Here is a 60,948-nt window from a genome sequence, read left to right as displayed (position 1 = left end):
TAGAAAAAATTTCAAATTCATATACACCAATCAATTTATCAATTTCCTTGGTTAAATGATAAGTTTGGATTAGTTTTAATGTGTTGTTGGGCCAAGGAAAAAACATAATTCTTAGCCATTCTAATTCGCTTAATATTTTTTGTTTTCTTGTTTGGATGTCATTATCATTTTTTGAAGCTTATTATGAAAATGTATAATGCATCACATGATTTGTTGAACTTCTATAGGAAGAAATACCTTGACATTATGATGTGTAATCATTTAGATTTTTATAGCAAGATCATGGGTTATATTTTAAATTTTAGTAGGCTATAGAAATTATACAATTTTGTTTACTTGAATAGTATCTAGACGCATAATTTTTGTTGTATTTCAATCAAACATCACGAAATCTCAACCCTATATTATTGGATATTTTTAGTTAGGATTATTGTTGTTTTATATATTGCAATTGATTCCTTAGCCCTACAACTCCCAAGGATCACTTGCAATCAAACATTTTTCACATAAAGAGAAATAAAACAAAGCTATGGAGACAAAGGTTTATTGATCTAGAAAAGAAAGAATCATTATGAAAGTGCGGACCTCACTCTATTACAATGAATGATAGAAAAGGAATGCTTATAAAAATATAACTTGGTAAAAGAAAAAAGAAATCGTCAAGATGAATCCCTATGTAAAGATAAAAATAGATCACGACATATGTCCTAATCATATGACTTAGGACAAAAAAGTTTATGACCTAAGTAAGCTTAAGTAGATGGTGTGAAAGGGGACTAATTAGATAAATGTCCTTTTACTCTAATAACCCCCTTAAGTGCAACTTAGGGAGAAGTTAAAACCTCTAAATGATGAGTGTATACAAATTAAATGATGGGTTCCAACGACTAAGTTTGATGAGGTACCAATGTACAAATAAAAAGATCTCTCATAATCTGGAAAAAATAAGAAAACTTCATAGGAAAAAATCATCTCCAAAAGAGAGAAATACATGTGAAGGACTAATAAGCCTCTAAAATGATGTTCCAAAAGAGTTAGAACTTGAACCACACTACTAAAGCATGAAGAAGATACAAATAACTATTAAAAAGTGACTTTTATATTGTTATAACTGAAGAACCTCTTCTAAAATTAGGATGATGATCAAGATAGAGAATAAAAAAATATACATACGTGACCCAAATGACACTACTCAAAAAATTATTAAATGGTAAACAAAGGCAATAATCTAATAGACAATGATATAGATGGCACGTCAATCTATACGAGTGACCCCAACTGCTCTGCTCAACCAATGCAAATAATATTGCAAGTTGAAAATACAGGTTTCATTATTCTAAAAAAATGATCAACTGAGGATAGAAGGTCACCTCCACTAAATAAGATTGCAAGAGTGTTTATGTGGGTAATTTAAGTACAAAGTTATCACACTTTCAGCCAACTTATTAGCAGAATTGAATTTAAGAATTTCTAATTAAAAACTGGTTTTGGTCAAACATATGATCTAGCTAGATTCATTCTAGATAATTTAGATATGTCCACAACTCTTCCAACTAAAATTGTTTAGTAAATGCATGTGTAGCACCACTTTGAGGCCAATTTGCCAAAAAATTATAATTGTTCAAAACTTTTTATGTTTCAACAACTCCTACTCATGTAAATTATATTTTTCTAAAATATAATATTTCTATTTTATTTTTTATTTTTATGAAAAGTAGATTACCAACACGAAAACATAAGGTTAATTATCATGCCAAGAAAAAATTCTAAAATTTATTTAAATTTTTTTTTTTTAAATTATATGTTGCATAAAATATTTAAGATAAATAGTCTAGACAAAAGATAACGTCCCATGGAAACAATTGTGTTTTTAATACACACATTTTAAAATTTATTTAAAATATATTTTATCAAAATTGGGAAAAAAAGTCCATGCACAATAAATTTTCAAGTTATAAATACACATAAAAATTGGAAGGAAAAGAATAATTATATAAATAGTGACATCTCATGTAACTTTTTTTTCAGCATTTTATTAGCAACTAAATTATAGTACAATTTTATAAAAAAACTATATTCAAATTTTAAAAAATTATTTACAAAAAATACAATAAAAGATACACAGTTTATTAGTTTATATTATTTCAAAATTTGAAACAAATATGTCACTTTTTAGTGATTTAAGTTAGAAAATTGGATTGATATTCGTTGTTTCCTTTATAAATGTGTGACAACAACTTCATACTTTTACCTATATGGTATGTGTCCCATCTTACCAAAATGCATGGGTAACTAATCACAATAAGCAAACAGAATAAGTCATGTTGTGAAGGAACAACTAAAAAACTCTCAATTGGTACAACCTTGGAATTTGATGAAGTAGCAATTGATAGATAGAAGATTTAGAACTTAAATGAAGTGTTATTATCAAAGTGGTACCTTGCTAAGTGAAAGGATGTACAAATAATGCTTCAAGGTACCCATTGGGTAAGATTTGAAATAAAATGTACATAGGGCTGAAACTAAAAAAGGTGCATGGGTGGCTAGATAGAGATCCCCAATAAGTTTCCAATGTTGCAATAATCACAAAAATTAGAGATCGTGGCAAACATTTATGAGCTCGAAGCTAAAAATGAAGATCTAAATTTAATAGGCAAAAAAATGGTACCAAACAAAAAAGCTTACAAAAAATACCTCCTCCACTCAAAAGTACATTCAACTACCCTTCCTCCAATAACTTGTTTTTGAAAAATCAACTATGTATGTGAAAGTTATGGTCATTTTCCTGATTAGGGCCAAATTGCAAAAAAAAGGAAAAAAAAAATTAACACTTAGGGGCTAGCCCACTGGTCGCCCATGTGATTGTTGCTAGTGGTGGCAAAAAAAATCTTAGCCACCAATGGCAACAACATCGTTGGGGTAGGGCAGTGCTAGGGTGGTAGGTTAGAGGCCACGCCACTTAGGGCTATAAGCCCTCGTTCTCCCATAAGACCCTAGTGGGTATGCGCATAATGCTTAGTGCTTATCAAAACATAGGCGACCAAATCATTGACCACATGAACCATGTGAAATATAAATGAGTTTAATATTAAAATTAAGTGATTAAAAATCCTTATATCGCTTGATATTTATTGCACTAATTACGCATAGTACCATATGCTTGCCAATCGTGACATTAACTGTGCATATAGCTAACGTATCAACTATACAATGATGTATCTAGTACCATACGCATGTCAACCATGACATTAACTACACAAATAGCTTGTTGCAAGGTGTGCACCCTTGGTCTCCTTGTGTTGTGCAGCGCGACACTCGAGTTTGTGACATGGCTTAACCGCCTCCTATGGATTCTATAAGTCTAGTGGTTGTATTGGGCATTAACAGGTCGATCTTTTGGTGCAACGATAACCGCATTTGTAACAAGTGGTATTAGAGCTTTCTCATAGGTTCAAACCGCTCACTTGCGCTTGGGAGGGGTTGTTGCAACGTGTGCGCCCTTGGTCTCCTTGTGTTGTGCAGCACAGCGCTTGGGTTTGTGGCATGGCTTAACTGCCTCCTGTGGATTCTATAAGTCTAGTGGTTGTATCGAGCATTAATAGGTCGATCTTTTGGTGCAACGGCAACCGCACTTGTAATATAGCTATCGTACCGACTATACAAGGATGCTAGAAACAGGTATGATGACACAAAAAGTATATGCAAATGATGCAATGATAGGGAATTGTCAGATTCCATAAAGAATATTCATTGGACAAGGGTGTAGTGATTTTTTGCTATAGATTGTATGTCCATATAACACAACCATGTGTAAATCCATAAGGTTTTACAAATAATGATCATGAACGAAAAAAAACCTCTGATGCCCCTAGGTCAAATTCTTAGAATTCGACGATTTGATAATTGATCCTCAGGTTTTTGGGCCTTCTGGAGATAATGGCAGGGTCAGATTAGGCCCAAAGTGCCCCAAAATTTCAACTAGCTCTTGAATATGGCAATTAAAACCCTTATAGATTAGACAAAACATAATAAAATTTGATGAAACGAAAGGAAAAACTTGATTTTCTTTGACATCCTAAAATTTAACCATGAGGTCCTTGAAACCCCAAAGTGCAGCCAGCAAATTCTTCAACTCATTGGATAACCCTCAAATTTGGAAATAAGTCTGCAACGCTGGAGCCCTAATACCATGTAGATACAGATTGGTAACTCCTTAACACCCCTAAAATCCTTACAAGACCAAAACACTTTCACATGACAGAATGACAAGAATAGCTTGCATAATAAGGATGCATGAAATGATTAATTGAATATGAAATATAAAATGAGATTCATTTCTTATGAAGGCAATGTGTGATGTAGTATGATTAACTAACATGACACAAACATTACATGTCTAATGCATATATATATATATATATATATATATATATATATATATATATATATATATATATATATATATATATATATATATATATATATATATATATATATATATATATCTGTGTGTGTGTGTGTGTGTGTGTGTGTGTGTGTAATTGGCCGAAGCCTGAATAGCTTTTGACTGGAGCTATGAACCAATGAGGCCACAGTAGGGGGGGCCATCCCCATTACATATCTTTGAATTATTATTATTATTATTATTATTATTATTATTATTATTATTATTATTATGTTTGATTAGATTGACCCCAAGGCCTTCCCCATCCTATGGAGGGCCAAGAGTCACAGCTTAGAATTCCACTTTAGATGTCCCTATTGGGAATTGAACTTGGGTCTCCACAATGAGAACCCAGTGTTTTAACCAGTTAAGCTCAACCCCTTGGACATGCCTAATGCAAATATTAAATTCCTAGGTAACTAAAATTAAATGAGGTAAACCAATATAACTAACTTCTAGAAATAGTAGGCCTATTAATGGGCTCTCTCAAGTTGATCTGGAAAGGAACAAGGGGTGTGATGAAAAAATGGGAAAATTGGAGTGGCAAAGACCTAAGGAGGGTTGGATTAAAGTGAATTTTGACCGATCTTCCAGGGGTAATTTGGGTCTATCTGGTGAAAGTTTTGTTGTATTGGCTATCCAAGCAAGGAGAGTGTTGGATGGCACAAACAACGAAGCAGAGGGATAAGCGGCTTTGTGGGGTGTGGAGATGGCACAATAGTTGTTGGTACCATGTTTGCATTTGGAAGGTGACTCTCAAGTTATAGTTAATGCAATTATTAAACGGGGCTTTATCCGAAAAAATTAATAAGATTATTAAAATAAAAAAATTAGAATTAATCTTTTCAAATTTCACATGTTTTGAGGGATGGAAATGATATAGTTGATGTACTTTCCAAGGTGGCTTTATCATTATAGGAGGCACCAATATGTATTCCATTCATCTTGTTTTCTCTTTAGCTACATCTCAAGAATGGTCAAATATTCATAGGGACCTAAAGAGTGTTTTCTTTTGTGGTGATCTTCATGAGGATAGCTACATGAAGCAACCTCCTAGTTTTGTGCAAGATTGTTCCCATGTTTGCAAGTTTTGTTGTTCAATAGGCCCCTCAATCCTGGTATGAGAAGATGGATAGTGTCTGGCTTACTTCTAGTTTCGCACATCATTACAATCCTACAGTATACATTCAAAGACATAGAAGTACCATTTGATTCTTATATAAAATGTGGATGATTACATCCTCACAAAGAGTTCCACTTCCATGATCCAAAATATTCAATGAGCATTGGTATTGCATTCTATATGACTAATCTTAGTCTTCTACATTTCTTCCTTGGGCTTCAAGTTCACTAGACTTCTAAGGGAATCTTCATTTTTTTAACATATGCTTTAGATTTGCTTAAAGGATTTGGCAGGGCTGATTGTAAGCTTGCCCCCACACCTATTCCGTCAAATGTAGCATTGTCTGTTAGTTGAACTACTCCTACAATTGATGCTACTCTATATCAACAATTGGTTCGCAATCTTTTGCATTTGACACTACCATCTTGATATTTCCTTTGCAATTAGACTTGTCTCTTAATTCTCTCAAAAGGCTCATGAGAGTTCTTGGAAAGAAAAAGCATCTTGAGGTATATTCAAGGCACATCACACTTTGGCATTCATTGCACATTAGGAGCTTATCATATCATATTGTAGGCTTCACTAACTCAAATTGGGCTAGCAATGTTAATAGTTAGAAGTCTAATTGTAGCTTTATGGTTTGCCTTGGTTATGGTCCAATTGCAAGGTATACAAGAAGCAAACAACTATTGCATTATTATCAAGGTACAACTTTGACTAGTCATGAGGTTCTTTGGCTTTGTCAATTGATGAATAGGTTTCAATTTTCACTAGATCACCCCACTACTCTTGAATATGATGATCAAAGTGCCATTGACATCTCACACAACCCAATATAGCATTCAATGTACTAGGCATATTGAGATCTACATGCACTACATTAGCAACGCATCCAAGACTCAACATTGAGTACATACCTACTAAGTAGCACATTGCTTGGAGAAAAAATGTCCCTGGTGGTCTTTTTGAGTCCTTCCTTCCACTTTTTTGGTTTTTTCTTTTCTTTTAGAGAAGAATTTTTTCCCAACAAAGTTTTCTCCTTTTCTTCGTGTGTAAGGAGTTATTTGTAAATAGGTAATGTAGACGTATAAAAATGACCACATTCCTAAATGAATATTTTATGTTCACTTTTCTATTTGATTAAATCCAATTTAATTAAATTATCCACATTCTTCTATTTTATTAAATAAATTACTCAATTTATTTAAATAAAATTCACTATATCCATTTAATGAATAAATCATTTTATTCAATTAACTCCCCCCTATCCACTTTTAATTAAATCCAAATTTAATTAAATAGTTATCCCAAATTGAATGAAAATCATTTAATTCAATTAAATCCTATTATCCCTCCATCCACTTGCAAAATCCCAAACCCCTTTCTAATCTCTTCTAGAATCTTCTAATTGCTTCTAATTAACCTAACCCTCCTCTAAACTTTGTCACATCCCTAAGCAAAGGGAAGTCACTTCTCAAAAACCTTAAAGTCTTTGATAACCATTGAAGGTTTTCAACCTTCAACCACTAAAACCCTTAAAGTCTTTGAAAACCATTGAAGGCTTCCAACCTTCAACCACTTAATCTCTAAAGTCTCCAATAACCATTAATGGTTAATTCAAACACTCCCACATGGTTAAAACATTTGTTTTGACTCAACCTCTATCCAACCCAAGGGTCTCATCAGGCCATTAATGCTTTGACCATGATTATCTCTTAATCATTTGCACAAAGGTTTATCCTTGGATTAACTCTTAATCCAGTGGGTAAGCCTAACTTAGACTTGACCCTTAGCCTTTAGATAACCATGAGGTCTTCTCAGGCCTTTAATGCCTCCAACCTCTTCTCTCAACCCAATCCTATTTTGACACTTGTCACCATTTCATTGGTACAAATTGTGCACATGGATCCCCAACTTTCAAACCTGGCCCTTGATTAAACCTTTCAATCATAACCATCCATTGCCCTATTTGTGCTATAAATAGAGCTCTCATTCCTCCATTCTAAAAACAATCATCTTTCAAATTTGAAGCATCACACTTATGCTCAAATTCTTTCAAGCTTTCATTTCATATATGCTCATCATTTAGCCTCTTTTAGATCATAAATTAGACTAATATGCATGCTTAGATTACTTTCTTAATCATTTTAGTTCAATCATAGACTAAATATAGTATGCTAGGATAATATTCATACTAATCTTGTCATCTTATCATTTAGTTTATTGCATTTTAGCATCATACATAGCTTACAACACATCTCATACTAAAATTTAGCAAAAGCATCTCTCATTCTCATATTTGTCATCCCTAAACCATTTTGCTCAGTGATCTGAGAGCAAAAACGTTGGTTTGAGGGACATTGTGAGATAGAGAACCATGGGACCCTCCTTGGGAAGCTGAGTAACACTACGTTACTCCATAGCTTGCATCAAGAAGTCCTGTGTGTGTGTGTGGACAAGTTATTTACAATATTTTCACATATTGAATTTTATTCGCCCACTTTTCCCGCATACTTTTCCCGCATAAATTTTTTCTGATGCGCTAAAACAGAACTTTAATGCGCTACATCACCCCACGCGCTAGGCTGTCTTTCCTACGCGCTAATCTACCTGTTCTATGCGCTAGACTCTGTCTACGCGCTACTCTTTTCCTTCATTGCGCTACCTAACCCTCCTATGCGCTAGACTCTGTCCACAAGCTAATCTATCCCTCTTAAGCGCTACCCGTTTAGCCCTATGCGCTAGGTTAGTCCTACGCGCTAAACCCCCTTCCCTATGCGAACCCCGGCGGCTCCTATGCGCTAGGTCACACCTAGACGCTACCCTGTTGACGCGAAGCGCTACCTAATACCTCACATGCACTATTTTCCTTGCACGTGCTAACCTAAAAGTTTCATGCGCTAACCTACGATTTTCGGACGCAACTCCTAAATTTAAACTTGATGCGCTACTTCACACTTCGCATGCGCTACTGTGGACCTTAGACGCGCTAAAACGAAATACCCGAACTTTGAAATTCAAAAAATGACCAAAAACGACAAAACAAAACATCAAAAAGGGGTCAAAAATGTTGACTTACTGGTGGTCCACGCGCTACAGGCCTCCGGTACCTCCGACGCACTCGAAACGGTGTCTGTGATAGGGAATCGGCATTTTCTCTGCAGAGCAAATTCTCTTTCTTCACAATCAACAAAGCACAAATGAACCTAAATCAACCCCTAAATCCCTTTTATAGGAGGCAAATGAAATTAGGGTTAGCCGACTGGCCCTGTAATATGGTCGCGGTCTCCCCTATACCAAAACAGATATAACTTATCGGGAGATGAATCAATCTGCACACTTTTTACATGCACGAAATCCTACACATCATACGAACTTCATCAAATTAAATCAAAAATTTTCAAAATTGATTCATCTCCCGGGGGGGCATCACACATCGAATCTAGGGCACGACTTGCAAATCAAAAGAGCGACACAACAAAAACTGCATTTGATCATAAAATCACAAAAACACATCATTTTCTTTGAAATAACATGTGCACACACGTCACTTCAAAGAAGGGCAAAATGTAGACGTATAAAAATGACCACATTCCTAAATGAATATTTTATGTTCATTTTTCTATTTGATTAAATCCAATTTAATTAAATTATCCACATTCTTCTATTTTATTAAATAAATTACTCAATTTATTTAAATAAAATTCACTATATCCATTTAATGAATAAATCATTTTATTCAATTAACTCCCCCCTATCCACTTTTAATTAAATCCAAATTTAATTAAATAGTTATCCCAAATTGAATAAATCAAATTTATTTAATTACAACCAAATTGAATGAAAATCATTTAATTCAATTAAATCCTATTATCCCTCCATCCACTTGCAAAATCTCAAACCCCTTTCTAATCCCTTCTAGAATCTTCTAATTGCTTCTAATTAACCTAACCCTCCTCTAAACTTTGTCACATCCCTAAGCAAAGGGAAGTCACTTCTCAAAAACCTTAAAGTCTTTGATAACCATTGAAGGTTTTCAACCTTCAACCACTAAAACCCTTAAAGTCTTTGAAAACCATTGAAAGCTTCCAACCTTCAACCACTTAATCCCTAAAGTCTCCAATAACCATTAATGGTTAATTCAAACACTCCCACATAGTTAAAACATTTGTTTTGACTCAACCTCTATCCAACCCAAAGGTCTCATCAGGCCATTAATGCTTTGACCATGATTATCTCTTAATTATTTGCACAAAAGTTTATCCTTGGATTAACTCTTAATCCAATGGGTAAGTCTAACTTAGACTTGACCCTTAGCCTTTAAATAACCATGAGATCTTCTCAGGCCTTTAATGCCTCCAACCTCTTCTCTCAACCCAATCTTATGTTGACATTTGTCACCATTTCATTGGTACAAATTGTGCACATGGATCCCCAACTTTCAAACCTGGCCCTTGATTAAACCTTTCAATCCTGACCATCCATTGCCCTATTTGTGCTATAAATAGAGCTCTCATTCCTCCATTCTAAAAAACAATCTTCTTTCAAATTTGAAACATCACACTTATGCTCAAATTCTTTCAAGCTTTCATTTCATATATGCTCATCATTTAGCCTCTTTTAGATCATAAATTAGACTAATATGCATGCTTAGATTACTTTCTTTATCATTTTAGTTCAATCATAGACTAAATATAGTATGCTAGGATAGTATTCATACTAATCTTGTCATCTTATCATTTAGTTTATTGCATTTTAGCATCATACATAGCTTACAACACATCTCATACTAAAATTTAGCAAAAGCATCTCTCGTTCTCATATTTGTCATCCCTAAATCATTTTGCTCAATGATCTGAGAGCAAAAACGTTGGTTTGAGGGAAATTGTGAGATAGAGAACCATGGGACCCTCCTTGGGAAGCTGAGTAACACTACGTTACTCCATAGCTTGCATCAAGAAGTCCTGTGTGTGTGTGTGGACAAGTTATTTTACAATATTTTCACATATTGAATTTTATTCGCCCACTTTTCCCACATACAGGTACCTAACCAAGCCTAATTGTCAAGCCAAATTTTTGCATTTGTTTGTTCCCCTCCAAGTTACACTTAAGAGAGGGTGTTGATGTGAAAAAGGTTATTTTTGAACTAATTTACTTCAACCTATTCACACCTAATTCTAAGTTTACTTAAGTAGCTAAAAACATTTGTAATAATCCTATGTTTCCCTAAGTAAAATTTATCTTGTACATTATGCATCCTAAACATCTTGTGAATAATACTGTATTCGTGCTTGTAACTTGGCTCTCGGATCCTTGTTTGGTAGAATAACATCTCTACTTGTTTCTCTCGTGTATGTTAAGATATTTGGTGTTGCAAATTTGATGATCTTATTAGCTAACTTCAACATTTCATTGAATTTATTTGTGTATTTATTTCGACTTCTTTTTAAAAATAGAAAGAAAAAAAATTCCACAAACATATTTAAACACTATCATATACTATAATATATCACATCTCTTCCCTTCAAATATTTTCATAACTTTCAAAACAAAAATTTAGAAGCTATATGAGAATAAACAAAAATCTTTGTTAAAACGCATCCATAAATAATCTCTAATCATGGCATCCCTCTCCATACATTAAGTCATGAGTACTTAACATCACTTCGTAAAAGTTTACAAGGGAAACTCCCTTATCATGAACTTTTAACAAACGGGATCTTCAACGTAATGGAATTTCATATAGGAAATTTCACTTGTAATAGATTTTTATGTTCAAACATTTTCTATGCACAAAATTGATAATTAAAAATTAGGATTCCAAACTCCAATCGTTTATAAAATATTTTATTTTCACAAGTGCTTTTTTATTCACTAAGAAACGTTACTTGATGGTAAGTACTACGAACTTCTTAGATCCTATCACGCAAGCTGCATTAACATGTGCTCTCAATGACAGTCTCCCACCAATTGTCAACCTCGACACAAAATAGAATATAAATACCAAAATGCTATCGTAGTGGGTTATCAAAACGATAACCCAACCTTAGCCCATAGATGAATGATAATATTTGAATTGTACGAAGTCAATTAAGTTGTCATTTAATAATAAATGTGTTGAACGCGTTTAACACTAGAGACCTTCGTTTAATCCTTGAGCGTGCAGGTCAGAATTCCTAATGATGTGCCCTTTTCAACACGTTACCTAAGTCTCTTTATAATCTTACAGAAGTATCAATTTTTGTATTTTTTTGGTATGCTGCCGAATTATCTTGAAATCTTATAAGAGGCATCAGATATTTGTTGTATGCTATGTTATTGAAGACTGGAACTCGCATTCTTATGCTTGTAATTAGTTTAGGTCTTGAAACTGACCAATCTTCAGTAAAACTGACCAATCTTTAGTACTAAGTTTCTCTTTAGTAGTTGCATAAAACACCCTGCAAGAAAACTGGGAAAGTGACACCCAAAATATCCTATCTCAACGCCATAAGGCAACTCCACTAAGCAGAAGAGCTCAAGTACTTTTTCAATTCTGCTATACCTTATTTATGTTGGCAGTTGATGCAACTGCACATAAATCTCTATAAAAGAGACATAAAATACCTCTGCTTGAAAGAAAAGAGATACCATAAACTGTGGGCCCTTAATGTATATAGCCTGACTGCAGGTGCGAAAATAAAGATAGCATCCAAGTGCCATTTAAGAATCTGCACGGGGATAATATTGAAACACACTCGGGGGCCAAATCAATGGGCGTGATCAAGAGAGAAATCCTAATATCCATAAATACAACACGTATCTTTTATAATGTGCCCAAGAAAAGAGAATCCAAAAGGACATACGATCAGGTAGACAGCATCTAAAATTTTCTTAAAAATAAATCAAATAACATTATGAAATACAGCTAAGGTTCACACCTCCATACGAAGTACCAGCGAAACATTTATCTGAAATGTACACACTGAAAGCTTTAAAAAATGATGGAAGCAATGAGTAAAATACTAAAAACCTGAAGAAATGTAAAGCAACCCTACATTTCATAAAGCAATTTTTCAATGATGATTGGATAAACAGAACAGCCTTGAAGCTTCTAGGACAAAATTCCCTTATTGCTTTGCAAAGCTATTTCTTAGCTTTCTGGAAACTATGATGCTGATCTCATTATTGGTTACAGTGGCCAATCTTCATATATGCCCAGCTACACAAAATGCTGATAATTTTGCCCTTAAACAAGGATAATAAGGCACATCAATTGCACATTCCTGACTAAATAAATACACGCTCTTGAAACACCTCAAATCTTGAAAAGTGTGAGAATACTCGTAAGCAGCAGAAAAATAGTAATGTCCAGTAGAACTCCAGAAGCTTATAAATATGATGCTCACCCAGTCTAGTAATTCAGAAGCAGCCAATGCTTGAACCTCATTGCATTTCTATCTTAATAGACCTTAATTGTTCCTCATACAACTAAGTTTTACTCTAATAGATAGATATCTATCAAAATGCCATTACACCTAAGGAAAGCATCCTTCGATGAACCTGAATTTAGATCGATGAGCATATAAATTCAGCAAGCATGTATTACAGCACAGTTTCAAATAGTCACTTCAATGCATGATAGAACGAGGCATGCGAGGTCTAACTGGTGTCTTTGATGGACTCACCCTACATCCGAAGGAAAATATTATTTCATAAAAACAAATAATATTGAAGTTTAGATAATATCATCACTTGAACTATAAACATTAATTTTCTGCACTCAAACAGAAATTGTACCTTATTGGCAGAGATCCCAAAATTGCGCCACTACAGTTCAATGCAAGTATGGCACTCTCAGCCTGCAACAGCAGAAAGTATGATTTAATAGATTTAAGTGAGGACTTCCCTGCATATATGAAAAGCAATCAACTTAATTGATGACACATATGCCACCTAATATAAAAATGCATTCTATAGGAAAACAAAACATCCATGACTTTAGCTAAAAGTTGAATCAAATCACACATTCAATAAGACGATACAAAATAATAAACCGTAGAGCTAGTTTCCTAAAGCAATATCTTGTCATTTGTATTCAAGCTATTTCTTGGACATGACAAACATCCTCCAATCCATAGTTCACATACTCGGAAGCCCAAAACTTTCGACTCGGCAACTTAGAAAGTACTAAAAATTAAAATTTCTTAAAAAACATCTTTTTTTTTGCAAAATTCAATTACAAAATGTATTTAAAAATTGACATCTCAAAAGAGAAAATGCACAGTTTTATAGCCAAAAAAAGTGTGAAAAACACGTTTTAACCAAAAAAAAAATCTGCATAGGCATTTTTACCCACGTTTTTCTTGTCTATAAAAACTCGCAAATTAAACTTGTAAAAACTTGCAGACCAAAAAAAATAGAGTGCTCGGCAACTCAGAGAGTACTCGCAGAGTTTGCAAACTATGCTCCAATCTATTTCTTAACAGTATCCCTGATTTTGAGCAGGGACATGATAAAAATCCTTCTAATAGATGCGCCTGTTTCAGAACAAAAAATTTACCTCAAACAACAAGCATGTCTCATTTAATCAGTAATAGCAGCAAATTAAAGGCTTTTAAAATTAAGAACCTTTCCCTATAATGTTTCATTTGAAACAGTTGAAATATTCTTCAAATACAGAAAGCTAATTCGGCACAAAAAGTCGGTTATGTGGCTTCTCATTGTGGCTAGTCCACTGTCCATTAGTAAAAAATACTTCACTCTAAATACGAAAAGCTTGAAATCAAAGAGAAAAATTAGCAGAGACTGACATTAATGAATATTGTCTTTTAATGTGTACAACTATATTAGAACCATAGTAATTAGGCTCTCCGAGTTCTAAGCAAACCGTAAAGACCAAGTGGCGAGTGAAAAAAATGAGTTGGAGTAGATTGCCTCTCCAAGTTCTGTTGATGTACCTCTGACTTTGGCAAAACTCTCCAATTTTTGGTTACTCTAAGTCCAAGCAAGAGAGCCAACCATCGAAAAAATCACACATGAAAAATGGCCTGAATAGAACTCATTTTAAGAAGCTGCGTCTTTTTCCAGTTTTGGCCTACCCTTTTTAACCATGTCCAAATCTTCTTAGCAAATCAGTCCATGCCAAGCCCATGACCATTACTAGGATATTTTATCACACCAATAAAAAATAACAGTGATTAAAAGAATGTCAATTCTAAAAAGAACCTTGACTTGACCTTTTCACTAAGTTGGCAATCGAAGCACTAGTTGAAAGAAAACACAAAGCAGCCTTTACCAATCTCTTTCTCAAATGAAGCTTGAGGATGTCAATCACACAACAGTAATTCTACAGATATTTTGACATGAAAGCTTGAAATATGGTTCAACCACCTGAAAGGAGAACGAAAAATAAGTCTTGATTGACAATAAACTTATTGAGCACACAAATTGGTCAGGAAATCAAACAAAATAACTACAAGAAGTGTCAGAAAAAAATCACAGTGGTCCTGTGGTGCCTATTAGGGCTCCTACATACTTCAGTTTTAGCTTTAAATCCCAAAACTAAAGTAGCAAATATCCATTAGGGCAAAGCCAAAACATGGGAACTTGTTTTTAAGAATGAGCTCAAATGCATTTCAGGCCTGTAAGCTATGTTAAACTATATCTCTAACCATCACAGAGACGAGCATTCAGTACAAAGAGATAATTCTATTGATTGAATTCTGTTCTATTGTAATTTCATACTTTTGGATCTAAGGTTTGAATCAGCATATTTTCCCATTTTGTATTGATCTATGCCAAACAAAGGTGTTCACATAGGGAACAACTTACAGATTAACTAATTGACAGATCTACCTAATTAACCTGCAAATATATAGAGCATGCATTAGAAAATGTGAGACAAATGCAGAGGCACCATTAAACATTCAAAGAGGTCAGCAGATAGCAAACACAGCTCTTCAACTCATCACAAACAAGACAGTATACATGTGTAGAATGCAGGACATGGACCCCAAAACTGTGTATTCTCATGGGCTAAATCCAGAGAAAAATTGTATGGCATTGAGAATGAGTTACAGAAGATGGATTCTGTACAAAGACAAATCCAATGGAAATCGCATGATTTAGAATTATAGAATCTACAATGGAGTTACAAGAGGGTTCAGTTCAGGAATTGTTGCTGTGCCAATTGGTTCAGTTGCCCGAAATATTTTGACCTAGGAAATGAAGCGTCATTTGGCTGGTTACTCAAAAAGTGTGCTCAGTCACTGTCTCGTCCTTGTCTTCTTGCACACATGGGTTTGATAAGATATCATACACTTGATGTGTTACTGGCAAGTATTGAATTTTGCAAGTTGCAACATTGTAAACTAACAAGTTTGTTAGGAGTTCAAAAGCTGCAAATCCAGGTGTGCATAATTAATTTGCATTTTGTTAAGACACACAGTCTACATTGCATGGCTGGCAAAATTACGATAACTGACCTTGCAGTTGCTGAAAATTATTCGTTGACTACTTCAGCACTAAGCAAGTATGCATGGCCAAATATGGTTTGGTATGCATGAATAACCAAGTATGAGAGTCAGTCTAGCAGTACGAGGTATGGACGATGGTGTAATGACCATACCATAGTGCCTTGATTTTGCAATGAGAACCTTATAATCAATCTTTCTGAAAATGCAAACAAAATCTTCACCAATCCCAAAAGTGTGTGGTGTCCAATGCATATCATAACACTCATACTTTTACTACTGGCAAGTCAAAATCTATTGAACCTGATGAAGCATTAATTAAATATGTTGATTGCATCTGCTTTGTTCAATTCCCTAGAAGAATTTCTCTTCTTTTTCTAATTCCCTGGATTGCACATTAGCTTCTAAAATGTAGAGATGCAAAAAGCAATGTAAAGAGGCACTACAGATTGGAACCAATAATGCCTAGAATAGGCCATGCCTACTGAACCCATCAAAAGCCATGTCATAGTAAAGATTACGTACATCATGGTAAAGGCGCATATAGACCAAGTTATTGCCCCAACTGGAGCTTGAGCACCATTGTACATTGACAGTAAATGAACTTGGTACAGTCAACCACTTCAGTTTGCCCATCAACTTGAAAATGAAAAGTTTTTAATTTATCAAACTCAACATCTACCATATACCACAAATCTTGTCAAACAAAACTAGTATCAATCAGATGCCATGGAAATAGGAACCTCAAAATGTTCGGCTGTCTCTGGTGTGTTGACAGTCTCTTTGAATGCACTTGTGATTGGTAAACTTGAGAATCTATAAAACACAACAAACAGGGAGTTGTGTGGATGTTGAGTCATCAGTTGACCAGCTAAGAAATTAATGTTGTCAGATACAATGCACTGGAGGATATTGGAAGTGGTGTTTACAAACCTTGTTTGTGATTGCCTAGTTTAAGCCATAACTTAAACTAGGGCTTTTACCAATTTGTGTTTAAGCCATAACTTTTGCATATGGACTTGAAATGAGGTGCCCTTTTGTTTTGAAATTGTATATTTTTTGAAAGGAATCCAAATATTCAATAATATTTGAAATTTGATGCCGCCACTAATAACATGTTTTTACCCTCCAACATAAGTCCTCACTTCAACTTGTAGAGAAACAGAATCATTCTTTGCTAGAGTTTTCTTCTCACATTAAGTTTCTCTACTGTAAATCACTAATGTTGATCCTCTTTTCATGTGTTGATATTTCTCACTTATTTATGCTATTTCCTTGCACATTTTTAACAATAAATAACACAAGTATATAATAATCAGTTGTCTATAAGAGTGATCAGCTAAATGAGCAATTGACAAACATAGTACTTGTTCTCTACAATATACAATTATTGTACTATGGTTTTGTGGATTGATTAAGCATTAACATGTTTGTAGTAGCATATTTTTGGGTAAGAATTAAAGGATGCAATGCATTTAGTCATGATATGCAAAAGTTACCTCTTGCATAAGGATTATAATCAGTCATTACTGTTGTCGTTGCATCTTAATTTCAAGACTTGAAATCTATTCAAATAGGCATAGAATTTATGGGTGAGAAGGTATTGGATATAAATCTATGTTAATGAATCTTTCAATAAAATATCCATAAGTTTATTAGTCAGCATTGTTATGCATCCTAAGCAGACCATGAGCGGTACATATTGTATGCATCTATGTATATGAAACAAGTGTTCCCCATTGCTCTACAAATACCAATATGATGTTGACCTCCAAAGGTCACTCATGATCATTGGACATAATAGAGACAATTGTTGAACTTGATGAAACAATGCTGCAATTATGCCAGAGAAGTAACTACAGTGGCAGCAAGGAACAGACTGTAATGGCATAAGCATGTTAACAAAACTATTAAAGAGATGACACGTTTTTAAAAAAAAACTGAAACTATAAAATAACTCTCAAGTATATAAAATAAAATAAGTTAAATATCTGTGTGTAAATAAAAATATGATACTTTTTAAATAGTTCTAAAGTAAAACAAAATAACTCTGAAGTATATAAAATAAAATAAATAGCTCTTCAATAAATATAATCTTTAAATAAAGAATTATTAAAAAATGTAAAATTGTAAATAAACAAGACAATTTTTAAATAGTTCTAAAGTAAAATAATTTTTAAATAAATATAATAACTTAAGATGGATAGCTCTCCATGTTTTTTAGATAGATGTATTTCAGATATCTATACTTGTTTACTTTTACATGTAGCTTCTCAACAAACATAGATATTTTACTAATATCTATCTAAATTATTCCAAGAGCTCAATATCAAGACTCCAATCTAACCTATATGATAAATTTAAAATGGGTGCCTTAGGACTGATATCTCTCGGTATCTTTTAGTAGATGCATTTAAGATGTCTATAACAGCTATCATTATACAAAATTATAATAATAATTAATATTAGTAGCATATGCTCTAAGACTCTAATGAACTCTTAGGTCTACGGTCTGGCCAGACCGCTTTCCCATGGAGGGGGGGCAGCCAGCAGGATGATCTTTTTTGCGTAACTAAGTCCAAGATCCACAATATAGAGATTAGGGTCTTAGGTCAAGTCCAGAAGCAATGGTTAAAAGACTCAACTTTGGCTTCTATAATAAAACAGAGTAAAATTACTAAATATAATAGAATGTGAGTTCTAATAATTTTTAACGGATATGTGAGTAAATAAGATAGATAATGCTTAGTGTATGATTATATGATAGAATATAAGATATGCCTGACTGTCTGAAATCCATCTTGTAGGAAGGGCCTAGGGTGTAAGCAAAAGGGGTTTATGAGGGCTATGTAAGCAGTCCTAGAGTTGACCATAATAGCTCCTAGGACCAAAGGGCACTTACATAGAGGATCCAAGGAACCCACTTATGACCTAGAGTTGACCATAATAGCTCCTAGGACCAAAGGGCACTTAAATAGAGGATCCAAGGAACCCACTTATGACATCCGCCCAACTCCGCAAGATGGCATTTTTCTTTAGGGAGATGAGACATTGATGGGGAAAGCAGGTACAAGCAACCCACTAAGTAGGCCACCTCCGTGGATGTCCATATTGACTACCCACCAAGGCCAAGAGGGCTTTGACATTCACTCTGCTCTTGGGCTTAGTGTAGAAATGGCTTCGGGCAGACCTATCATGTCTCTTCCTCCAAAACCTAATATGCATGAATAATAATATTATGGTTAGTAGTTGAATGTAATGTGATCTAGTCTAACCGTAGTTATTAAATATGCATATACTGTATATGTTTCTTATGTTATGATTGCAAGGATTCAAATTCAGAATCACATTATTTAAAGAGATATTTTGCTAGGTAAGATGTAACCCTAATGCTAAATTGTTGCAATTGCAATTCTAGAGCAAATTAGGAAGGCGACATTACAACATTTAATTGTTTCTTAAGTTTCTGCAATATTATGCCCTAAACTAGTTAAAACCCTGAACACAACAGTTCTACTTGTCCTCGTCGAGATTGCTTGTGGTTCATGAGAGAGGTATCAATTAGCATCCATCCATAATCAAAGCAACCCTGTCACTTTCTCCCTTCACTCCTTGGTTCAAGGAAGGCATGTGTCCGTAGAAGACAATTGACCACCACCTGATAGGCTAACTGGACCAAAGACAAGAAGGGAGCTATTTACTACCTTGAAAATGGATTTTTAATTGGACTAAAATTAAAACAATTATATTAGAATTTTTTTATAAATTTAATTATTTTTAATTAAAATAATAATTTTTAATTGTAAATCTAATTTTTAATTAAGGTAAATCCTTAGGGTTATTATTAATATTACATAAATATAATAAAATAATATAATTTAAACAAATAATAATTATTTAATCAATTTCTTACATATCTAGACATTTTATATAGATTTTTAAAAGATATATATGCTAGTTTATATTGCATTTGTCCCAAATTTGAAAAGCGCAATTTCAACAAACACATAGTAAACTAATGTGTTGTGTGATTGTCAAGTACATATTTACAACTAAACATTAACTAAAATGTTATCAAATAGATCAAAACTTAAAAGAAATCCACACATTGATTGAACTTATAATCCAAATACCTATAAATTTCCAGAAGTTAACATTAAAATTGGAAGCAGATAACAACCACACATTCTATTTTTTCCTAGTGCAGAGTATACAGAAATTCAAAATACTTGGTGAGTTACTTACCATTACAAACTCAACAAATGCAATACGGGTAGAATGAACAGAATCCCCAAGCAGTCTTAAACGAGAAACCTGAATGCAGGCTTAAAAAAATTCATCAGCCCAGTTGAAAGATTTCTCAGAAGTGTGGAATAAACAAATGAAAAATGTTGTCCTGGCACCCACCTCACCACAAAGTGATTCAAAAAACATCCGTACGTCTGCTTGAGAAACCTGCAAAGCAATTGAGACGTATCATAAACCATAGGCCCACACAGCTATTATACCAGTACCCAAATGATACAATTCCATGCAACTTTGGCTTAGATTTTTATGCAATATATGTCACTGAATCATTAAACCTCACCTTTTTGTCAATGTTTGTACAGTATATTGTGCGAGCACACATCTCCCGCTCATCTTCAGACTGCAGTTAGAAATTAAAACAACTGAAATCCACTAAAGTGCAGCTACAATGCATCCTCACAGCCAATTAGATTCATTTGCATCATAAAAACATTACAGGTGTATGAACCAACCATAAAATTAAAAACGATTTCCATCCTGACTCCTGCCACATAATCCCATGCTTTCTATAAATAAAATAAAAAGGATCGATCACATTGCTCACTTTTGGAAGATACGTTGGGTTAACTGGAAGAATTGCAGTCTTTGAAGGAAGGATCCTGACAGGATAATATCCCAGCATGGTTCCTGCAAGGCTCAAAGCTCTTCTTGCACCCTCTACAAGCACAAAGAAGCAGAGCAATAATGTATTCAAATTACAGTCCCAATGAATGTAAATTTTTCCATGCACACAACTAATTAAATTGAACTGCACTAAAAATCAAATGTGAGACTCACCTTCATTATGAAACTCTACGAAAGCAAACCGAAGAACTGAATTGGGGTCACCACATATGCGACAATCAATAACCTTTACATCAAAAAGAAAGTACCCTTTTAGAAAAACATGTTTCATCCAATATCCATGTTGCAAGAGTACTATCCAGTGCGTAAATATATACCAGAACACAAATCCTACATTTGACGACTTGGCCCTAACCTTGTAGCATTTGCTCTCTAAAATACTCTATTTTCATCGAGCACTTACCTACATAATTCAACTACATATGAGTTATAACAGATGGTTTTGTTATAATGTGTATCTATCAATACCACAAGACTGATATTTTGACATATTTATAATTCAAAATGAAATAAGTTGTCCACAGTGATGTTTTTTGTGGCTAAAATTCGCCAATTGGCTAATAGTTGAAATTGTGAATTCAAAATTTGACTAATAGTACAAGCTACAAGGCAACCTGAATCGCCACATTTTTACAAAATTTTATTTTAGTCCCTAGTTCAATTGCCAGAACATTTATTTTATTAAACTCTTAAACTAAGAAATTTGCCACAATATTTGATACCTAATTAGATCTGATTTGCCTAAATTTTATAAGTTATAGTACAAAATGAAATTAATTCACCAATAATATCATATAATTATTGGTTACTTTAGGACCATATCACTGTTTTTTTAATCACCACCATTGATTTAATTTAATCTAATGGCTAGGGTTGTATTTCATGGGTTAAAACATGCCCATGGAGCTCTAATAACCATTGAACCCAAAATTGTATTTGAGTCATTGAAGATTTATAATCTAATGGTTGGGGTTAAATTTTGTGGGCCAAATGTACTTGTAGAGTTCCAATTCTGATGGGGCCAGCAATAGAACCCAAACATTAGATTATAAATAAAATAAATGGTGAAGAAAAAAGAATTTAAGGCCAATTTAGAATATTCAATGTTTGATTTTAAATATTAAAAAACTAAAAAATTATAGACACAAGGACTACACCTTAAGATTTAAACTCACTCCCTTAGGCCCTAGTTTTCTATAGGAATTTTATTTTTTTGATGGAAGGATACATCATGGTAATTATTGTATTTTACTATTTTTTGTAAATATTCTTTAAGATTTTCTACAAGTTTCTAGTAATTTAAACAAATTGCCAATAAAATTAATATTTTTTTAAAAGGAAAGATTCACAAATAGAAATTTAAAAAAGTGAAAGATTCACAAGGATTTTATATCTTTTTTTAAGTGGGGGTTTCTTAAAGTTATCAATGGTTGTCCCATGTAAAGTGAATGCTATATGAGTATGACACATATGCCCTGCTGTCCGAGAGTATAGACATTGAAATTACAGTTGTTATTCCCTGACAAGGACTCTCTAAAAGTAATGATCATAGATTGTCATTCTTAAGAACCAGGAGGAAATTACAATTTGAATACTAATTTCAAACCCTTAATCATAGATTGTCATTCGGAAGAACCTGGAGAAAATCATAATTTTAATACCAATTTCAAACCCTTACTGTAGTGAGCAGTAATGTTGTCCATAGACAAACTATCAGCCAAAGACATCAATCTTTATATTTTCCTTTGAGATTCTAACATTAGAAGTGTGTGCTTTTCTCTGTGACACATTGAAGACCATGATCATATGCCTAATTTTCTCTCCAAAGCAGCTGAACCTCATAAATAAGGTCCTCACCTCTCTGGATCTCAAGGTTAGAGCTATGGCTTTTGTATTTTCTCTTATAGTATATATGTTTTTTATTGAACTTTTCATTTAGTTATTTATGTTTGTCCTAACACACCAAAACTAGACTGCAATATTCTTTTCAGCATCCTACCTAAAACATATTCTTTATATCTTGCATCTGAAGTTGTGATTTAAGGTTTGTGTACTATTTGTTTAATTTGACCTTATTTATCAACACGGTGAAGTGATACAGAAATAGATCACAAAAATAAACAATATAGCATTTAAAACATGGCAATGATGATAGTTATGACCAAAGACCACTAGTAAATACCAAAAGGTGAGTTTGAAAAGGAATAGAATGAGATCAAAAATATATATATATAATATTTATAATGTTACGCACAAAAAAAAGGGTTGAACTAAATATACATCAACCTTTCACTGGCTTGTGGCACATTTAAGTTAAATTAACCTTTTTTGTTTCTGCACATCAGCAAAAAGTCTCTTAAGCTGTAAATTGTGATGAGAAATACCTTTTCATGAACAGATCATACATGAAACGCCAAGACACTTGCACAGAAAAAAGCTGATCCAACAAGGAACACCAGAAACAACACAAAATGGGCAGCAAATATTTTGGGGAAGCCAAGAAATGCTGACAAGATTAAGAAACTACTAAAAGGATTATTAAAATATATGCAATATATATAAACATTGAACACAGTTCTGTTTTATGCAGCCTGAACAACCCCATTTCTCATAAAATAGGATGTGTGCTAAATGTAAATGACTTGTGACCAAAATATTTCTTACAGTGTAAGTAAATGGCAGCTGAGCTGGCTAGCTTAGCCCTGAGTTGGCAGCCAAGCTGAATACACAAACATTGCATTCCAGTTTTTCTTGTATACACCTGACTTGCAATGACATTGGTGTAAGACTAAAAATAAGTGTTTGAGCTCTGCTAGGGTTTAATCATAATGCTTTAGGACTTTTCTGCTTGTGTCTTGTCACACTGTGGATCATCACTACTATTTGAAAAGGCCATAGAAAAGAGTAGGGCCCCCTTAGAATAGTAGGGAATCAGTCAATTAATCAGCCCCAGACCCATAGAATTTGAGGGGGGACCATAGAACCATAGCTTGCATTCCTTGCAATAAGAGCACTTTATTCTACTGAAAGTGGCTGTTGTTAGGACTTGGGAACTAGGAGTTGCAAAGCTTGGAAGTCCTACATCTAGTTGAATTTCATATTTGCAATGTTGTAAAATAATGTGCCCATATGGAAAGGGCACTCACTTGGATGGAATCTTGAGATTCCATTGTTGACACTCTCTGCCATGTGCTATTGGTCTTATTACTGTAATGATTGTAATATGTTGTGGAATAGGGGATTACCAGGTTGACTATGACTAGCAAGTTTGACCAGCTATTGGTAACCCATGAGTAAGAGGTGTGCAAGACATATTATTGCATCCATTTGGTCATAGAGGTCAACTAATCAACATAGAAGTTGCTTTCTATGTTCAGAGGAATTACACTCAGAAGGGGCCACATGGTGGACCACCTTGATGTGGTTTTGACTCAGGGTTTTGGGCCCATGGTTTTGGAAAATTGTTCACGGTTTCTAAGGCCTCATTGACTACATATTGAGGGCTTGGGATGGGCATTGCATGTTCAGTTTTAGCAAGGTCTACCAGAATTCCTTTAGGTTAGCAAGTTGAACTTATTGAAGCACAAAGACTCCGCTATTGTATTGTAACACTTGTTGCTGACTAATACAATAGGTGTGTGATTTGGAGGCTAGCTTTTTTCCTTTGCATGGTTTTCTTACAGCATCCATATATTATATGTATTGTGTATCATGTTCCTCTTCTTCCTCTCTTCTTACTTTCTTGTTCTGTAGCTAGTGTCATTGCTCCACTGAAATTTTATTAGATCTGGTATGCTTGCATTGCTCTCCTAATTGGATTAACTAGAAATTGTTCTACTTTTCCTTTCAATAATCCCATCCTTAGAATGACCATTTCCACATCATATGCATTTATTTATGTATTTGTGAATGTTGGAGTTGGTTCTAATCATGGCCCCCAAGAAGGCTTATAAGCTCATCCCTGTGGCTTTTCCCTAGGTAACAATCTTCAACATCATAAATCCTTGTCAGATGTTTTGTGATTACTTGAGTTTCATAATGCATGTAATTGGATTGAGAATTACACATTTATTGTTTATTTCATTGGTAGAAATACAAAAAACATGTTAAAGTATTTGATTCAATTTGCATGTCAACCTCATGCTGTAAGACTTAAGCCAATGTAGAATATGAACACAATTTTCTTCCTCTTTAGATTTTCAATCCCAAATCGTTGCTGCTATTGTGAAATATGGGGTATAGTTTATTACGAACACCTTCGTTTTCATCTTAGACCAAGGATTCTGTGGTCTCTAGTAAGGCTAAACTCAAAATACCTGTATGAATTGACCTTTCCAATTTGTTGCTACCATTTTGGGCTCTTACTGAACCACTCATTAAGCCTTTAGGTCATTTTATTTGTCATGAACATTGTAATATCCCGTTTAATTTAAAAAAAAATATAACCCACCAATTTTTAAAAAAATATAACCCACCCTAACTCACAATTATACTAATTTGCACAATTAAATATAAATAAGAAATCCATTTTTTTATCTTGATGTGATTGATCCAAAATTTACAGATATTAGTTTGTTAGGTAACACAGATTTAAAGCTCGAATATAGTTCAGAATGACTAAATTAATTCCTTTAGAGCGATTGTCAATCTATCCCAATTCTGTAGTAATTTATTTCTAAGTGAAACTCTTTTTTCTGCCTTTAAAACTGCCTGATAATTGTCCTTAGAAAGTCCCAATCTGCTGCCAGTTGTAAAGATATTCTAATTCAAAGTCTGATTTGCAAAATGGTGATCTCTGTGTGAAATGACTCTTGGGAATTGTGGGTTTTCATCCTCCAATATCAAACCTAGAGGGGTCCCATCCCTAGGTTAATTTAGCTGTAGTTCCATGCTCCGTGAGGAATTAGAATCAGATAATAAAAATGTAAACTTATCAATGCTCCTACTCCTTGTTTGGTCTCTCTTAAATACCATTTTCTTCTAATTAACACAACTCTTCACATGCCCCTTGATATTATAAACTTTAATTATAGTTTTCATTTTATAATATTAATTAACCCCCTTTTGGAAGGGGCTGCCTTTAATCTATTGTGATTTCTTTCAGCTACGATCCCCCTTCTTTTTATTTGAATCTTTATCTTACTGCAATAGCTATTTGAATTACAGCAGCGGTCAAGATGGAATACAATTAAACCACCCAACCAAATTTGACCTGCTATCAGATATGGTCTCCTAAGGTGCTGTGGTTGTCTTAAGATTGCCAAAGCTCATCTTTGAACATATATTAAGTGACCTCCTTGATTAATATTTTATTCTAAACCAGCAGCAAATAGCAAAGCGAGTGGTAGATTTTATCAAGTTAGTATCTTTCTAAAAATGCTTGGTTAATTAGAATATTCATGCAATTTTTTTCATATCTGCACCTATTTCTACTTTGTCTTTCTTACGACTTTTAATCGTTGATTTCAACATCCATTTTCCCCTATAAATATTCAAATATTTTTGAGTGTTTAATCTTCAAACTGGACGGAATTACCAAATTACTTTGGAGGTCTTTAATCTGGGATTAATTTTTAAAGGGGACATTGAAAGAAGACATTACAAACATGATAGATTATGTAGGTGTCCACAAAAAAATATTTGTGCTGAAGTGGACCTTTCCCAAAGCCTTGAGGAAATCATTGATATGCAAGCAAGGGATAAGTGTTTCAGGCAACATGTTTTATAAATCAATGTCCAACAGTTGCTTTGTTGCCAGTTTGTTAAGCATAAAATTTGTGATTGGTTCTCTTCCCCAACACTGCTTGTACCTACATCCACGCCTGTGACAAAAGCTAGCAAAAGAAGCAAAACAAACACTGTCGTTTGACCATAATTGCCAATAAGAAGGTCAACTAACAAAACATGGGGGCCAAAGGCCACTTATGTGATATTCCAGCCCACAAGAATGACCATCACAATTAAAGCATTGTGTAACACTTCTAGTTCACAATTTCAGCTCAACCCTTGCCATCTAGCATTACTCAAGTAATATGTTAACCATAGGTTTTGTTCTACCCACCCACAAAAACATATATGTGTTGAAGTGGATCTTTCCCAAGTCCTTAAGGAAACCATTGATATACAACTAAGGGATAAGTGTTTCAAGCAACATGTTTTATATACCAATGCCCAACAGTTGCTTTGTTGTTAAATTCTTAAGAATAAAAATTGTGGCTGGTTATCTTCCCAACACTATTGGACCATATTTGCCAATAATAAGGTCAACTAGCAAAACATGGAGGCCATAAGGCCACCTATTTGGTATTCAAGCCCACAAGAATGACCATCACAATGAAAAGGTTGTCTAACCCTTCTAATTCAAAAGTTTTAACACAACCCTTGTCGTCTAGCATTCCTCAAGTAATATAATCACCAGCTCTTAGGAGATGGTAATGACCTAACAAATTTTGTTTGAGGCAACTAGGGTAGGGTCCTATGACCCTTCCTCATTGTTCCCAATGCCTTTTGCCACCACCAAAGGAAGGAGAAACTTATTCAAGGAAGTCATCACCTATTACGCTTCCCTCAACGGGTTATAGAAAGTGAGCATGCACTTTGATATGATCCCATCATTTAGTGCTCATGGAATGTTCATGTCCTAACAAACCCTACCCAAAAATATCTAGTTATGACCAATTATCAAACTTTACAAAATAGATATTCTATCTAGAAACGTTAAGATCAATTATAAACTTCAAATGGCAATTAGTACCATCTAGCAAAAAATTTTAGGCCAAATGTCCAACCATGAACCAAATAAGGGGGAACGGTCACCATGTTTTCTTCAAAATTATCCTCCCATGTTGTTAGTTGGGGTGCTAACTCAACTAACTAAATCATTCAAGCACTTTGATATTAATAGTGGTTCTAAATTCAATTAGAATCATCAATATTTATGTTTCTAACAACATTGTTAGGCAAGCAGCATTTAGGGAGTGGCATTGTAAACTCTCTCCATCATGCACATTGGGCTCTCTATAGGGATTTCAACATTGTTGAATTCATGGGAGGGAGAAAAGGAAGGTTTGCTTCCTATGTGTTGGTGTGTTAACTAATGAGAGGCTTGGTTCTATATGCATGATAAGCTTGGACCATCAATCACAATCACTACCATCAACTATCCTTGCCCATTGCCTAGTTGCTCCAATATCTCTCAAGATAATGAGCAAGTTCTTAAGCAGCTCGATCAAGCCATTTTGACAAACCATTTATCTTTCATCTTTGGTTGCTTTGTTTGGCCAGACAATGTAGTGTCTACAGTTATTCTCTTAAAACACTTACCATTTCATTTTTCCACTTATTAGACCACACTAAAGATGATAGTCAAGAAAAGCCAATTTTAGCTCAACATTGCTCATCTTTGCCATGAAAGAACTATTGCTTACATTAAGAGCTTTTGGAACTTAGTTCCTTGAATAGAAAGAGATAGGTTATATTGATTGGTGGTCTACTACAAATCTTGAGGCTACTACCTTCCTTCAAGTTTATGGCAAGCAAGCCATAATCTTTCAAAAATACAGTCAAGCAACCAACAGTCAAGATTTTTTAAGTGTTTTGTAGTGGCTTGAACAAATCTCATTTGATGAGAATATGCAACTCCAAGTCCTTAAAGTGGCAAAGACCTACACAATAAGGGCAGCTAAACTCAAAATCCCTATGCATTATTGAAAATTGGAGGCAGAATTTCGAAAGAGTTATTTAACCATATTTGATCCAAACATGTCACTTATGAAATTAAGGCTATTAGGGAAGTAAATTTATTTCCTCACATACCCTCCTACCATTCTATATGCCTTTAGATTCTATTTATAAAGTTTACTTCGCAGTATAATTTCCAAGCCTCGCAGTATAATTTCCAAGCCTATCCAAGCAAGAAGCTCTAGTCTAATGTCTTGTAGTTGTTTAAAGCAAGCTTACAATAGGTCAAGAAATAGATCCCCTAACCCCTAAATTTTCACTAAAGCAAGGATAAGGAAATTGTTAAAACTTACAATTTTTTTACCTGCCTAGATATACAATTTGAAATGATAATTTTCAAGAATCGTCACAAATTCATAATAGTTATCTACTAGCTATTGTGTCCACATGATGATGTGATTTTGTACTTTATTTGTATTCAATCTAATAGAAAACACTTCCCTGTGGTTTTCTAGACTCATTTGGTTTTTTTGTAACTATATTTTGCAAAACAAATGGTATTTTAAAGAAATTTAAAAACTTTTTAAGTTACTGCTTAGTTTCGAAATTTTTGGCCTGCCCAGTCCAAGTCTGTGAACTATAGTTTGGATATTTAAGATCTAACTTCTAAATCTAATATTTGGTGGAGAAAAACTCAATGTTGCAGACAACCTATAACTCCCATGCCTCAATGGTTTGCCTTATATAAGCAAAAACGGCAAAAAAATGGGGTGACTCATAGGTATTCACAAACTGGCAATTTTGCTGATTTTTTGTAAGTGAAAATCATGATCTAAACAATTGCTCAGCCCGCACAGTTTTGTTGATGATTTTTACCCAAAAGATCACTACAAACCCAGGATAAACTAATCTAAATTGTAAACAATTGTTAACCTATTTTTGACAAGTTGGGGCCACTATTTTGGACATATAAACATTTTCTTTTCTGCACAGGTTTTTTTCAGGAATCAGCACATTTCCTGGCTGGATTTGGAGATTTTCAGGACACAAAAAAAAGTTTTTTTTAACATTTACACAGGATATTTGGAGACCAGAAAATTTTCAGGCTGGATTTGAAGATTTTTGGGATTGTAGGATGCAAACTGTAGTGTTTCAACTTGATTTTGAATCACTATTTAATGATTTTCAGAGATTTTTTCAATATTTCATCTTCTTTCAGGTTCAGAATTTTTTTTAATATTTTTCCTTTTTATTTATTAATTTTTTTTTAAACATAGCCTTTTCTTTTGCATGAAAGGCCCTAACCCCCAACCCTAAATGCTGCTTTCTTTCCAGCATTTAGGGTTAGGGTTATGGCTTGCCCTTTTTACCAAAAAAGCCTAAACCATAAACTTAAACAGTCAATATTTTTCGGTGGTTTCGGTTACAGTTAGGGCTTTTTATTTTAATTGAAACTATTAGTATGTAGTAGTCATTTATGCACCATGCAGAATGCATTGTACAACACTAAGTATTAGGAAATACGAACATAAATGAAAAAGATTTGGGATGTAAACTCTTATTTTATTAGATCTGTATATCTCTATGCAATTAAAATGCCTTAAAATTAAAAGCCAGCTGTTTTTTCTGCATTTCTTGATAATCTGAATTTTTCTTGATTAAATCCCAATTTTTTGAAAAAACTGTCTTTTAGTTTGTCAATTTATACCTGAGAATAATTTTTGCTGCCATGGTTAGCCTATTATAGTTGAAATTGGATTTGCCAAGGTCAAAAATTCAAGTTCTTGAGCATCTCCTATGAATTTCCGGTCACCACTTTTGAGCTTTGGAACAGAGAACTGATAAGAAAAGTGCTTGCTAGGTTATCAAGCCTCTTTTCTTGATAGTTGATAGGGAAGTTCTAGCTGTGCTCTAAAATTGTTCTTATTGGACTTGCTCAAAAGCTACCTATTTCAAGCAAAAAAAATGTTGGACTTTCTTTGTGCTAATTCAGAAGACACCGAGCATTTCACAAAGTTCATGGGATTGATTGTATTGTTTAGAAAGTGCATCGATTGGTAGCAAGAGAAATATTTTAAACATAAGTGATGTTGGCACCTTCAAATTTTGCAAAATTTGAAGTGCCTATACATTTGCAATTTGGTCACAGCATTCTGGAGCACCCCTGCCAAATCTACTCAAATGGCTCACTTTAGTGATTGAATTTTGCAGCCCATTGATTGTAATTAGTAACCATTTGGTAATCACACTTTCATGACATATGTGAGTGCACTTGCTCAATTACAAAATCCCGGGACCAAATTTGGTATATCTGCAATGCCCAATGTTGTTAAGGTTGGAAAAAATATAATGCCTGCTCTTTGCTGAATCTACCACGGAGGCCATCTTTGACCATTAAAATTGTCACTCAGATGAAATTGTGCAAATCCGTTTGGTAATCAGATTTTCATGACGTAGGTCAATGTGCCTGTTCAATTTCGCAGTTCCAGGATGAGGTTTGACATGTTTTCTAATTGCATTCCCACTGCAACCTGTCCCAAAATGCCCCAGGAAAATTTTCAAATTTGCACATCCTGAGAGAAACCCACTTCGTGTTTTGGCTTCAAATGCATGTAGTTCCAGTTTGGTGGCATTCCGAGTTCAAATTGTTTGAAAATGGAAAAAAAAAGCTGGGCCCACAAGGGGACCCGGCATACATCATGGCATCCAAGGTTAATTTCAATTTGTTTTTAAAAACATTTTATTATTTAAAATTTAAATCATATCAATTAATGATTTAAATAATAATAAGTGCATAATAACCTATGGGCAGGCTTTTTGTTCTCCGATTACCAAGAAAGCAATATTTGACAAATTTGAAAAAAGGTTTAAAGTCATTTAAATCATTTTAAAAATTGCTTTAAATGTGTTATTGTAATTGTCAATAATATTATTTCAAATGGCATTTAAAAAGCAAAGGTGGGCCCTTTTAATTTCATGTGGCAAGATCTATGGATCGATGGAGAACTAAATGAGTTCCAGTGATGGCTAATGTTCCATCAATATGCAGGTGAAACATGCAAAGTCCCATCAATGGATCACTGGGAGTATGAAAACGTTCCAGCGATAGTCACTTTTTCAAGCGATATGAAGGAAGTTTTAAAATGTGCAAAGGTATTGACGAGCACTTAAAGTATAAAGTTCTGCAGTTCATATCTTTGGATCAATGGAGGCCCAAAGGGGCTCCATTGAAAAATGATAAGCTCCAACAATATTAAAGTTGAAGCCCTAATTTTGTCATGTGAAAGAACATTTTAGAGTTCGCATTGTTGTTTGCTCTTAGCTTCTTCTTTGCAGACAAAGCAGTAAAGCCATACAAGGAAAACGAAAGGGAAAATTGATAACAAGAGGAAGCCGAAACATTAAGACTGTACAGGGGTCTGGTTGGGCATGAAGGTAGTCACATTTGCAGAGAGAGAAATCGTACAGTGGGCAGACCTGTGACTTGTTTGAAAGATCATCAAATTGTAACAAGCCGTGTTCTCCAGAACATCTTGGCAGCCAGCACAAATGAAACTCCCCACAACATAAATGCAAGATGCCATGCTCTCTTGAAAGCTGTAACAATCCATATGCTGTGTCAGTTGAGATTGACCATGAGCAGCATCAGTGTCATGAAACATATTGCCCCAGCCTATGTGTTATAAATGGATGTAGTATGACATGTAGAATGAATTATCATTTTCATGGTATAAAAAATCATAATGTAGAGCATTTATATGCAACTGAACATGACTGTGAAGAGAAATGTGAAGAACCTGGAATCTGTGAAATCGTTACAGAGCTTACCAGACAAACCCAGTTTTTTGAGGGACAAAGGGGATGCTTTCAGTATGAACATGTCTCAGAACAAAATGGTTTGCACAAAAGTTGTTACATTCCCATACTTCCTTTTAAGAATAAGCATCAAGGACCACACGTTCACACCAAAAAAATGAACTCTTTGCTCACTACCGTGACACTGGATGCCAGGCTTGCGGTTACCTCTATCGACGTCCAGTGGGTCGCCTTGGCTTGCATGAAACAATTTAACAACTCATGGTAATATGAGGAATGTAAGGTTCATTTCAGAGGAGGGAGATATTGAAATTAAGGATTGAAAGTAAACATGGGGAGAGAAAGGAGAGGCTGAAATGTGCAATATATATTGCAGGAAACAGGGTCAGGGTCATATCAATTTGGTTCCCTGTAAGGGATCTGAGATGTGCGCTAAGAAATCTCTATGATGGTACCAGGCACGAGACTGTGAAATATGGATGTCACAAAAGGTGAAGTGATTTATGAAACTTACTGGCAATATGTCAGATTTGCTGATCCTTGCACAAAAGAAGAAGGCAATATCTTGAGAATATTGCTAAGAAGGTGAAGACGAAATAAATGAAAATGAAACTGAATGGAGAAGAGACAGGAAAGTGAAGATTTTGAGATTAAAAAAAATACGTATATTAGATAAAATCGTGATTCTACAAATCTGTGCACAGTGTAAACATTTTCAGGCAAAATATGAGTTGGGTAGCACGTACATGCCAAATGTTTGGTAATATGCCAATAAAATGGCAGGGCACTAATCAATGCATTTTAAGGGTAAAATGTAAGTGAAGAAAAAGAAATACAGTCAAATGGAAAGGACTTTAAAGGTATCTAGCAAGTCTATGGGTTGTAATAATTTGTATTCAACTATTATAAAGTTGTGACTTTTGAGAGACAAAACAATATTCCAGTAATGCAAATTTGTAAAGGCAATGTGCTGCAGTCAGGCTATTCTTCATCAAAATGGTGATTATTTTCACTTAAAAGGAGGCATAGTGCATCATAAAAATTAATTTTTCACTAAGTGAAAAATATTTCACGGGAAAAACAAACAATGGAGAAAAAGATAAATTATAGTTGCAAACGAAATAAGATGAAGGGAAATTTTGGAAATTTTATTTGCTAAGTTTGATAGTTTTCACACATGGTGATGGGGATATTACTTTTACCATCAATGAGGAATTATTTTATCATTAAGGATAAAGCACAGCTGAGCAAATATATTTTCATCAAGTGGGAAATGTTTCACAGGAGGAATTGAGTAAACCACACATCCCTTGGCATTTTTCATTGAGAACCATCTGCTATAGTGCAATGTCTGAATATGAAATGCAATAGATCTCAAGGCATTGTCTAGGGAGACTCACCTTGGTTTTGCAAAGCCAGAAGTGCAAAGGATTTCAATCTTTGATTGAATCTTGTTTGTTGGGCACTGACCTTAGAACCTGTTGACTGAACGTGGCTACTTCATATGAGTTCTAGGACAATCAGTTAGAATAACCAACAGGCGAGAAAGATAGATTGCATAGGGTTGGAGATGTTATGCTTAAACATGAATGCTCAAAGAGATCATGCTAGCATATCCTTCAATGTAATCACTGACATTGTTTAGAATAACATAATTCAAGCGCAGAGGTTGGGTCCTTTAAGATTGAAAGTATTTGTCTAAGAAATAGTATTCCTCTGAACGAGTAAACAAAAATTCACCTAGAGAGAGCTTCTTAAACATTGCATCTCCCAAAACACTCCCAATGATAAAAGAGCCTAGTATGATCTTGGGTTTCATTCCCTCTTTAATGCTCTAGTGCCTATTACGATTATAGAAACTTTTGTTGCTAAAAGCATTTGGAATCACTTGAGTTAACTTGGAACGGGGATAGATTTCAGTCTAAACTATAGATTTACAATCAATTTTCATTTTCTCTAGTGGTCTCCCATTCAAAACTTTCATTTGATTCCCCTTGCCAAGTTGCATTGGACTAAAAGTTTAAGACTTTTCAGAAGACGTAAAAGAGTTATCTCCAACATCTTTGACAAAAAGACAAGGAACAGGCTCTCATGGCCAAAATTGAAAACTAAATCCCACTTCAACCACACACATTTTGTGTCCATTAATGAGATTCAAATGACTATTCCTGATGAGTCCAACCACAAAATCAGTGTTCAAGTGCCCTCAGCTGGAAAGCTTGAAATGGCATGCAAACATGTCTCTTTGCTGGTACAAACCTTGGCTTGGTTACCATCTTCTTTCTCCAAAGAAAGTCACACTTAAGGCTCTCAAAAACTGCTAAAATATGAGTTCTCCAGCCTACGTTTGGAGCTAATATTTCTAGACAATTTGAAGTCTTTATAACTAGGTTTACTAGTTGGCAATTGGCTTCTTTAGATGGGAATTACCCATCCTCTGTCCCCGACATGCCACTAGTCTATGAGTATTAAGAACCTTTTTTTATTTTGAGCTTGAGCATAGAGCACCTGTAAATGGATTCATTGATCTTTTCAACCAGATTTTTTTCACATGGAAAATTATTTTAATAGGGGATTCAACCATGTTACCTACACAATACAAATAAATTTGGCATAATTTTCACGTAGAAATTATTTTTCAGCTATGGAAAGAGAATAATACCATATTCAATAGTAATGCAATTGATTATCATCTTTCTGTAGCTGCCCAAATAATAGTTGCTTCCAAAGCTATGCTACATATACAAGTACAGGCCAAAAAGGTGTGCCTGGAGGTTGAGCACCTCTAGCCTCTTATTGGGCACCAAGAGACTGCCACATGCAGTCCTCGTGATCCTCCACATTTCTCTCATTGGCACTTCCATCCACATGTGGAGCCATGACAACTGGGAGAAGAGAAGTTAGTAGTAATTGGTGGGAGAGAAGGCATTCTTGCACCCATTCTGATTTTTTACCAAATTCCAAATGGCCTTAAACCCAGTATGGTGTCAACGGTTCAAATAGCAGTAGGCCTAATAATTGAGTTGCTCGACCACAAGACAAGTTTCCTTGGCTGGCCCTGGCCATTTCACCAACCAGCCAAAGGAGGAAGAAACACAAGAATATGAAATTCAAATGGGTTGGGAGCCATTAACAGAAACAACCAATCACACGTGGTTGGTGATAAACCACAAGATCATCCTCCATCATCTTGTGGACTTGTGGTGCTTATTGCTATCTTTGCTTTGCTTTACTCGCTCTCTAGGCTTTTAAGACTGATTATCTAGTGGCTATTGATTGTTGAGACTTTTCTTTAATTGCTATCATGCATGATAATGAATTTTAAAGCTCATTTAATCGCTTTCTATATAAAGGTCGATCTTTCTCAGACAGCAGACCCAATGTGATTTGAAGTTGTGGGGCTACGATTCTGTCCACTTGTTTTTTGTGTATGATTATTGTTGTCCTCTATTTGTATTTTAATATACAGGAGCACTTCCCAATTGCAAAAAATTAATAAGTAATTTGGTACCCATCCTTTGCATCACCTTTATAATGTCAGATCATTAAAATTATTTAAACTTAAGTTGAAGAAAAAAATTAGGGTACAATACAGTAGTACAGCAAAAATTGGGCCATGTACATTCTGGGATGTCTCTGCACAAAACATACAATCAAAAAATATATATATATATAAATATCGACATCCTAAAAACAGGAATTAAGATCAGAATACAAAATATCATGTATATGCTAAACAACACTACCATAAATTTTACAAATACAGTATACTAATTCAATATTAATTTGTCAAACTTGAATGTCGTGATAGATGTCCATTGTTCAATATTAAAATAATACAAGCACTAATCAGGGTGAAATGAATCTTCATCAAGACCAACATCATCATCATCACTGACATTAGATGTTTGTGTAAGCTATGAAAATTGATTTAGGGTTTAGGGCAACCTTTTGAAGGCCAAAAGTCAAAGAAAATTGGTGAATTCACATTGACAGCAATATCCACCACCCGGAAACACCCCAGAATTGCCTGAGCACGATTCCAAAAGATTATAACTTATGGCTTAGAAATATCATGCCTTGACCAAATCTGTAGACAAATCAGTTCCAGTTCCAGTTCCAATTCCAGTACATTTTGTAACTGAAATTGTCAAGGTTTCAGGCTAATTCAGTAAATTAGATTTAATTTTTAAATAAATTACATAATCATATGGGCCAGATGTCAGCTATAATCTGTATTATGCATCCTGACATAAATAAATGTATGATTGAAATTCCACTTTTGTCGAGTAGAAATTACAACTTTACTATTTCAACTTTCAAGTTTCAACCCATGCTTGCTATTAAGTTCAAATATTGTAGGCACCAACAAACTAGGAAGCCATTTTAACCATCATCTAACCTCAAAATGTGCAAAATATATAAAATTCAGAAACAACAAACTATGTCACGTGCTCATTGACCAGATGTTAGCTACAAGCTGTATTATGCATCCTGATATTCATAACTGTATGATTGAAATTCCACTTTTCTCACCTATGATTACCACACTATTTCAACCCATGCTTGCTATGAAGTTTAAAATATTGTCAATACCAACAAACTTGGAATCCATTATAACCTTCATCCAACCTTAAAATGTGCAAAATCCATTAAACTCGGAAACAAGAAGCAATGTCACATGCTCATTGGCCTACATTTACGATTAACATGGATCATACAACTCTTGAGCACAATTGATCATTTGACCAAAAAATGTTCATGCCTTTGCTTAGAGAAGTAAAAACCAGTCACAAATCTATATCCTAAAATATACCACAATGATGTTATGAAAAATAAAAAGTACACTATGCATAGCTAGATAGCCAATAAACTTTCCATTTATAGCACATTATATCTCTGCGAATAAAATGATTATCCCTCCTATTTACTACTTGCCATTGTCACTAATCTTTACTGCTTGTCATTGTACTCCTCTTTACAACTTGCTATTGTCTGTCACTTGTCTTTACAACTTAATGACAACAAACACAGAGAGTAAAGATGAAACAAAATTACCTGCCCGCAATTTAAGAAAAGACCTGCAAGTTGCTCTTCTGTCACCTGTTTTGGCATGGTAATAGAATATTGTTAACTTCAACCTCCAATCAAGTTAAGACAAAAGATAGAAAACTTCCTAAATTTGCAATGGTGAACATAAACTGTAGCTTTCCAAAAGCTCGCAATTATCAAACAAAGCAATATATGCATGCATCTACATCTTATTTCTGAGCTAAATAAATCCTCTAAGGTCATTGGGCCTTAGTCTCCCAATTCTCTATCAGTAACATTTACTTCAGGGTAACTGCCACACTTTTGTAAAAATCAATCTTACCAAAACAAGCATTGTACTAAGCATCTTGATGATAACCATGCTAGCACTGAAATTTCTCTTCAAGCTAAGATTGGGAATTGCTTCTTTGCCAATTTCTAATAATTTTTCTTTAAAAAGTGGCATGCACCTGTTGATCTATGTCAGATACGTAAACAGTTCTCTTGACACTGTCTTCACGCTGAGCTCTTAGCGTCCTCCCGTTAACTCTTCGTTTACCCTGGTTATATTTATTTTTCTTCTGACATGTCATGTGGTTCCAAAAAATGTCAATGTGTCAATAATACAGTAGATATGTGCACATACTTACTGTAAGTCATAAATATTATAGTCTATTTTAAATTAGAAGAAATAACAAAAAAAACAAAAAAATGCATAAACTTTAAAATGCAACAAGAACTACATATAAATGCATAAGTGGAAATATTTTGCAAAAGGTAAGAAAACAAATGCAAGTGAAAAAATCATTGTTTTAAGGAAAGTTGCAGAAGTTCAAAGAAGGTAAAATTATATCACATGAAAATGAACAAAAGGTATTAAGAACCTACACAGTACACATATATACAGCCAGCAAAGAGCAGAAAATCCAAAGAGGATTCGGTTTAAAAAACATACAAATAACAAACAGCAACAAAGGGCAGACATGCAAATTTTAATTGCACCAAAAATCATATCTTTCCTTTCAGCCGGGGGAAGACAATGCATAGGCAAAATCATTTGATTTTTTTTGAACGAGATGAGCTCAAGCAATAAATCATCGGGACTACCGTAATGAAAACCCATGTACATATCCCCACGAGATATGTTATATGTTTACAAAATTTTGAGTGTCTAATCTGGTAAAATACCCCACCGGGTACGAGGCCGGATGCAAATCCCAGGAAAATAAGATGACAAAAACCCAAAAGGTTTTTCGGGTCAACAAACTCACCAGAGACGAGACCAGGTGCAAGTCCTGGTATGACGCCAGGTGCAAGTCAAATGTTAATTGGATAGATAACCACATTAGGCACCAGGCTAGGCTCGAGGCCGGGCACAAACCCTCATGAATTTAATTTAAAAAAGCTCAACTCCTCAAGAAAAATTTCAAATCAAAAAAAAATATATGAACACAAAATTTCATAAATATCTTATTATAGAAAACGGAAATTAAAAAGCCAGCCACAATAGCAGAAAACTGCGATCCTTGGCAGAAAATGTGGATAAAATCTTTCAGCGAATGAAAAAGAAATCCAGCTCAAAAACGATGACAGCAATACAAGAATCTGTCGCTGAAAATAGGGAAAAGGAAGCCAACAAAACAAAAATTGTTCAAGAAAATCCAAAACGGTACGGATCAAGCGTTCAAACGAAACAGATCTTACAAAATTAAAAACCAACGACCTCAACTACAAAAAACATACCCGCCTGTTGCCATTACTGCCGTTATTATTGCCACCGTCGCTGATGGACAAGGATCTGTAAGAAGTGGGGATAAATTCCTCAGCTGCAGGGTTCAACTTTGACAGCAAATCAACCAGCTCCCTCATCTCACTGTTAAATCCGCCATCTTTCTCCCCGCTCGATACATCAGAGGTTCCATTCCCGTGCTGCAAAAAATTTCCTCCGCCATTATTGCTTTCCACCAAAGCCATTTCAAAGAGATGAGGGGAGACCCAAAACAAAACCGGAAAAAAAAAGGTTAATAAGTATAGTATCTTCAAATATGGGTTAATTTTACAGAGAGCTCTGTGCAGTGGGTCATAAAGGACCCTTATTATTATTTCTCACAGCATTTGAGCGCTCTGCAACAGAAATCAAATTGAAAACGAAAATGGAGGTATGGTATGCTGATATTTGTCTGCATGTTTTTGGGTTTGTAGTTGCGCACTCGACTTTTTTTTCTTTATTTGGCCTTTTTTTTTAAATCACCAAAATTAATTGCATAATAATTAATTATAGCGGCATGAAACGATCATCATCGTTATCATTATCATCATTGCGATGGGTGTCACCAGGTTTTGTAGTTTTGTGTACTAGACTGGCCGAGGTTCCTTGTTTCATAGGCTAAGTGTCTTTTTTCTACCTCACTGTTTCTGCCATAGATTTTAGCTTTTTGTAGTTGTTAGACTATTTTTATATATTTTCTAGCTTTTGACCTATGTATGCTTAAGTATTTTGTAGGCGGTTGTAATTCTTTCATGGATAGGGATGAGGGATCCATCTCCAAGTTTTTATTTAAAAAAAACTTACTTTGGTTTTGTGCTACTTATCTAGATAGGTAAGTGACTTTTATTAAATTGTCATGTTGAATGGAATATGTATTTATATTCACTTAAAAAATGAATTTGTAAGTTGGGTTTTTATGTTGGCTCATATTAATCGAGGTTGGAATAGGAAATCTCCTCCTTTTATTTCAACATAGATTTTTAGAGATATTCAAATGAACAGCTAAGCACTATTGGGTGATTGTGATCTCATTTGAATTGCCAACCACACCTAGACAACCAACCACATATTTTGACCACCCATACAATTTGAGGTGGCTACCACATTCGAGCAATCAATCATACATTTGAAGGTGGCTACCACATTCGAGCAACCTACCACGTTCTAAGGTTGTGACAAAACTTGCACAACCAACCACATACTAAAATCGTGACCACACTTGTCAACCACCCACACCCCAAGAGACACAACTATACCAAAGCAACCAAACATATACTTAAACATTAGAATATAGCTTAGATGTCACACACCACTAGAGTTATTTTGATATTGACATTAGAATGTAACTTAGACGTGTACATTATAAGTCACAATGGAAGTCTAAGAGTTGCCACTTGATATTCCAATTTCTAACGTCAATTAGAAAATTTCACTTTAAAGGATATATTAGGTAGTACAAATCTAAGAGAAGAATAAGAGATATTATTGTATTTGCATAGAATATTGTATGTAAATAAATGCCTTAGGTTTACAATATTGTAGTTGGATCACATTTATACTTATATCCCCTTTAAGAAGAATATTTGACAATATTTAAGATTGAATTATATTTTACTTACTATCAATCATTTCTTGATCTATGATGTTAATTTGTTACTATTTAAGTCTATTAGAACTTCTCCTTTGAATATCTTTTTATTCTTCAGCATTGAATTAGAATGATATTCCATAAAAATGGTTACTCTAAAGATGGTGATGATGTTTTCCTTCTTTCTAAAGGTAAACTAATTAAAGAAAAGTATATATTCTAAACAAGAAGGATAAATCTTATGTTATAATGTTCTCTAATTTTCAAGTATTCACCTATAAAATTGTACTAAATTAGTTATGAATGAATGTTGTATAAAATATAATGATAAAGAGAAAATTGAAATAAGGAATCCAAATTATTAATTCTGATTGGATAATTTATTTATTTTTAAATGGTGAACTCACAATACTGGTTCCCACTTTTTGACCAATTTTAACATTTAGATGAACATTTTGAAAAAAACCTTCACTTTCCGACACCTATAACTTTTAAACGGTTAAGAATTTGAAGATGATATAAACTAGTGATTTGTAACATCTTGTCTACATATTCTAAATTTAAAAAAATCAATTTTTTTTGAAGAAAATTGTATTGATTTTTTCCATCTCCCTCGAAAAGTAGTTTTTTACAACAAACAACATTTTTTAAGAGTGTTGTGCATCCCGAAAAGCATAACTTTTTTCCTATAAATGTTAAAAACTCAATTCTTTCAAATTTTGGTTTGTAACATCAATACCCAGTGCATGCAGTTGGTTTGATAGTCATATATTGAAAAATTTTCATTTTATTAAGTTTTGAAGTCAGACTAATTATAATAATTTAGACATAGGTGTACGTTTGAACACATAACTTGTTCTATATATATCGAAATTTATTTTATTTTATTTTTGTTAGAAAGAAGATATCAATACCTAGTGCATGGATATTTTTTTGAATTAATTTGCTATTTGTATCAATGCGTTGAACAAAGAAGTTCATGTTCGGTGAAAAACCTATATTTGGTAAAATTTTAAAAACAAGATCATAATAAACTCACAATGTAGTAAAATTATAGTCATTGGAAAGCTTGCTTTGATGACTACCATCCTACATTTTGGGTTGTCAATATTCTCTCATTTGAGCCTTGAACCAGAGGTTTGAAGGCCAAAAATTTTTAGAAGTCTGAAGAGATTGGGGGAGAGATGCCTCCAAAAGGGGTTCGAATGAAACCCCCTTAGTTCATTTGAACCCATGTTCGTACGAAAATGGAAGGCACAAATAATCACATAACCAACATGTTCATATGAACATGCCTTTTTCTAACGGCTAACATTCGAACGAACCCTGACCGACGTAAAAATATATTTATTTTACAATTAACAATCTCATATAAATAGAGATGTTTTATTTCATTTTTTCAAACACAAATTATCAAATTATTTCGCATTTTTTGGTGAAAGAAGACATTTGAAGGTCATTTTAAGGGTGACAATTTTGAGACATTTGAAGACATTTGAAGGTTTTGAAGGTCATTTTAAGGACATGGGGAACAAGAGGACAAGGCAAATAAGACTTAAAGGAAGTATTCAACCGACACGAAACAAAGATATCAAGAACGAAGAATGCAAAGATATTATACACGTATGTATCTTTACTTAATTTCTATTTAATTTTACATGTATTACGTACCTAAAATTGTGCTTATTTGATTTTTTTAATCGGTAATTGCTTTTCATTGGAGCTTGAACCAATGGGGCCACATAGGGGGACCCCATCCCCAAGTGCAATCATCTATTTGTATGATGAGGTATTAACACCTCCCTATTAGTTCTTGGCAATCCTTCCTCTCCTTGTCACTCCATTCTCCTATCTCACCTTATCTCTCCATATTTTTATCTCCTTATCTCTCCATTCTAACAACTTACTCCAAAACCACTTCCTAATCCATATCACGTGTCGGCCACCTCGGATTGCAATGGTATGATCATTGTGCTAAGGGAAGCCAGCGAGGAGTAATCAAAGCAGGTCAGAATCGGGAGCAATCAATGTGGTATGAACACCACGAACATCGAATCAAGGACAACCAGCGCCAGGAGCACGTAGGTCAGAGACATGGAGCAACCACTATGGCATGAACACCACGATTGTAGCACGAAGGGAACCCATCAAGGAATAGACAATGCAGACACCAACATGGCATGAACACCACAACCGTCAAAGCCAGGCCACTCACCACCAGGAAAGGTACCAGACCACCAACCGAAATCCACGAACACCTTGGGCACACGAGCCAACCATCACACCCAAAATAACCTGCAAGAGATTCAAACTCAGAATATCGTACCAACACGACTTGCAATGAAACCATTGCACTGCGAGGTGAACCCCAAATTGTGCTTATTTGATTAGTTAAATATTTTTTTATGTAATAATTTTATCTTAATTATTTTAAATTATTTTAAATTATTTTAATTTGATTAAATTAATTTTAAAATAATTTTATCTTAATTATTTCTAAATTATGTTATTTTGATTAAATATTTTTAACTGTGTTTGTGCTTTAAAAAAAAAAATCAAATTTGAAATTAGTCTATCATGCTCCACTTAAATATTTATATAATTCCTCTCTCTCTCTCTCTCCTTTCTTTACTAGGACCCCTCTCTCTCTCTATTTACAACCTCTCTTTTTCTATGATGTCTTTAAATTAGGGCCTCTATATCTAGAATAACAAACATAATTTAGAAATGGTTGGATTAAAAATATTCATCTCTCTGTCCTTAAATCTATTTAGGACCTCTCTCTAGATTAGCAAATTATACTTTAAAAAATTGGTGCATTGTAAATAATCTTGTTTAAATAATTTAACCCCCCTCTCTCTCTCCCCCTCCCCTTTTCTCTATTTCTGGATATCTTTCTCTTACAATACACACACACACACATACATATTTTTCTCTATGTGTGTGTGTGTGTGTGTATATGTATGTACATATACATATATATGTATATATGTATGTATGTATGTATCTATATGTATATATGTACACACACACACATACACACACACACACATATATATATACATACATATGTGTGTGTGTGTGTGTGTGTGTGTGTGTGTGTGTGTGTGTGTGGTATCAACTTGCAAGAGGAGAAAACAATTCAAACACACACATGAAACATTACATTAGAGTTAGAAATCAATCAAAACAAGTTAAATGAATCTAAACTCTTTAAAATCATTACATGTTCCTCTATCTCCAAGGATCTTCAAGATTCAAGGTGGCTCTCAGCTTGGAATAACACTTGATTCTTTAAGATGACAACCTAAAGAACAAGATTTAAATGATTCTAAGATCTAAATGGAATGCAACCAAGATCTTAGTGAATGATAAGATGAGATGATGAAGATGGAATGCAAAACTAGATGATTAAGAATTAGATGAGTTCCAAATTGAAAGCTAAGATGATGCTATGTGAGTTAATAAAGCTAAGAAAATATATGCATCTAAGCTAAATGAAACTAAAATGTTATGATATGAATGCTTGATGCTTTGAAGATAACAAAGAGAGCTCCTTAACCTGCAAAATGACTATAAGTTTTATGCACAAAAGACTTGATTGTGAAAATGAAGAATCAGAACTCTATTATAGGGGAAATATGGCAATGGATGGTCAAGATTGAATAATCTTAACAAGGGCTAGGATTGAAAGTTAATCAATCCATGTTCACAATTCTCACCAATGAAATGGTGACAATTGTCAACAAGAGGTTGCTTGAGAGGAGATGAAAGAAGCACTAAATGTGTGGAAAGAATGATAAAAGAAAAAGAGAAATTCTTTGAGGATATTGTGAAGAAGAACAAGGAAGAAATGGATACCCTTTTACCGGAACTTGGAGAAATAATTTATGACTTCAAGAAACTATACAGGGACACTTGCAAAACGAATGTATTAACAGAGGATCTTGATAAGGAGATCAACAAAGCACAAGAGAAGATAAACAATATTGTTGACAATCTGATAGGAGCATCATATTCATTTTTGGAGTTAGAGAAGAAAATTGCAGAACAAGAGGAGAAAATCAAGAAACTAGAGAATGATAAACAAGGAATAAACGATAAAGCAAAGGACTTGAAATACAGACTTATTCCAAGACTAGAATACCTTATTTCTTTGAGAAAAGAAATATCTGAGGCTCTGGTTCCCAGACTGAAGATACCAGAAGAGCAAATGCACATACTCACCGATATAGTGCAGAGAACACGAGAGGCAATAAAAGATAGCAAGATATTCAGCAATGGTATAAATTTGATCTTGACAGATATATTTCAGATTGTAACCCACCGGTTACAAGAATCCAGGCAGGACTCCACTAACACTGAATGACAACCTTTGTCATTGATGTCAAAGGGGGAGTAGTGGGATGAGAAAAATGATCAGAAGAAAGGACACCATCTACTCAGGGGGAGCATACATTTTTTTGGCACACAGTTTTGGTAAGACAATTTTGGCAGACTATTTTTGGATATCATTTTGGACACTTTTGATTTTTCTCATGAGTGTTGCTATCAATGCCAAAGGGGGAGATTGTTGACAAATGCACTCCAATGAGAAATTGTAGGTGATTGAAGGTTTTGTCATTGATGGCAACCTTGCAATCATATGACACTGGCAAGACAAAGATACCGGCACCAACACCAACAGACTCTACACCAGCATACAGAACACCGAGAGTGAAAGGAAGGATACCAGCACCTTGGCTGACTTCAATTTTGTTTAAAATGTATTTTGTAATTAATTGTAAAATCATTGTAAGCCGACATGGCGAGTTGTAATATGACTCATATATGTATGAGATCATTTTGTAATAGTAAGTGTGTGAAATAGGATGTGAAATAAGCAAACCTGATATGTGAAATATTGGTTAAGGGTTTATGTTGTAGCAGAGCTTAAACCGGTACTAAACCTAGCATAGTAGATGCCGATCTGAAGTAGTACAAGACATTGGATTAGTATAATCCATTTTTGTAAGTCAGTGTGACTTCTTTTGTAATTGAGCAGTGAGCTTTAGGCACTTGGCCTTCCTGATGTGCAGGCCCCTATTATAAGAGTAATATTCCCTTATTGGCCAGTAAGCGAATATTGTGGGTCACAAATCCCACTGAGGTTTTTCCCACACTGGGTTTCCTCATTAAAATACTGTGTTATGGTGTGCCTTCTCATGTTTTTGTTATTATTCTTAGTTACTGCATTATTTTTGGTTTACCGGTACACAATTTTAATATGCTTTTCATGTTTTAAGTCAAGTAAATTTATATATCGGTTAGATACTGATTCACCCCCCCCCCCCTCTCAGTATCTTTGGGAATCCTAACAAATCACACTCATGTGAGTGTTGTCAGTCGGTCGTCGTTTTCCGTTTGACCGGTATGCAAGTCATAGTGCTTTGGTATTTTCGTTTTGTGAGTCGTCGTATGGTATTCTCTCGTTTTGCATGCTTCCAGTTATTTGGGAAGATTTAAATTGAGTAAATTGTGTTATTTGGTGTTGGCGTATTTAATTTAATTAATATGCCTAGACTTTATTGATTAAATTAAATAAATAGAGTTGTTAAATTAAATAGTTAAATTGCATGTTATATTGTGAAAATAGTTGTATTATACTGTTTGAAAAAGAAATTAGTTAAATGCTATGCTATTTGAATTTTAGTGCAAATGTTGAGTTAAATTCTTGTGAGAAAAAGAAAAAAATAAATAAAAAGCATTTCCATTTACCTTTTTGGGGTTAGCTTTTAGATTTCATTTTTGTTTATAAAGAATTGTTTCATGAAAAAGGGAAATTAGATTTTATTACTTTTTAAATATCTTATTCCTATTGGTGGAGGAAACTTTTAACCTAAAAAGTTTAGGTTTAAAATATTTTTTCATATATTCATGTGAGTTCACGGGAAGAAAAAGAAAGGCATTTTTGAAAACAAAAACTTGGAAACCATTTGGAAGGAGGAAGCTAGATTTTGGAATTGGTGTGCAAGATTGAAGCTCATCCACTATTTTCTTCCTGGATTGCTTTGCAAGTTGGGTAGATTTCCCTCTTTGTTGCAATGAAAATTTGAATGTTTTGAGCTTTCTTCCCTGTGCGTGTGATGAAAATATGTTGAATCTTATTGGAGATTCTTGTTAAAAGTTTTGAATTGGAAATAGAGTAGTTTGCTATTGGATTTAATTAAATCCCAAAACAGTGTGTATTTGTTGAAGAGTTTTTCCAATTTCTTGTTGGTTGTGTGCTCCAATCTTTTGCAAAAAATTAGTTTTTAATTATTTCCTCTATTGAGTAGTAAGAAATACATTTAGTTTTTTGTTTATTTGCAAGTTTTTATTTATTCAAAATTTGGGGGTTATGCTGGCAAAATTTTGTTAACGTGCCTCTTTGCATGATGCAAGGATTCTTCCTATGTGTGAAGAAATAAAAAAAAATGAATCAAATCCCCTCTTATTCCTTAAAATTATTTTGAATTTTGCCCAAGATCTTTATAATTGGGTCTTTTATGCTTTATTGGTTTACCAGAATCCCTTATAGGAAAAATATCATTGCAAGATTAAAATTTGTTGTTCACTGTTATTCTTTTTTACCAGTGATTGGTGCAGTAAATGAATGGTTTAATTTTTAATTAAATTTTTTTTTAAATAAATAATAATAATAAATTGAACTCCACGTGGCAGGGTAGTGCCTGCTACTGCGTGAGGTAGCAACACTGCCGGCGGTAGTGACTGCTACTGGTTGGTAGCAGCACTATCGGTTGGTAGCAGCACTACCGATAGGTAGTCCTTGCCACCGTTTTTTACCTTTTCTCCCTCATCGCAGTGGTTAACAATGAATGTTCGTTGTTTAATAATAGCAGGTGATTAAATTATATTTTTCCTTTTTCAATATTACTTATTTTATTTTTTAATCAAGGCATTATTTTATATGATTAATTTAGTAAATTAGATTTATTATGAAAATAGATTAAATATTTTAATATAATTCATATGTTATATCTTTGATATGGATTTTTATTATTCGGATTAGTGTATTGGAAATAAAATTGAATGACGTCTCATGATGATGTATTATCAATGTGGGGGTTTTATTAAATTTTAATTGATGAATTCACAAGTGTATATGATGTTGTTATTCTCAAAGATTGTTTGAGTTTAGACTTAGTGAATTTAGCATTTCTTGCAAGGGATTTATTTTGTGGCAATTTCTTGTCTATATTCAGTCATCCTGTTGTGGCGTATTATTGTACCTCTTGATCAAGTGATGTATTATGACCTCGTTGTTTTAACCATGTTATGCTTATTCCTTATGGTTAACCAAGGGTTAGTAAGTCTTTGTTTTGGTCACCTATATTTTGGTAGAGGTGCTATGGTTGTTTGTTTCGCCATAGGGTCCTCGTAGAGTGACCATGTTTGTTTAGTGTCCTATGAGAGAGTGGCTTTCAAGCGGAGGCCGCGCCCGAAGTGGTTGGCAGGATAACCCCTTGAAAGTTAGATAATAAGTGATAACCTAATAATTGATTAGGGGGTGGGTAGTTTATAATATTAATTAAGGTATTGTACCCCACACATGGTTGAGTGCTCATAAAGACTCAAGATGCAGTGGGAAGGCCTGGAATGGCAAACCAACCACCTTGCCTTCACGAAGGGTTGGTAGGGTCCTCACGAGACTTAGATGGAATTGGGGGTTCAGGAGAGGTTACCAGGATAACCCAGGATGGGGGCCAGGACCTATGGAGGCCTACCTAGGGTAACCATCATAAGTTATGCGATGACACTCTCTCTTTAGGGTCACCAGAGTATTGTGATGTTGAGTTCACCTGGATTATTGTGGAGTCGTATTGTAATGTCCTCCATGTCTTTCTTATGCTTGCTTGAGGGTCTTCTGTTATCTCCTAGCATGACGGGGTGATTCCATTTTGGGATCACATGGTCGAGTGGTAGTGCCACTTCCCATCGGATGTTCTTGTTCGTGCCTTCATGCGAGGATTGGCTTCGCAAGTGTTCTTTTGGTTCGTGATTCATGTACCATCTCATGTTGGAGATTATTACCCTTTTGAGACCTATGTGATCATTTGTATCTATGGATTTACGTAACCTCATAATTGGTAAGATGTAAACTTTATGTGTATTATTGGGAGCCATGTATTTTATGAACAATGTAATCTTAAGTTTTGGATGTTATTTTATCAGTTATCCTTATGCCTTGTGGAAATGCTTTATTGAAGAGAAATTATATTGTAATACTTCAATCTTTAAATGGTGTAATCTTCTATATGTTAATGGTTTATTATGCTCAATGAGTAATTGATGGATAATTGGATTAATCTTAATTATGGAATTTAACCTTTTATTTTATTCTTCATTGGTAACCTTTTAGGAATTCTTGTGTTAGTCTTTCGCTTGTGTTATTATTGTGCAATGTAGTAATTAAAGCACTTAAAAAATTTCACCCTTAGTTGCTTAGTTGTATGGTTTTCCTTTGGGGTTATTGGTGGGGCATTACAGAGAAAAAAAACAAAAAGATGATGCATGAAGGAATCAAGACCCCCCAATGAATACATACATAATGCACATACAATCAAGTATTCCCCATAGGAAGGAAAAAGAGAGACACAAATATCCCCCTCATAATGAACACTGTCCTGTAGAGATGGTGAGTGTTTGAAGGAAAAACATAGTCCAATGCCTACAAACAACATTTATCCCCTTGGGAAGAAGATAATCCAGGTACAAATGCAAAAATTCTTCCCATTTTGTATAGGAATTAGGAAGTGAAATCCAAATGTAGGATGATGATGTCTCTGAAATATGTTCATTTATCGCCAAGTCCTTGGATGATGAAGATGTTACAAATCAATCAGATACACACCCAATCATAATAGAAGGTTACAATCAAGGAATCAATAGAAACATATTTTGAACAAGCTCCAAAGACAAAGATGAAGTGACACCACTGGTATCACAGAGTATTTGTGCTTGGGGATAAGCCCAAATATGTAGCAAAATACAACACAAACAATGAAATCAATGCACAAAAATAAAATTAAGATTCCTTTACTAGGAGAAATAGAAAACAATAAAAGAGTTGCACCAATATCAATATTGTTTCTTGAAATTCCATTTTCCAATCCTTGCAAGTTTGAAATCCCGCCAATCTTCATCTAAATTCCTTCCAATCACAATGTTTCTTCTCCTCCAATCGATGATTGTCAAATTTTCCTTTCTTATATGGAAAATCCTTAGTTTCTCTCCCCTACATGTCATGTAACCGTTCTAACTATTGACAGATTGAATTTTTATACAAAAATGTGGGTGTTCAATAGTCAATTAGGTGGCTCAATCAAATACATACACATGGCAAAAGAAATGACCCTCCACTTACCCTCTTGATGACTGTCAATAACAATATGTAGACCTATCAGTGTTTAGAAATTTAACACAAACATTCTATTTGTTCATGAGACGCTGCTAGATTATAAACCAAAATAGGGAACCATGGGGTTCAAACTAAATTAAGAAACTTCTTGCAAGTTCTTACGGGCCTTCGAGAACATAGTCACTCACTCGTTAGAAACATTGCCAATTTTTTAACCTCTTCAAACTGTAAACAACATCGTTTGTCATTGATTTCAATTGAAGTATGTTTTTAGTAATGCATTTACAAAGGGTATTTATGATATATTGAATAAATATGCCACTTGCTATTTTAGAATAAAGGAAGAATTACCATCGGTTGTTGTATAAACGAGTTTGTTATTATGTTGGTTGAATTAGTTAATGAGAAGCAGTTATGAATTGATAGAAGATAGTTGCCATAAACTATCATCAATTGTTATATAAACATTAATTTTGAGTGAAGTGTGCTGGTAAATGGATATTTGAAGAATCATGATATGTCCCTGAAGATTGTGCAGTAGCTATTGCTGAGAAGGTCTAAAAGAGTGTATATCATCGAGAAAGGAAATTTAAGTGGGGTATCTGCAATTCTGTTGCTCAAGTATAACAGTGACGATTCCATAGTCTTTACTTTGTGATTGTTATTCTCATAACAGTATATTCTCTAAAAGTTTATACACAACTCATCTATGGTGTTACAATAGTGACAATAGTGTAGTCATAATATGCAGATTACTACTTTTGATAGTATTGTTAAAAAGCTTTGTTTGAAGATCTTCGTGTTAGTGCTTCCTTACTCAAAATATTTAAAGATAGGTTGATATCTATATTTTCAAAGGTTGTTTATATGTTTTATCATTGTAAAGTTCAGTCATTAGAAGTTGAAATCGGTAATATGTTGTAACTGCGACTTCCTTAAAGTTGGTTTTCCAAGATTTCATTTGTTATTTGAAAAGTTGGTGCATAGATAAGGAATTTGGTTATTCCTTAGATTTGGTGCTCTAAAATAATTATAATCTTTTTAACTATGAGGCTGGATTAGGATAGTAGATCTTAGCAACATTTTTCACTGTGGTTTTTTTTTCCCATCTTGGGTTTCCATGTAAAATCTTGTGCATCATTCTTTGTGTGGTTGCATTGCTTTTGTTTCAGTTTCAGATACTTTCATATTTCAGTTAGAAGATTAAAGAGTTTATAATTGCACTAAAGTTAAAATATTGTGTCTACTATGATCCACCCCCCCTCTCAGTAGTAGAATTGTGTTCTACACAAACAACCGTTCGAAAAAATGAAATAGTTCACGAGCTTGTCCAATTTGTCACCTTGAGAACAAGGAACTTGTTGAAAATTGTGGCAAGTTTCAAACCAATATTGACAACTTCGTCAGTGTGCAAACTTGGTTTCAAAACAAAGTTAGTTGGCCTATTGATTACACCGTCAATTATTGAAGAAATTTTTTATCAGGTCTAAGTTGAGTTAAAAAAACCTCATCTGGTCTCAAACTAAGCTCTAAAACTAGGTTAGAGGGTTGAAGAACTTGTGTAACAAAGAGGAAAATTTAAAGAGCCAAGTTAGGATTGCTTCAAGCTTATATAAACTAAAAGAAAGAAAACAAAATTGATGAGATGAGGATTGCACAAACACCTAGGATGCTCTTGCGTCAAACACCCAAAGTAGAATAAATGTTCCACAAGTGTGAACCCATGAACACTTGGGCCAACCTAGAATAGGAATTCCATAATTAGCCATTTCATTTTCCATCAAACAAGATGCCTCCTAATTTATTGGTCCTTCCATTAAACTAAATAATCCAGGTACTCCTTTCCACGAGTCTTCTTTGTAACTCTAGAACCAATTATTACATCTAAGTCTTCATATTTATTTTTGAGTAGTTGATTACCCACACTAGATCATGTGATCTATCTATTGGAAGTTACATGTGTGTATTGGTCTCCCCCTCATAGTTTTTATACAAGTCACTAACAATGAACGCATGAGAGATATCAATCTTCTTCAATACATCAACTTCATAGGCATTGGCTAAAACTTTCTCAAGATCCTACAAGGACCTATCTTCTTACATTTCAACTTATTATAGTTTCCCTATGAATACCTCTCTTTTCATAAATAAACCCACATAAAGTCACCAGTTTGAATTTCTTGTTCTATTCTATGTGTATCAACATAGCTCTTGTACTTGGAAGTACTTTTCTCCAATTTCTCTTTCACCTTCTTGTGCAAACTGATATTATACTCAACAAATTCTTTAGCCACAATACTTTTTCTTACCAAATACTCACTATCACTGAGTTCACACTTACCTCTTGCACTCTACCCATACAAAACATTAATTAGACTCTTTTGGACACTCTTATTGACTGAATTATTGTAGGAAAACTCTGCCTTGGGCAATATTAAATTACACTAATTTGGTTTGTCACCAATCAAACACCATAATAAATTACCTAAACTTTTCTTAACAACTTCGATCTGACCATCAATTTGTGGATAGTATGCTAGATTGAAATTCAAAAGTATGCCTTTCTTCTTTCACAACATAGCCAAAAATGGTTGTCAAACTTTGCATCTCAGTCTAAACAATGCTTTTAAGTAAACCATGTAATGAAACAACTTATTTGAAAAATAAGTTAACTAGAAACATGGGAAGCACCACTAGTCTTTAGATATGGAAGGAAACGAGATATTTTAGAAAATATTTCAACTATAATAAAAACTAAGTCATTAGCTCTTCAAGTTCAAGGCAGTCCCAAAATAAAATCCATGTTGATATGTTCCCAAGACCTCTTTGGTACTGGTAATGGCTTATACAAGCCTGTGTTTTTTTTTACCCCTTTTGTGTGTTGGTAAATCCTACATCCTTATATCATCTTCTTCACATCAATGCTCATGTCCTTGGCCAATAATAATTCTCACTTAACAAGGCGATTATTTTAACAATGCTAAAATGTCCACCCAATCCACCACTATGCTTTTATCTTATCAGATTATCCCTCGTGGAGCCTTGAGGTATGCACAACATCTTGACCTTGAACAATAAATTCTCTTAAATAAAATACTTCAGCCATGGAGTTCAATCCATTCCCATTGGATTCTTTCATGCCATCCATTCTTCCTTTAAAACATGGATCAACAACTTTATTGGATTGACTGCTTCTATGTTTCAAAGTAAAAGAATAACTTTGTAAAAATTCAATCCATTTCATATGCCTTTGATTCAACTTTCCTTGACTATTAATGAATCATAGATCATGGTGATCTATATATGACACAAATTCCTTTGGCAACAAATAATGCCTCCACTTCTTGAGCGTCTGCACAATTGCATAAATTTCTTGATCACAAATCAAATACTTTTGTTTGGATTTGTTTAATTTATTGTTGAAGTATGTGATTGGTCTTCCCTCTTGGTTGAGAATTCCTCCTATAGTTGCTCCACTCACATCACAATCAACTCAAAATACCTTTCCAAAGTCTAGCAATGCTAACACTAGTTGCTCTATCACTTTCTTCTTCAACAATTGAAAACTTTTCTCTACTACAATTGTCCACTTGAATTCCTTTCATACTCCTTTCATTGTTTTAGTTATGTAAGCACATATCCCACTGAAATTCCTATAGAAGCTCACCAACCTATGAAAATTGTGGGCTTTAAACATACTCCTTGGAGAAGACCAATCAATAATGGATTTCATTTTTTTCAGGGTCCATTTCCAACCCTTGTTTTAAAACTATAACTCCCAAATAAACCAATTCTTTTCTTATTAAAGTACACTTTTCCAAATTCATGATCATCTTTTCCTCTTTGAATTGTTGTAATACAACTCTAACATGTTCCAAATGTTCTTCCTTTGTTCTATTGAAAATTAAGATATCATTAAGATATAAAATTAAAAAATTACCAAGGTAAGGCTTCAACACTTGACTCATCAACCTCACTAATGTATTGTGTGCATTTGTCAATCCAAATGACATAGCTAGCCACTCATACAATATGTCCTTTGTCTTGAAAGTTGTTTTCCATTCACTGCAAATTTTGATATGATGGTATCCACTCTTGAATTCAATCTTTGTGAAAATCTACTCAAACAATCCATTATATCATCAATTTTGAGCAATGAAAACCTATATTTAATGGTAATTATGTTAATTGCTCTAGAATCAATACAAATTCTCTATTTAACTCCTTTCTTTGGCACCAACACTATAGGTATAATGCAATGACTAAGACTTTCTCTAATCACCCCCTTGTCCAACAATTCTTGGACTTGTATATTTATCTCTTCATTTCCCTTAGCCACCATCCTATATGGTGCCTTATTTAGCAAACTTGAGCCTATAATTAAATCCATTTAATGGTTGATTTCTCATATTGGCTATAGCCCATCTAGAAAAAATTTCATCATTATCTCAGCATAATAATCTATCAACTCTTGGATTTGTATGGGTAGTTTATCCTCATTGTCTATAGTCACATTTTGTGCTAGCTAGGAAACAAAAGAAAATCAAACTCCTTTTCTCAAATCCTTCAAGAAATTCTTCCTTGAAACCAAACACGCTCTTGAACTACCTTCCACATCTTCTTCTTTATCCTTCAAGGGGTTGAAAACAAACTCTTGTACATCCTTCTTAATCGTATATGTATTATTCTTTCCATGTTGAACAATCTACCTATCATATTGTCTTAACCTACTGAATAAGATTTAACATACATCCATCAGTATTACATCACATAGTATTTCATCCTTATAGCTACCAATTTGAAAATTGACTAAACATTATTATCTCACCACTAATTGATTCTCCATTTGCAACCATGAGACTCTATATCGGTTAGGATGTTTTTTCCTTTTCATTTTCAATTTCTTTACCATCTCTTCTAACACAATGTTGTTAGCTATGCCATTTTTTTTTTATCAGTAACAGGTTAATATTTCATTAACACTTCCAATATTTGTCTCCTACAGCTTATCAATCTGTCACATCCATAATACTCCTTATATCTCCCTTCTCCTTATCTCTCCACAAGAATCCTTATGCCTCCCTACTTATCATTCCATTCGCCTTATATTTCCCGCTCCTTATCTCTCCACACACCACCTTATCACTCCACATCCATCTCCTTATCCCTCCACTTTGTCTCCTTATTACTCCACTGCATATCCTTATTGCTCCATATCATTGGCCTCCCTTATCACTCTGCTGCCCTATGGCAGGGCTAAGTTGAGGCAATCCCAAGTGCGTGGCGCCTGGCAGCATTGCCTGTGTGCTCCTGTACGAGAGTACAACCTATTGTCCTTCGTCTCCCAACTTTGCAAATGCCTGCAGAGTGAGTGAAACCTTCAACCTCCCCATTCCGGGGCTCATGACATTACCGTCACGCTGTCGGGTGAAACCTGTTGTTAGCTCTGCCATTATCCACAATCGCTTTGCAACATTTACCACATGGCTTGCATTGTGTTTGAAAAAAAATGCTCCTCTAAGATGGTTCAGATTTTTCTTTTTCCTGGGTTTAACAAAATATGTCTCAACCTCAATGACTCTCCATCCTTTAGGTCCTCTCCATGCTTTGAGGTTTCTTCACCTCCATCCTCAGCGTGAGTCACATTTACTCTAGCCTCCTTTCCCTTACCACCACTTTGTTGTGTATGTGGGCATTCAAAAGATCCATGCCCTTCTTCTCCATATTTGGTAACATGTACCAATGAATCCTCTACCTCTTCCTCTCCCAAAAGTTCTTCTACCTCCCATTTCTTGATTGTAGGAACTTGTTGTAGAGGTACCAACTTCATCTTGTTTGGTAGAGTAGCCTCTTCCACCACTAATTTGTCCTTTGTCATGTGCAGTTTCGCCTCTTCCTCTATTGTTACTCTATTGTTTTTCATTCAACTTCTCTTCAACCTTCAAAGCACATTGATAGGTCTTTTCTACATTATGTAATTTGAGAAAACTTATTTAATCCTAAATTGACATGCATAGACTGTTAAAATACCCCAAAAGTTGCCTTACATCATCTTTAGGGTGGCCCACTTGTATGTACAATTGGTAGAATTTTTCTGTGAATTCTTTGATACTTGTCTCTCTTTACTTCATATTCTGAAATTTTCAGAATAAGTTTATGTGATAGTCTGCTAGCAAATTTTTTTACTTCAATTTCGTTACCATAATATCCCATGATATTATCTTCTCTTTGCCTCTTTCTTGTCGGTTTGTTTTCAAACCACCTGGATATATGACCTTTCAATTTTGTAACATTCATACCACATTCATACTTCACTTTTCTATCTTGTTCTATGCCTTCAAAATCAAAATACTTCTCCATCTTGGAGATCCAATCCAACAATTTTTTTGGATCCAAGTTACCATTATAGCTTGGAGGGTCAAAATGGGGTCTTGTATTTACTCTAGTTATAGACCCAATAAACCTTTCTTCTCTTTGACTGAGCTTGGGTTGGTTTTCTTCTTTTGTTTCACCAACTTTTTTTTCTTTTTCATCAACACTTACATCTTCAACATGAAAACCTCTGCACAGTGGCATTTCAATGGCTTTAAGCCTAGTTGCTATTCCTCTTAACATTTTCATCATTGTAGGGTCTGCACCTCTGGTTGCCCCTCTCCCTCTACCATGTCTTTTGTGTGCCATTACATAAAACTTCTCTATAATTGCAAGCCCTATGTATTTCTCCTCTTACAAACAAAAAAAATCTCCTTTATAACTTCAAAGTTTTGACACCTTCAATATAAACCTTGTTGTGATACCACTTGGAGCTATAGATCCCAAGGATAAACCCAAACATGTAGAAAAATACAATACAAACAATGAAATAAATGCACAACAACAAAATTAAGATGTCATTTATTGAGAGAATTATAAAATTATATCAATTTTATGATTTTTTCTCAGAATTCCATCTTTCCAATCCCCACAAGTTTCAAATATTTCCTTCCACTCTGTAAACTCTCCATTTCTTCAATGAAAACTCCTTAATTTCTCTTTCCTTTGTCTCATGTAGCCATCCAACTGTTGACAAATTGAATTTATATACAAAAACGTGGGAGTTTAATGGTTAATAAGGTGGCTCAATCAAACACGTACACATGGAAAAAGAAATGCCCCTCCACTTACCCTCTTGACGACCGTCGATAACAATATGTAGAAGCATCACTAGTTTAGAAATTTAACACAAACAATTCATTTTTTCATGACACACTGATGGATTTTGAACCAAAACAGGGAACCACAGGCATCGAACCAAGTTAAGAAACCTCCTACAAGTTTCAACAAATCTTTGAGAACATAGTCAATTGCTTGTCAAAAATATTGTCAAGTTCTGAACCCCTTGAGACAAGTGTTCAAAAAAAATGAACTAGTTTGCGAACTTGTCCAGTTCACCACCTTGAGAAAAAGGTGCTTGTCTAATATTGTGGCATGTTTTGAACCAATATTGACAAATTTGTCGGTGCTCAAACTTGGTTTCAAATACAAGTTAGTTGGTTGATCAATTAAACCACCAATAATTAGAGAAAAATATTATCAGGGCTAAGATGAGTTATCAAAACCTCATTGAATCTCAAACTAAGTTTTGAAACTAGGTTAGAGGGACGAATAACTTGTGTAACATTTATAAAAGAGGAAAAATTAAAGAGCCAAGTTAGGATTTCTTTAAGCTTATTTAAACTAAAAGAGAGACTTTTTTTTTATGAGATGAGGATTGTACAAACACCTAGGATGTTGTTGCATCATGTCATGAGTATCATCAAATAGGAGAGATGCCTCTAAAAACTAAATAGGAATCTCAAATCTTGAAGAACCCATCACATAAGAATGATCAAATTGGACCATTAAATGTGAAAAATCAAGTCAGGGAGGAAACTCATGAAAGCCAATCCTCAAAGACAATGTAGAGGGAACTTCAACTGTAATGAAACTATCATCAAAGAGGAGAGATAAAAACTCAAATGTGTCCTCCAAATCTGAAATTTGAGACTCCACAAATAAAGAACCAATGTATGAAAAATAGGAATCTTAATTAGAAAGACAAAGAGATACTTGTTGCAATGACCCATTGGAATCACCAACAAAGATGAATGTGTGATGTCAACTGGAGAAGTAAGAGTTGTAGTTGGAGTCTCTAGATTATCATCTCTTAAACGTCTTATCATATTCAAACTCCTCTAAGGTACCATCATCAAAAGGAATATTGTCAACGTCATCAAGTAGAAGAAGATAATATGAAGTAGGATCATCTGAGAATGGAGGAACATGAGAATCTCCAAAAATCTCCCAAATAATGGTCCAAATTGTGTGAGTGCATTGAATGCCTCTAAACTTGGGATAGATATCATGAAGAAATATTTAATTGATGCTAAAACCAATCAACCCAATGATATGATCATTTTGATTACCCCAAACTGATTGCTTCAATAGTGTCTTTGTCTCAGGATTGAGTCCATAAAAATGAGGCAAGAGATTAAGCCACCTACAATGTGTGATTATTCCTTTTGCCCATGACTCTTAGTTGTCCTTAGTCAAAGTGATAACAACAGGATGTGTTGAATAGCCCCTGATTACATGAATGATACACTTATCAAATCATAAATAGAGATTAACAACATGAAATTGTGCAAAAACCTCATCAAACAACAAAATAACTAAAAAATACCTTCACCATTGCGAAGTTGACAAAACCAACTTTTTGTTGATATCTTGTTTTCAAAAAACTAATTCGATTTGCCCAAGTTATGAGCAAAAGAAAAACACCCCTCCTTAGAGGCACATAGAGGGCTAAAATCACACCAAGGGCTAAAGACATCGCACAAGCACCTAGTCACCCATGTGACCACCAGTTGGACAGGGATTAAACTAAATGTAGTGTTACTAATTAAAATGACACCTTAAGCACTCATCAACATGGATCACTGAGTGAATTATCAGCAGTAGAAATCACCAAACACAAACAATCGCTCAAGTTGAAGCAAATACACAAAGACTAGCATCAACACCTAAAACAACAATATCAGTACTATAATAAACTCGATTACAACACTTCCTACACAATGTGGGATTCATCCTGCATAAAAGGTGCTCACTCATAAAAAATGAACAACAACCAAATGATGTGTGAATAATATTATGGATTAAATGGTAATGAAGAACAACTGGTCCAAATCAACTGGAAATTGAACTCGATGCCCAAGAGATGAAATGCTTGGTTGAAATAGATAAACAAAAACTACCAAAAATATAACTATTAGTATTTTTTTGTCATCAATGACCAAGTGTTGTCAATGATGTTGACCCTTAGTTTGTATTCTCATTAATGTTATGTTGTGTTGATGCCTCAAAGTTATGAAAGTATATGTTGCATGTGGTGCAAATAAGTACTAAAGGGTTGTTGGATGGATGTCTACCACCCTTGATTTTGACATCCATACCCAATATGTTGTAATGGCTAAGGAAATGTGTTGAAGATGTGATAGAATGCAAATGATAGATGATTGTTCTCATATATAATGATGATGTGCTTTAGTAGATGTTATTGTTGTGGATATCAACCTTCCTAGTGTTGATATCTACACTCAATATGTTGTAATGCCAATGATGCTTATGAATATGACGGGGCTTGATTCTCCATCTGTGGATGCCCACTTCCTATGGTGTTGAGTCCTATACTTAATTTTTCAATTGATACTGGTGCTTAATCTTGATGACGATGGTAATTGTTCTATCAAAAGTATGTCATTGATACTGTTGATGAAGTCCATTATGATGTAGTTGTATAAAGGTGTTGTTGATGAAGTCATTAGCTAGATTGCCTAATAGTATTGATTAGATGTGTTGTTCTTGGTCAGATGTCCACCTCATTTTGGTGATGATATCTTACTGTGAATAATGAAGATGATGATGTTATAATGAACATTTCTATTGTATGTTGATTCTCATATCAATGATGGTGTTAATGCTCATGATTGACAACAGTATTGGTTCATGATGTGTTGTTGATGGTGTTTATGACCTTCTACTTGCTACAAGATATTGTGTTTCTCTTGATGGTGTTTATGACCTTCTAACTGGGAACCTAGGCTCTGATACCAATTGTTAGACACAATGCACCACTAAGAGGGGGAGGGGGTGAATCAGTGGTTCTCAAAACGTTTCCTTTTGGCTTTCTTTTGTGAGAAACATCGGTTTGCTGACCAAGCACAATGTAGACTTACTAGTTAGTAATGAGACTAACTTAAATATACACACACATAAGGAGACATCACATAACACCAGTATATACAAGGAAAACCCAATGTGGGAAAAACCTCGGTGAGCAATGTTGCTGGAGTCTACTGCTCCAATCCAACCTCATGGTTAAACATAGTTACACAGTTTAGGGCACCAACCCAAGGAGCTTCAACCCCTAACTTTAGGGCACCAACCCAAGGAGCTACAACCCCTAATAGATTTATGGGCTACAACTCAGTGTTCAAAAAGGCAAACTTCAAATACATAAGTTATTATCATGTTACAAGTGAATCTTGCAACCTTATCAAATGTCTTACTCTGTTGGTGAAGTACTTCTCTCTTCTACCGAATCACACTTCTTCCTGCTCTGCACCTGCTGCTACTCTACTAGATTTGCACCTCACTCTTTGCACATCACCGGTTTCACACTCTGCTGGTGT

At 34.3% G+C, this 60,948-nt stretch overlaps 1 protein-coding gene across 2 annotated transcripts; it reads right to left on the bottom strand.

The window, feature by feature from the left end:
* Window positions 1–12,605: 12,605 nt before the first annotated feature.
* Window positions 12,606–39,724, bottom strand: LOC131072945 (polyadenylate-binding protein-interacting protein 11). 2 transcript variants are annotated; one of them, XM_058009251.2, is made up of 10 exons: window positions 39,224–39,724; window positions 37,951–38,061; window positions 37,508–37,552; window positions 21,107–21,179; window positions 20,874–20,986; window positions 20,610–20,669; window positions 20,429–20,476; window positions 20,267–20,335; window positions 13,347–13,408; window positions 12,606–13,235 (listed from the first exon to the last, which is right to left on the bottom strand). In XM_058009251.2, the coding sequence occupies exons 1-10, from the start codon at window positions 39,452–39,454 to the stop codon at window positions 13,178–13,180; spliced, it is 870 nt and encodes a 289-aa protein (XP_057865234.1). In that variant the 5' UTR covers window positions 39,455–39,724; the 3' UTR covers window positions 12,606–13,177. The 2 variants fall into 2 exon arrangements, with proteins under 2 accessions (XP_057865234.1, XP_057865236.1); XM_058009253.2 differs by having other exon boundaries at window positions 37,951–38,058; window positions 39,224–39,718.
* Window positions 39,725–60,948: the final 21,224 nt, after the last annotated feature.

The sequence above is a fragment of the Cryptomeria japonica genome, chromosome 3 (genome assembly GCF_030272615.1).
Source record: "Cryptomeria japonica chromosome 3, Sugi_1.0, whole genome shotgun sequence".
Taxonomy (NCBI): domain Eukaryota; kingdom Viridiplantae; phylum Streptophyta; class Pinopsida; order Cupressales; family Cupressaceae; genus Cryptomeria; species Cryptomeria japonica.
The sequence above is the reverse complement of the archived record's forward strand: the minus strand, read 5'-3'. Positions and strand labels throughout refer to the sequence as shown.

Excerpts from the sequence above, each read along its gene's own strand:
- LOC131072945 (XM_058009251.2), bottom strand. The coding sequence starts at position 39,454 with ATGGCTTTGGTGGAAAGCAATAATGGCGGAGGAAATTTTTTGCAGCAC. Across the intron at positions 20,987-21,106 it reads CGTAGAGTTTCATAATGAAG|AGGGTGCAAGAAGAGCTTTG; the intron begins GTGAGTCTCACA and ends TTGTGCTTGTAG. Across the intron at positions 20,336-20,428 it reads TTGAATCACTTTGTGGTGAG|GTTTCTCGTTTAAGACTGCT; the intron begins GTGGGTGCCAGG and ends GCCTGCATTCAG.